At 39.1% G+C, this 72,089-nt stretch overlaps 2 protein-coding genes across 3 annotated transcripts; one reads left to right on the top strand and one right to left on the bottom strand.

The window, feature by feature from the left end:
• Nucleotides 1-3,092: 3,092 nt before the first annotated feature.
• Nucleotides 3,093-14,208, top strand: IL7 (interleukin 7). Its single transcript, XM_074898800.1, has 5 exons — nucleotides 3,093-3,220; nucleotides 6,566-6,705; nucleotides 10,197-10,283; nucleotides 11,620-11,772; nucleotides 13,213-14,208. The coding sequence occupies exons 1-5, from the start codon at nucleotides 3,211-3,213 to the stop codon at nucleotides 13,354-13,356; spliced, it is 534 nt and encodes a 177-aa protein (XP_074754901.1). The 5' UTR covers nucleotides 3,093-3,210; the 3' UTR covers nucleotides 13,357-14,208.
• A 2,877-nt stretch (nucleotides 14,209-17,085) lies between these two features.
• On the bottom strand, nucleotides 17,086-54,512 carry ZC2HC1A (zinc finger C2HC-type containing 1A). Of its 2 annotated transcripts, XM_074898802.1 has the most exons (10): nucleotides 54,439-54,512; nucleotides 41,226-41,299; nucleotides 40,382-40,498; nucleotides 40,043-40,178; nucleotides 36,543-36,691; nucleotides 35,432-35,534; nucleotides 34,425-34,533; nucleotides 28,339-28,458; nucleotides 23,453-23,560; nucleotides 17,086-22,768 (listed from the first exon to the last, which is right to left on the bottom strand). In XM_074898802.1, exons 1-10 carry the CDS (start codon nucleotides 54,452-54,454, stop codon nucleotides 22,594-22,596), a joined length of 1,107 nt encoding a protein of 368 aa, XP_074754903.1. In that variant the 5' UTR covers nucleotides 54,455-54,512; the 3' UTR covers nucleotides 17,086-22,593. The 2 variants fall into 2 exon arrangements, with proteins under 2 accessions (XP_074754903.1, XP_074754904.1); XM_074898803.1 differs by lacking the exon at nucleotides 28,339-28,458 and having other exon boundaries at nucleotides 17,086-22,780.
• Nucleotides 54,513-72,089: the final 17,577 nt, after the last annotated feature.

Below are 72,089 nucleotides of genomic sequence, written 5' to 3' on the forward strand. Positions count from 1 at the left end.
GATAGCCCTATAAATTGAAAAGGTATTAATGAGAAGTGGGACATCTAATTCCTGGGAAATTCTACAGAAATATTTCTGTTTTACTCTCTCCCCAAAGGTTTTACCCACAGCCCCACTCAAGCCACAGCTTAATTCAACTCCAGACGGAGAGGTCTCTACTTACAGCTTGGCACCAACCGCGCTTCACAAAATGGACAAACTGCTATCAGTCGTTTAGATTTGGTAATTCTCAGATGGGACAAACTTTTATACCTTCAAGACTTCTTTCACAAGTTTTTGATTAAAACCAGACGCTAAGATGAGATTCATATAATCAGTCTTAAATTATTTCTTTTAATATTTCAGCTGTTTTTTTTTTTTTCTGTTCTTTCTTTAAAAAGCAGGCAATTACATCTGCTGAACACAGTCTTCTGAAGACTTGCATTTGATCTTTCTGCAAACAATCTTTTCAGGAAAAATCATTGCTAAATCACTAAAAGAAGTACTTTGAAAACAAAGTGGATATAATGATTAAAAATATTTTTAAAACCACATAAAAGTTACCATCAAAGCTTGAATATTCAAGCACCCTTCACACACAAATACATCAAATAACATCTGAATCATAAGTTTATGCCACAGTCCAGGGTTAGGTCTGTGGGACTAATAGGGACTAATTGGGATCTAAATACATAATTAAGGCCAAAGTACAGGTCACACCATCTATTTGTCACTTTGACTAAAGTACAAGTTCCACATACATTGAATGCAAAGACACTTCATCTTCTTAAAAAACAGCAGACAAGACCCTGCCACTACCAAAGAGCAGAACTCCTATTAACACTCCAGCATCACCTTTCAGAGCCGTGTTCCCATTAACTAGTAAAGCTACTATGCTGACTTCTTCCATCAATCACATTTTTTAAAAAATTTAAATTGAAGCAATTATTAGTCTTCCTGATATTTCAGCCAGAAAACTAGCATAACCAAAGCAGCTGAAGTTTACCTTTATATTTTACAGCCTGACAATTTACTAGCATCTATAGAAAATACTTCATTGCGTGAGCACACATGTACTATCACAAGAAATTTGAAGAAATATTTGCCTAGAAGGAAAATTGATTTTGTGGATATGGTTTTGCATGACTAGAGCTTTACAGTGCAGCTTTTTTAAAAAATTTGAGTTTTCAAAGTTTAGTCTCAAAAGTGCCAGACCCTAGAAATAGCAACACATAAATTTGCTTGCATTACACCAGGTACTATTGCCCCTAAAAGGAAGAGTCCTGCCGCATTCTCTGACCTGCACACACCAGCAAATTCAAATGGGCACAGAGGGATGTTATCAGACAATATCTGGCAGGAAAGGGAAAAGAAGACAATACATGGGAAAAAAACAAAACAAACAAACAAACAAAAAAAACACACAAAAAAACACCACAAAAAAACCCAAACAAAACCCAAAACCCACAAAAAAACCCCAAACCCCCAAACAACCTAAGACACATCTAAGAACTAGATCATGTAGCTATTAATGAGGCAAAATCCCTGTCCAAATGGAAGATCTGAGCCATCCATCACATCCAGCCTGACATACATCAAGGGAACAAGCAAGGACAGGTGCTTGCTCTCTGTATGGAGCTGTGTTGATATTGATCAATGTCCCTTGCCCAAACAGTATGGTAGTGATGTGAAATTATTACTAAAGCCAACCAGCTCAAAGCTAAAGGCGTGGAAAGCACCTTCACTCTTGAATCAGGTCAGAATACTTCTGAAGAAGGCCTGATTAAATTTTTCCCAAAGAAAAACTCGTGAGAAATGTATACTGAATCCAAAGCAGAGTGTAGTCCATAGACAAGTGAAGAGGGCCAAGTGTCTCCTCGTATATGAATGAAGTGGCAGCATTCCAGTACGAGAGAATATGAAAAAAGCATCCTGAATAGTCTACAGCTTAACCAACTCCATATATTTGCTCCTTGATACTCGCACCCCTGTATTTATCCCCCTGTGGATAAACACCCTTATGAGAAGGGAGAGAGGTTATATAATCAGCTCTCTGTTCTCATGCAGGGCAGGAAAAGTGATGCAGAACTCAAAACGCAGCCTGGGCAGGAGATGTGAAAGGATGCTACGAAGACATTTTATTTTTATTTGATTGCAAGCCTTTTCACCTGCACCAAAGCATGAGTTTTTGCATTCTGCATGTACCTAGAAAAACACATCTGGCTACAGCTCTGTCTTTTAGAACCTGAGCTTCCTCTACACTAAAACGCCTTCCTGAGCCATTCACCGTCTTTTCTTAATCCTCTCAGATTTCTCAAAACGAGCCTTTGGCGGGGGGAGGGATGGTAGCGAATTCTACAGAACTCATCCACCTTGCGCTTTTGACACAGTGCCAGCAGCCTGGGGTAACCCTCGCGCGGAGCCGGAGCCCTCCCGGCAGTCCCGCCTCCCACGACCCACCCAGGGACAGCCGGGCGAGCGATAGGGCGCTGCGGGGCCGCTCAGAAAACAAGTATCACTCCTCCAAAAGAGCGACTCCTGAACGCGGTTGGGGTTTGGTTGTTGGTCGCTTTTTTTTTTTTCCCACCCTTTTTTTTTTTTTTTTTTTTTTCCCACGGATTTCCTCCCCGCGATGAGCGGCTCTTTCCACGCGCACTGCCAAGGTCCATCCTTCCCTCCCTGGCCGCGCACACAGCACTGGGCGTGTAGCCGGGGCTCTATGTAACCCCCGCCGGCACTGCGCGGCCGCGCCACAGCCGCTCCGGGCCGCCCGCCGCCCTCCTCGGGGCCGCCCCGCCGCCGCGCCCGGCCCTTGCCTGCCGCCGCTCCTCTCCGCCCGGCCCGGGACGCTGCCGACCCCCCTCCACACACCCCCCCCACCCCGGGACGATGCCTCCTCCGCTGGCGGCCGGCCAGCCGCCCGCGCCCGCCTCGCCGCGCTGAGGTCGCGGAGCACCGCGGCTGTCGGCGGAGCGGAAAGTGAAAGTACCCGCCGGCGGCGGAAGCCCCATGGGAAAAGCAAAGCCCGGGCGCCCCGCAGCCGCCTCTGACAGCGCCGCGCCCCCCCCCAGCAGGCGGGCGGCGGGGGGCTGCTGAGCCCTGCCCGGCCGCCGCGGCTCCTCTCGCCCCCCTGCGCGGCGCTCCGCGGGCTGCGGCACCATGGGCGAGACGGCGCCGCCACCATGACCGCGGAGCCGCCGGCGCAGCTCCCCGCCACCCTCTCCGCGGACCATGTTCCATGGTAAGGAGCGCGCCCCGCACCGCACCGCACCGCACCGCACCGCGCCGCTCCGCGCCGCAGGCGGCGGCGGGCAGAACCGCGCGAGCGCCCCGCTCCACCTGCGCCGCGCTCCGCCGCCCTGCACCCCCGGCCGCGCTGGTTCCGCGCTGGTTCCTCACCGGCTCCGCCGCCCCGCGCTGCCGGCCCCGCCGCCTCGCCTGCTGTGGCGGCGCGGTGCCGCCCGGTGCCCTTTTAAACCCGCGGTGGCGGCCGGGGAAATTCCCAGTTTTGCTTTTCCTTTTTTTTTTGTGGTTTTTTTTTTTTTTTTTTCCCCTGTTGTCCTTAGAATGAAAGTAAAAGCGCCCGGTTCCCAGCCCGCCCGCTGCCGGGAAGCGGGGCCCGGGAGAGGCTGAGGCGAGCGGGACGGTGCGGGGCGGGGGAGCTGCGGGGAAGCGGTGCTCCGCGCCGCTCCGCGCTGCACCGCGGGCACCTGCCGCCCCGCGGGGCGCGGCCGGGCCGGCAGAGCCCCGGCTCCTCGCCCGGCGGGCCGCGGGGGCGACCCGCGGAGCCGCGACGCGCCCACCCGCACCTTCGCGCCGGCTCGGCGAGGCCGAGGGGGAAAAAACTCGCTGCGCTCCGGGATTGCGGGGTGCGGCAGAGGGTGCCGTCCGCGGAGGTGCGGGTGGGTTTTGGCGTGGCCAGGTGACTCCGCGGGCGGGCTGCTACCGCGGAGGCCGGCCGGGAGCGCGCCCCTTCCAGGCAGCGTGTACAGGAATGGGATTCTAATTAAAAAACAACAACAACAAAAAAAAAAAAACCCAAGAGGGGCTTTTTTACATTTGGAAATACGGGAATGCTAACTCTTCCCGACTTTTCTGGGAGAATTTTTTGGGACTTTCCAGATAGAACTTACGAGTTCTGGGGAGTTTACTGAAAGGATGAGGTATTACCCGTAAGACACGCTCCCTTTCTCTCAAAGTTCTGGTCATATGGAGTGCTATCAATTCCGCTTCTTTTGAAGTTGCCTAATTTTAAGAAAAATCATTCCACTCCTCAGTCTAAAGCTGCTGGAACTTTTTACGGCACTCATCTAATGGGTTCTTGGGGACTCATTTAGGAACATCCAAACAAGTTTCATCACAATCTTGCAGTGGGTCAAGGGACTTCATAAGTGCGCAACATCTCTTCCAGAATTATCTGCATTGATTCTGTAATTTCCTTACTAAAAAAATATTCACAATCTGTACAACTCAGATAAAGTAAAAATAAAAGAAGCGGTTTTCACCTATTGTCTCCACTTGTTACTGGAGAAACAAAGTTGTAAGTGATGGAGTCTGTTAGATTGATTTTATTTAGAAGATTGTATCTTTTGAAGCTCATCATATCCACAAGTTGTTTGTATCACTGTTATTTGGAAGTAAGGATTGCAGGGCGATTTTGCACTGGAATCAAGAGGTGCAATGGTATGTTGGAAAAATGTTGGCCTGTAACTGAGTTCTTGCATTTTTTTGTAAACTTATTTTAAAATATTAGATCTCAGTCCTACAAACGGATAATTCACTTGGCACAGCCATAGTTAGCATAGAGTTTTACACAGGTAAAGCTCTGTGGAAGTCAGGTGCCTACTTGTTGTTTGAAGATGACAATAGGTTAGCCTTACCTAGGTTTTGTTATTTACTACATGTAGGATCCATTTAGGACCCATTTAACTCTTCAGGCTAGATTTTTTGAGATATTGATAGACCTTGGTTGATCAGTATATGTATATGGAAAGGTTAGAAAATTTGGTTTTCAGGACATCAGATTTCCCATCAAAATTTGGCACGTAGCTTGCCACAGGAAGAATTTTGAAATTCAGCTTGTACAGGTAAAAGTATTCTAGTCCTGTTTCTAGGACAGAGGTGTACATCACAGCATGTTCACAAGTAATCTGTCAGAAAGAAAAGGCTTTGGTAGTCAGGAAAAGTGGTATGTATGCATTCTGCTTTGAAGCAGCAGTGTGCAGTGGGACTCAGCTTGGCTGGGCTGTGAGGGACTGCATTTTTTTGAATGGCAGGTGAGCTCATGGTGTGACTGTGGCTCTTGATCACAGAGGTTAGGTGGGTCAGTAAGGATTACGGTCCAGTTTCATTTTTTTCTTTTTACTTATTCAAAGTTTCTGTCTGAGGCTGGGATTTACTGGTGACACCCAAGTCCAGAGACGCCCATCTCTGAGTGCTGGACTGGCTGTACCCAGTGCTCCCGTCCTTGCTGGAGAGGAAGGAACGTAGCAGCCGGGGTCAGGGCATCACTTCTGCCTTTCCTGGCTGCAACCCCAGTTACTTTGGGTGCCGTTGTCCTTACTGAGTAGCAGAGATGGGTAGAGAGAGCTCATACTTGTCCGGGAACCTGCTGTGATCTTTGCTAATCCTCCAATCTACATTTCTACCTGTTTTGTTTTTTGTTGTTTTTTTTTTTTTTTTCTCAAAAAAACTTTTCATTTCAGCATCATCCTAGCCAGTCTAGCTGTAGGCCAGAGTCCAATTATGAGCTTCCTAATCCTAGTATCGTCCTGTATCCAGTCTTGTTCATTCACAGCATCAGGCCAGTCACTTGCAGCCTCCAGTTACCCTGTCAGTCCCTTCAGGCTCTTTTGGTATTTTAGTCTTTTCTCTCTGACGATCCTCAGAGAACTCCTATTTTTCTGGATTTCATGCAAGGACAGAAGACCAGGGGTCTGAACAAAGCAAGATGGTCCACTGAAGGGCAAAAAAAGTAAGGGACAGTGAGACTTGCTCCAAAAGATTACAAAAAACTTGCAGAGAAGGGTGTGTTGCTGCCTTATCTCCTGTTATGGCCACTAGTATGGATTTATACATTGGATTAGCTTGAAAATGTGTTTGAACACAGTTTTGATGTAAGAATATGTTTGTGGGAATTTGTAGAATTTATAATATGAAAAGTGGACAATCAGGATGAGATTCAGCTGCAGATTAAGGCACATGAATGTCTACACCTATTTGACTAAGACACTTATCTACATATGGACTAGGTTGTTATAGTCCAGTTGTGATCAGTGGAGAGATCTTGTCAATCCTTGCAGTGAAACGTGGAGATTAGTTCAGCCCAAGTAGACACCAAGCAGCTGGTCAGCTCAATAGTTGTAGGCTCTTAACTATGCTGGCTAAATCATCCTTGAGTATGAGGGAGTTTAGACACCCAAACAGTGTCTTAATCTGCAGCTGAATCCTTCCCCCAAAGTACATGTTAGTTCATTATTTGAAGATCCCTTTTAAACTATTTTAACAGATTGCAGAATGTATTTGTTCATACAGCATACACTCTATGGCATTTAATATGTATTTAACTGCTCTTGTTGTAATCCAGCCTTTTTTAGATCTATCTTTTGGGTTCTGCCACTGCTCCTTGTTCTGTCTCCAGTGAATTCATCGAGTTGTGCAATGGGAAATAAAACTACGATCCATGCGAAGTATAAGAATATACTAATCCATGACATCAATGAGCTGGTAGGTAATAGCTCTTGGGCTTTCAAAAACTGTTCATTACTTTTAGGTGATAGCAAATAATAGTAACAATAAAGCTCTAATGTTAACATATGATAGAAGACCAATTTAAAATCACATGTTATCCTGGAATGGTGGCTTTGTTTGAGCTGGTGAGACATTCAGACTCTTTAATACGTGGATGCTGCCTATTTGCAAGTACAAATATCGTGATACAGGTATTTGTGCCTATGCACAATGTGGTTAGGCACATGCACCATTTGGTCCTAAATAGGATAATATATTATATTAAAAAGTACTCTTTTCTGAAGTAATTTCTTCTTCTGTTTACAAAAAACTTCTGAAGTAATTTCTTCTTCTGTTTACATCTTCTTATCAAGAGAATAAAGCATTACATAACCTGTAATTTTTTCTGCTATTGGCAGACTTACTGACTGAAGGTTTATGTTGTCCATCGAATACAAATGCAGAGGCACAAAATTGATAAAACAATACATTTTTTACCTATTAATACATCTTGTTTGGCCAACAAGCAATCAACTTTTCTAGATGGCAGCAGACAAAAACTTAACTTTCTCAATTGTGAATCTCCTCCATTATGTCTTTAGCAGCCAGATTTATTATAGCTTTGTAAAACAGTATCGTAACAGTTTGCCAATCCATGCCCAAAACCTACCTTCCAACTCTTCATCTTGAATTATTAACAATTAAATTAGTCTGTCAAGAACACTTCAATGGGAGAAAGCATTTTCCATAGTTGGATTAGCAGAGGCATGTCTACAAAAATGGGATTCTTCTGAGTCCGTCACTAAACAAGAACTCATCATTCTGTTACAGTCTTAAATCAAGATCTACTTGCACAAAATACAAGTGATATGCAATGCTTTTCCAAACGTGAAATCAGGAGCAATTACATTTCTTCACACTTACGATTCACTGCCATGCTTCAGAGCACTATGCCAGTGGTTTCCAACTTTTTTCTACCAAAACACATCAGGCTTCATCTGGAAACAAAATACCTTTAGGGTCAGGGAACGACCATTTAATCTTCAAAAACATTCTGAACACGTTGCATTTGTTGAGATTATGAAGAGAAAAGGGTAATTCTCCACAGATAAATTACCTTATTCTGAACAAGACACCAAAGATGGGGAAAATATTCATGGCCATATTAGAAGAGATAAGTAACCCCTTTGGTTTGTCATCTTATTTCTGACAAAGACCAGTGTTTCCTAGAGAACAACAATAAACCCTCTTGGTGAGCAGTTACAAGATAGCTCACCTCCAAGAGAAAACAGCACAACAGGAATAACAGCCTCTGGGAGGCAGATCCTGCTGTCATCCTGTGGTGGAGAGCCATGAGGTGCATCCCAGCTCTGCTGGAGCTGCAGGGTCAGGGAAGGTGTCCCGGGCTGGACATGGCAATGCCTTGCCACTACCCAACTGCAGGATGAAGCTTGATGCACTCGGTGCCCTAGGGTTGCCATCAAGGATTTGAATGGAGCAATGCCGTTCTTCCAGATACATTTTCAGTCTTTATCTTTTTTATTGTAATAGATATTATAGAGGTTTTTAGGAGATTGTATGAGAACTAAAACTGTTATTCAACTAAATAAATAAAGCCTTAATGAATTAATGTTTGGGAATGTACTGAACTCTGAAGCTTTTATGTCCTAGGCTAGGCATGCACAAGCAACCATTGTGCAAATTTCTTCATTTTCCTGTCTTTATTTTTCCCAGAGAGATTCATTTGTCTCTTGTGTAAAATCAGTGTAGTCTTGTCACTATAACTTAACAGCAAATCTTACAGACAGGGCTGTTTGGGTGAGAGCAACTGCCCACTAGGCACTTTTCTGCAATTGCAGAGCCAAAGTCAGTAACTGTCAGTCCCTCAGCCTGATGTTTGGAGGCAGTTATGGAGACTAGTGGGTTGTGTACTAGACCTTCACAAGTTAATGTGGTTTTCACTAATGCCTTTCTGAGGCCAGGGTTTCCCTTAGGTTGCTTTAGTTACAGCCAATAAACTGCCTTCAGAAATGGTTACTCTATGTTATACTTAAACTAAAGATGATCTGAGGAAATCTGTGAGAATGGGTAAATAGCAGTTAGCAAATGAAGCCACAGATATATAGGTTATAGGGTGATTATTTATTTATTTATTTTAAAATCTTGCTGCTGTGTGACTGTAGCAAAAATTCATTCTGTTATGGTACAAGGAGAGAGAGAGATGTGTATTATCTTCCCAATGTTTTGGTTTTGTTTTGAGGGTTTTTTTGTCTCTTGATTTTGAAAACACTTCCTGGATGATGTTCTATTCATCTGGGGTGAACTTCTGAAATATAGGCAATGTTACACAAACTTTTGCAGAAAAAGTTTAAGAATTCAGGTGTCTAATATGTTCATATGCATGCCTAAGTGAGCAGATCTAACAAAATTGTCATGAGCTGCCTTTTTAAAAGCTCTTCTGGTTGTATTAGGTTATCTGGATACAGGCTGAAGAAGAAAGTGAAGGAATTCTGTTGAGTTGGGTTCAGTTGTCATCTTGATGACAAGTGTGAAAGTAGAAGAACCCCCCCCCCGAGAATAAACCATTGATAAAAGATTATGGTCATGCAAAGGGAGCAAGTGATATTGCTTATGACATCTTCTGTTGGTGCATATGCAGAATGAGTGCCACAATCTGTTTAGATGCCTGGGGCATGTATTTATTGAAACAAACATTGACAGATGTATTTGAGGTCCATGTAACATTTAAATATTTCTGTGTGGTTTAAAATGTCAAAGAACCAAGTAATTTGATAGAATACGAAGGTTTAAAATGCATAGATTTGTGTCCATTTCTTGGGTCCCCAGTATGAGAGAAATATGGAGCTGTTGGAAGAGTCCAGCAAAGGACCATGAAGATGATGAAGGGACTGAAGCATATCTCCCATGAGGAAAGGCTGAGAGAGCTGGGACTGTTCAGCCTGGAGAAGAGAAGGCTCAGGGGGATCTTATCAACACCTGAAGGGAGAGTACACAGAGCCTGGCTCGTCTCAGTGCCCAGTAACAGGACCTGGGGCAATGGGTACACACTGAAAACAGTTTTTCAGTTTGAGGGTAACAGAGCACTGGCACAGGTTGCCCAGAGAGACTGTGGAGTCTCCCTCCTTGGAAATATTCAAAACCCATCTGGACATGGTCCTGGGCAGCCAGTTCTAGGTGGCCCTGCCTGAGCAGGGAGGTTGGACCAGGTGACCTCCAGAGGTCCCTTCCGACCTCAACCATTCTGTGATTCTATGTGATACTATGAATACTTTAGAAATTGTAGGTAGGTTGGGGTTTTCTTTGCCTGCTTGCCAAGGAAAAGCTCAGGAGTCTACACTGACCCTGCTACATCCGAGGAGATGCTACAGAACAATTGAATGTTGACATCGCCAGCTGTTAGTGAGAAACTTGGCTCACTTGATTAAAAGTACTTCCTTCCATGTTTAAACAAATATGATATTTTACAGGTAAATATGTCTGCAGAGTATCGTGACAGGTGCTGCAAGAATAAAAAACATGAAAATAGCAAAGTGTTTTTCTGCAATGATACTCAGGTAAAATTTAACTTCTCAGAATTTACTTTAGAGAATACAAATTCAAATGGGTTCTTTTTACAGTCCAGTCCCTGAATAACATATTGTGATAGAGAGTAATATTACCTTTTAACCGTCAAATCATGATGTTCAGACTTTTAACTTTCTTGAATTTGGAATCACACAATTTCTCAAGTAAATTGATATTTTAAAAATTAAAATATGAAGCAATTCCATATCCAATAAATGCGCTTTTTTTTTTTTTTCCCAACTATAAAGATCCTTCTTTTATCTTTTAAATACGAAATAGTACAGAAAACTTCTTTTATTTTGCCAGTGGAAGGAAACATAAAAACTTCCCAAGATCTGCTTTCATTTTTCTACAGAAAATCACACTAGCTAAGCTTTTCACTTCAGATCTGAAAGCTTTAAAAGTAATAGTTTGGGTAGATCTCAAATGACAGTGTCATTGTTTAACCCTAGACAGCAATTAAGCACCACACAGTTGCTTGCTCACTTCCCTCTCCTCGCAGTGCACTGGGGACAGAATTGGGAAAAAAAGTAAAACTTGTGGGCTGAAGTAAAGACAGTTTAATAGGTCAGAAAAGGAAGAGAAAATAATAATAGCAGTAATAATGAGAACATACCAAACAAGTGATGCACAATACAATAACTCACCACCCACTGACCGATGCCCAGCCAATCCTTGAGACGCGGTGCTACCCCGCGACGAACTCCCCCCAGTTTATATACTAGGAATGATGTCATATGGTATGGATTATCCCTTTGGCCGGTTGGGGTAAGCTGTCCTGGCTGTGTCCCCTCCCAGCTCCTTGTGCACCCCCAGCCCCCTCTGGTGGGGCAGTATGAGAAGCTGAAAAGTCCTTGACTTAGTACACACATTTGCTTAGCAAAGACTAAAACATCAGTGTGTTATCAACATTAGTCTCATCCTAAATCCAAAACACAGCACTGCACCAGCTACTAGGAAGAAAATTAACTTTATTCCAGCTGAAATCAGGACAAACAGAAAGTACAATTGCCAGCTCTTGCTGCAGATTTTATCACGATAAAAGGACTGATTACAAAATTCATTCACTCTTTTCTTAACTGTATCAGCTGATTTCATTATGGCTATGATTTCTCCCTAACATCGTTACACTATTATTACTACTACAAATAGACACTTTAAATATTTTGAAGAGATGGCAGGTAGGTCAGATTAGTCATGTGTTTCATTGGAAAAGACTGAAACTAATGGTAACTGATGGAGCTTTTTTTTAAAGACAAACCAACATTATAAAGTATTAATGGCACACAGCCTTTTGAGGACATATTTTTCTTGCTCTCTTTACAGGAAATAGAATCACTACAGAGTATGGCATGCAATATGCTCAGATTCTTTCATAAGCAAAAAATCAGCAAAGACTATAGACGGAAAGCAGCATTAGTCTCTTGTGGGACATTACAGGTTCTAGAGTGCAAATGTGAAAGACATAAAAAAGAAAAGGTGAGTGGTACCGATGGTCTAATGGTTTATTGAAAGTATGTGATTTATTCCTTAGAGCTCTTCCACACAGACTATCATATCTACCTCTCAAAGGTACAGCTATCATGCACATGTTATACTCATGATAAATTTTGCTCTGTATAGCGTAATTCTTTAGCGTGATAGACTTTAAGCCCAGTGCAAAGACTAAAACAATGATCTGGAAATCTGTAGTGAGGATATATACTCTGGTTCAGTAGTGAAATACCTGAGTTAATTCTCCAGTAAAAGATAACGACCACACTTGTGCAAAGAAGGCCTTTAACTTCTCTAGTGTATAAAAAGCGTAGCTGTTACTTCTCATTGGGGTTCTACCCCAAGATTCATGTTTAATTTGGTTTGTTTCAACTTTTTCTCCCCTTTCCATAATTCATTGGATCTTTATTTTAACCACAGTATCTCAAATGCAACGAGAACAGTTAAATATGAAAATGTTTGGATTTTTAGTCGTCGGCAGTATCTGCTCTTTGATGTGTCACTGAAATCTAGCACAATGATCTACAGACTACCATAGCAAAGGAAGAGCATTCTTTTAAGTGTGGCTCACGGTTACCTGTTGAACACAAAAATGTCAAAAAGCCTCCAAATAGGCACCAAAAGATATAATTCTTTATGACTGGCTTAAACAGTTGGGTTGAAGACTGCATTTAACTCATTTTTTTTCTCCTTGAAATGGAGAAACTCTTATAATCTAGGAGGAGATCTTCAATGTAATGTTGGTGTCTGTATTTTGCTTAGCCACCTTTGGTGAATCTGATGTTGCCTTACCATAAAAGGTAGATAGAAATCAGAGTGTCACCCTTGAAACTCCTGCTTAACCTCATGGGTGCCAGGTTTTATTTAAAGACCAGTTAAAGTAATTTGGTAAAAATTATGAAGAGTCATTGAATATGGACAAGAACCACTGTCCTCTTGTCTCTGGGTGAGATCCTGAACCATAGCACCAACCCCTGGGAACAGGTCTGTCTTGTTTCACCAGTCTCAAGGTAGCACACTTGTAGCCATATCTTTTTAAGGTTGGCTCACAATTTAATTGGCTTCAGTTTCCCAGTCCTTCAAATAATAGAGGATAAATTTTAAACCACCGACAGAGGACATACATGTTCTCAGTTGCACGTGCTGGTTTCAGCTGTCCATATTTGCTGTGTGTCAAAGCCACATTCTCCCAGACCGGTGGGCAGGGGTGGCAGCAGGGCTATGCTCAGAGCGAGAACATCGCAGGCATGAAGGCTGTGCACCGCCACAGCACGTTTTGTGAGTTGCCCAGCTTTCTGGCTTAATTACCAGCTAAGGTACATCCATTATTTATTGAGATGTAATAGAATCAGTTTGTTTTAAAAGATGTCTATATGAAAAGAATAAGCACTTCTCAATTAACAATGCAAACTATTCTTTTTTCAGGTTTGCACGCAGGTGAATACACACAATACAGATACAGGAAGTGAACAGTCCAAAAATAAATGTAACCAAGAATTTTGTGAACTGAAGGAAAATATATCTAGCCTTCGATCCTGCTGGAATAAATTTGAAAAGATTTCCAGGTGATTCCAGGTGAATCCTGCTCTTTTCTTTCGAAGTGGCATTACTTGGTATCTTTGCATTTTACATGCATTCTTCAAGTAACTCTGCTCGCTTATATGAACACTTTATGCCAGAATTCTGATGGAAAGCTACTGTACCTCGTTCCTGGAGATGGAATAAACAGAAATGGTTAAACCAAGCTGCTGAAGTCCAAGAAGTGGAAATAAAAGACCAGTGTTTGAAACAGAGAACTCTGCAGAAGGCTGTGTCCCACCTTCATGCTCTGGAAACTACTTTGAATTTTCTGATCTTGCAAGTAGCTTTATAACACTGTCATATGAAAGCAATCTCCTTACATATTTACTGCAATTTCTAAAACCGTCTTAGAAGCTGCAGGAGAAGAAAACAGTATGGAAAAGTAGCTGGTTTCTTTATATAAAATGCATCAAGGACCAAAAGGAACAATTTACCTAACAAGGAGCGGATCTTGGGTCTGTTCTGCTGATACATTAATGTCTTCAGCATGGGTATCTAATGGATCTGCAAACTGATTTAAATTTGGAAAAGGTTAACTTTTGAAAAACTTAGGAGGGGTACTGGTTTTTGAGAGACGTAGCACACTTCTACTGGCTGAAGTAGAGGTAAGACAGCGAGACCTGTGGAAGGTGACAAAGGAGATGCCTGAACGTCGGTTTGTTCAGCTGATTGGAAACAACACTGGCCTTACATGTTCGGTCATCCTAGAGCTAGCTGCAGGAGGAGCTAGAATTTCTTGCCTTCAGATTGTGATTTCTTACATGCAATTATTTTATATAATGTGTTTAACATGTTAGACAAACGTGACTTAAAATATGTGAATATTTTCAGAGACTAATATATTGGCATTTAACTAATAAAATGTTCATATTTAATTTTGGATAAATAGAAGTATTTTTATAGTTGTTTATAAATCTTTTGCAGTTTCTTACTTTGATATCATAACTCCTTTGGTAATAAAACATTTGTCTTCTATGGAATTGGGCTGTTGACTTTTTGGGCGTCATTACTATTTTTTTAGCTTTTTTTCCACAGCTAGTCATTAAAAGCACAGCGGGTAACATGACCTCCAGCTGCTTGGGACTTCCCATTATAAAATACCAATTTCTTAGTTGCTTGTAACCTGTTTAGTTTAGGTAAACATTTCCATACCAGGTATCTGGCTTGGACTAAATACTTTGGAAAATTTTTAGTTAAGTCAGCCTGTTGTTTCCTGGTTCAGAGTAAGTACCGTATATTGTTTTATCTGTGCTAAAAGAAATCTTCCATAGAACTACTCTGAAAAATATTTGGTATTCAGAACAAAGACCTGAAAAAATGGGATGTGCTTCAAAGAACTGTATAGATCTCCTTTGACTGGAATACAATCACTGTACTGAATCCATGAAACCCAGCGTGCCCTGCTGGTAATGGGGATGGAAGAGCTTAACAGCGAAGTAAACACAGTTATGCTTTCCTGGAATACACCCTGTTCAACCCCCCATCTATTTATGGTGAAGAGACTTCTTGAGGTAGGAGTAGTATCTTTGTAAAACTGTGATTGAGACACTCACATATTCTCTTTAGCTCTTGATGTAAGAGATTGCAACTTTAACTCCAACCACTGGAAAAAAAACAACAAACCCAAACCATAACTCTTCTATGTAACTCTTTTTATGAAAAGGGAAACAGATTTCCCAATATCCTACTGCAGATAAAAAAATGTAACCCATTGTGTAAGGACTTCTCTGGAAATCCCTTCTACTGAAAGAAGTCCCAGGAGTCTGAGGATTAAATTTGTCTCTGAGACAGAATAATAGTTGCATTTTTTCAGAAATCCAAGAACAGTTGAAAGCCAAGATTTGTTTCCCGATAACCACTTGGCAAGGAAAGGTCAGTGGGAATTAAAAGAAAAAGACACAGATGCAATATTAGCTACTACAAATCTGGAAATTCAGTCAGCTTAAATGACTTAAGCAGCAGCCCACAAATTAAATCTCGAGGGAAATCAAGCTGTTTCAGGACTATCCTGGGGAAAAGACCAAGATTAGATCCAGAGCAGAAATTTAAACTGATTATGAAATTGTGGGGGTTTTTTTCTGATTGCTCCTCTTAATAGATATCCTGCCTGCCTGATTCATGTTGCCAAATTTCCTGAGTCACCGCTTACATGCAAAGACTAACTGCTAAACGCTGTCACTTGTGCTCTTTGGTTTGTTCTTTCCATTTGAGAACCTTTTCTGGTCTCTCCTGAAATTACAAATGTGACAACAATAAACTGTTCTGCAGGAATAGGAAAAGGATTAAAAACCTTGCAGGGTATCACCACCATGCCTACCTCCCTGCCACTTTATGTATTTGTTTATTTGGCCACAGCAAAAAAGGAATATGACTAGGTCAAAACCATGATTTAGAAATACATGGAATTTATGGGAGGGTGTCAAAGGAAAACAACTTAGGTATTTAAATTAGTGAAAAGAATTTTAGTACTGTTGTTGCACGGGATTATGAGAAAGCAGAAAGAGGTGACTAACACCTGTGAGCAAGATAACATTGCACACTTCCGACAGCAAGAATTAGGTGCTCTGTGGTTTATAATGAGAAGGAAGAATTTCTGGTGTTTAGGAAGTCAGATCAAGGAAGGCCACTGGACGAGAATGTTCAAATCTCACTTTACACCACCGAACAGGTGTTTACAGCTGTAGTTCTTTAGCTAAAGATCTAGGAGTAAACATCTCCTGGCTATTTCCTTCCAGTTCTACCTCTTCAGCTTTGTGCTGAGCAAAAGAGATGTTTGCTTTATGACAGGTTTCATTCAGCAGCTACTTAGGTTTTTGCTGTTTCCTTTTGGTTTTGGTTTTTTTTTTTTTTTTCCTCCTGAAATCTGATTGGAGTGGTTCATGGTGAACTAGAAGAAAGAGGAAGCCAGCATGAGGAATATCACCGAGTCTCAGCAGTAACAAAGAGATTTTGCAGACTCTTGGCACATAAATTAATTTCATCCAGAATGAAGGGAAAATGTATCTGCCTTCCTCCAGAGAGGGTGTGGTGAAGTAAACAAGAGCCCAGTAGGGGGAACTTTCCTAAAAAGAGGAAATGAAAGAGGAATTGGTCTCTACTTATCTGTATTTAGCCAATAAAATCAGAAATCCAAACCCTTATTACAATTTCTGCTCATATAAAGTGAACTTCACAGTAAAAATCTAACTTCTGCTTTTTTTCCTGCTTAACTATTTCACCAACAAAACAGTGTTCTAACTTCACAAAGGGGAACAAACCCAGATCAATCTTAAGTTATATATTATACCTTACTGCTCTATTTGAAAAAAAAAAAAAGAAAAAAAATTATTTAGTACAGGTGTCAACAGTAACAGGCTCTATATAAAGTAGACTCTCCATATAGTTAGGAAAAATAAGAAATACAGAGTTAACTTTATATAAGCAGACCACACTGATTTAAATAATTGTAGTAGTGTATTTTTCAAGGTGACTGAGGAATCCAAATGTCATCTTGCAAGTCAATTAAAAAACCCCTATCCTTTGAAAAGAATAACCGTCATTTGCTCCCAACCACTAGAAGACAGTGGATGGTCCTTGCATCAGGTCTGGAGTACATGAGACCAAAGACATCACAATATTCATAAGGCTGAAATGATGTTACTTAACCCTATGCTATTTTATATAAGACAATTTCACATTTGGCTACAAAAATACATGCATCACAAAAAGTTGTATTGGCATATTCACTTTATTGTTATGTTAACAGGTGGCAAATTAGCATTAGGCCACGATTTACATTTATTAATTAAAACAGAACTGACACTTTAAAATAAACATAATATCCCAAATAAGATGCAAATAAACGCAGGAACTCTGCAGAAAAACACTGGATGGTCACAAAGACAAATATTCAATGTACTGAGGGGCAAGGCAAACATAAGAAATGCAATGCTGACAAAATTAATCACTTCAAACACATGAATGAACGCTTCATTTAAAAACATGGAACATCAATAAATAAACTTATGCAGATACATACTAAGTATCATATGAAGGGTGAACACCAAGAATTAGAGCAATCATATAAAGTAGGTATTGTAACAGCCATGGAATACTCAGCACTTCACAGATCAAACCCAAATCCATTTATGCTTCTGCCAGAAATCCAAATGAAACTACGATAAATCATGCACTACTATTTAGAACTTAAATTTAATATTCAGCTATCTTAAACTGAATATTTGATTTGCTGAGTCAAAAGCTGGTGCTCACATTGGGGAAACATGATTTCCCAATTGATTATTTTTATAAAGGAGAAACACCAATTAAGAGAAAATATGAATAAGCTGTTTTCTGGCAACATGAAATGGAATGAGGCTAAGTATGATCCTTCAGAAATGTGTATTCTGGAATGACATAAAAAAACCCAAAGCCACCGAACTAGTATGCAAGACTAATCTCTTATATTATGAATATTGGAAAGAAAATATCAACCAAGTAACTGCTGAATACAGCTAGAGAATCTTTTACCTAACATTTCTTCCAACACTACAAGTATGTAACCCAGACTTTCCTCAGTGAGAAAAAAACTGAACAAAACCAGCAAGAGAACCATCACAATTTTTACCTGAAAGGCAATAAAACTATTTTCACCAGTCACCAAAACCAATTTCACCAAAGATGAAAATTCTACCCTGTAATACAAGCCATATAATTATTTATAGTTTACTCAAACTGAAAAGAATTGAAGTTGCAAAAAGTGCTCTTACAAAACACAAATGTGACAGACAAGATTAAAAACCCATCTGTAACGAGTTTGTTCTTTTCAGATATACAAAATCTAAGTGATGGAAACTAGCACTTCTCGCGAACTTTGCAATACACTGACAATACCATTTCATTTTATGAAAGTAAAATTCAGAGTAATTACATAGCCTACATCAGTGTGTACTGCTACATGCTGTGTTTATTAGCATTTAAGCTACTACAGTATTTCCTTCCACTGATTTGAAAAGCACGCATCATGAAACTGTTCTGTTTGCACACTGCGTTTCAGGCACTCTCGGTCGCAGTGGTGAATTAGGAGCTAGCAGTCTCTCTCAGGTGAGAGGGAACTTCCATGACGCTGTCGGAGTTACTAGCCTGTGAACCTCGCTTCTACCCGCGGCGTGCGCGGAAGAGCTGGAGCAGGCGGTGCGGAGCACCATGGAGAGCTCCCATCCCGCTCCCGCCGCCGCCGCCCGTCCCGCTCCCGCCGCCCAGGGAGCCCCGCGGCTTCAGCTCCGCCGACCCACTCACGGGAGTTCAGGGGCACTTGGCGTCTCTTTGGTGAATTGGAAGGGTTCTGCCTGAAAGTTCATTTCATAGGGACAAGCTGAAAAGGTGGCAAAGCACCTCCCCCTGCCCACTTCCCTGGAGTGCTGTGTAAGACTGAGGGTGTAATTATTCATGGAACCATATAGTTAAGTTGCTGTATATTTAGATTCCAGTTCTGAAACCATCTAGGGTGTATCATGCATAAATAAACCTGTGTAAGATACATCATATAAAGATTAGCCTTAGGCTATGTTGTTTTTACTACTGAAGCCGGTATTCTTCAAAACTCCATTGTACTTACATGAATATCATTCCAGTGATCCTGCACTCCTTTCTGGCACAGAGATATCCTTTCTGTAACAGATATTCACAAAAGCAGAATAGGAATGCAAACAGCTTCAGGCCAGACCTCAAAACCAGCCTTCTCCTTGTTTGTTTATATGGAATTTACCTTCGACTTTTTTTTTTTCTTTTTTTTTTTTTTTTAATTGAATGGAAGAACCATAGTAAGCACACTAGGAAGACAGAGCAGCAGATAGTAAAAGAAAGTCTGTCAGTCAGACATTGGTATAGAAATCATTAAAGCAATGACATCAATGGATTTCACTTTGAATGGACAGTAACTATATTAGTCTACTGTCTGAGGCTTCACAATCCTCCAGTAGCATTCACTCCTGTTTTGTATCAGCTCTGCTTTAGTGAAACATCTTTTTACATTTGTGTAACTTAGGAGCTCTCACAAAATACACATGTGCTCACGTGCAGACTCTACATGTATATATATATTCACACACACAAAGAACTGGAAAGACCGATGCTAAATGGAGTAATCATATAATCCTAATTTTACACATGAACTCTAAGGAATTTAGGCTTTTAAGTTAAATATCTGTCATATCTGACACTAGCTAAGTTTAGACACATCAGTGAAGTGCATCAGCAGTGCATAGTTCATCTAGGGGTTTTGTCTTCACAATTATCAGTATTTTGATTCTTGAGACATTTTGGAACACCCCCCTTTCAGTATATGTATCCATGTTTTTTCCTCCCATGAAAACCAAGGCATAAAGGCAGGGGGGAGGGCTAGGGCAAGAAGATTTGGACCTAGGTCATTAATAAATTACAATTTGGGAACTTCTTGACACATGTAATACACCTAAAGATGTAAAATTCAGAGTCCATCTTCCTTAAAAGGTTTTTTTTTTCTTTAAATATAACATATTTGTTTCCCATATTCAGTTCCGCAGGGGTATTATGAAAACAAATCTACTGTTTCCTAACAAACATTCCACTAAGATGGAATTAGTGATCTACGCTAATAACTTGTGTAATACAGTCTACGGTCTGTAACATCAGAGATGTTAGAAACCTGTCATTCAGTAACAAAACCAGTTGATAAATTGGAAACATACTAGGCCTCTGATAGTCTCACTATACAGTAGTAAACTGCGTAGTTAATTATATTTTAATTGCTCATATTTATTGTAGATTCGAACACATACACATTATCCAATGTTACTACCAACAGCCATTTATGTTTTATTAGACCTTCTCATAAGGCCAAATTAAAAGCTCAGGAAATATTTTTAAAATTCTTCTTTCAGTTCAGGTTATTTCCCTGTCTAGTCCTTGCTGTAAGTCATAGAAGTGTAAATAAAGTAAGTGACATGTCACTTGTGTAATTTACTAAATGCTGCAATTGAAGCAAAGAGTTACACAAACAGCTCAAAAAGCAGAAATTATGGTAACTGTATGTGGATTGATTTGAAACTAGGAAACCTGTCACCTACAATTCAAAGGAGAAACAGTTTTTTCTACAGTTACAGCAATCCTGGAGAACCTGGAAGGTACTTCTTTATGTCCTGATCAAACCTAGACTTGTGTCTTTGCTGCTGGGACACACAGCTTGCAATAATTCAGTCTGTTGACCTCCATGGCCCAAGTCCAGGGCAAATTTTCTAAATGAGGGTTATCTATGCAAAGGATGCAGGATTCCAATTCTTCAAAGTACAGATATGAATGTGCCAAAATATGGATGCTAGAACCTAAACTACCTAGAACATAATTTGGCTAAGGTTTGTCAGTTGTAACTATCATACCAGTCATCCATCCTATCATGCTCAGAAGCCAGCTTATGCAAATTATAATAAAACAAACTACACTGAATGAAGTATAAGTTCTAAAAATAATTTTGTATAAAAAGTGTAAGACAATTCCACACCATTGAACTAATTCAAAAACATAGTAATTTGTGGCCTGAAACATGACTACATCACGTCTCTTAAATCTCTCCTCCGAGACTGTTAACTGCTTTGAAGATGCTTTTCTTCAGTCAGGATTTCGTCAAAATTGGCCCCATTGATAGTAATCACCAGTTTTGAGAATGCAAACAATGATCATAACACTATCACGATCACTACATTCTATTTTATATGAGCTACAAAGAAATTCTATGAATTGATACTAATGGTGTTTGTAACTGAAAGTAAACACTTCTGACAAGAGGAGTATATTTACTTTGGGAAAGGCACAATTAAGTTATTTCAGATTGTTCTTTCACGCATAACTAAGATGGTGCCAGTATTTCAAAGCAAAACTTCACAAAACAAATTACCACATACAGATACAACTTCAGTGATTTGGCTTGTGAATGGTTTTAATATCCTCTGTAATTTATGAGAAAAACAGTAAGAACTTCCAGGGCCTGACCCTTCTTCCCAACAAATTAACATGAAGTCTGTTACTAACTTCAAGAGGCTGTTGTTCAGAACCCAAGAATATACAAAATCGCAAAAAAAATATGTAAGGTATTAACACATAAACCTATGGAGCACAGTTACTCCATTTTGCACTCATATGTAAGCTGTGCTATTTGCACAGGAGTAAGAATAAAAAACAGTCACTACTTACAACAAGTTCTACTGCTCTAATAACATACATTTTTATGGAACTTTTTTTTTTTTTTAATTGGAATCATCAAGAGGGCTGTTTTCAAAATAAGAGTTCAACATTTAGATAGGATAAGCATAGACTTTGTCTCCCCTTCAGGAAATGAGGAAAGAGAAAAATGGAGCAGGACCTTTGGAAACCTTTAAAGACAAAAAGCACAAAACTCTTAGTTATGCCAGTTGTGATGGAGCACAGGAGGAGGAAGACAAGCATTTCTGAACAAAAGGAACTTAATAAAGTGACAATACCCTATTTACCCTTATAAATACGTAAAAATATCAACATGCTCTTATTGGAAAACAGAACATGGAAAGACACAAAATTCTTGCTTTTATTCCTACATGTGAACAGAATTCTCAGGTAGTTTTCCCATTTTGATGCTTTCAAAAATCCTAGGATTTAAGTAACTGAGAAGTCCAATTAGGATATTAATATTAAGAGTTTAAAGGGATCCAGACTTTTTGCACTTTTAACTAGGAATTTATAAGGAGTTGCTCATATTGTTTTGACTTAGAACATAGCATCTAAGTAACTTTCCCATATGAAGGAAATGCCTCTACAGAGAAACTTTTGAAGCCCAAGTTCTTCATGGCTAGTTCCCTATGGGAAAGTATTATCCTGCACAAGAGATTTAAATAATCCTTTATCTAGTAGGATTTACAAGAAAAATAACATTGAATCACTTCTGCTACCTAAGTTACTTAACAAATTTTTATCTTAATTTTAAATATTTCCAGCAGAGATTAAAAAGTATTTCCTTGAATGGCACAGTTTTAGGTACCTGCTATTTTTATATACAGTATATATATTTGTTTATAAATAACTGTATAGCCAGAAGATTGCACTCAGAAAATTACAATTTGATGTTTCAACATGTTTGCAGCACGAAGTCTAATAGGAAGGAGTGCTCTAGTTTTCCATGCAGCAGTACATAGCAGATGCTTCTGATTTCTCATTTTCTTTCTGCTTTTAAGAACGTGTTCACACAACCATTCTTCGAATTCCACACTCACAGCAAAACTTCGCCCATTCCACTGGGTACCTTGTTCCACATTCATGGCAGAACTTTGATAACTGTACAGGTGAATTTCCTTCGTTGCTTTTTGAACTTCCTCCATTGACTGAGGATGCGTAGTCTCCACTGTCATACGCAATTCTACCATCAGACCTGAAAATCCCAGATAAAGAACATTCTCTGTAACTGAATTCAGTGTAACTTGGTGCAAAATTATTCTAATCCTTGCAGTGAGTTACTGCTACTGTTACTGTCATTTTCATGCTTACACTTCCTATTTATTTACAGTGGTATACCTTATAACTCTACCCAGACTCCCCTACTTATCTCCAGATACCCACCTTCCCTGCAACAAAACAAAAAATGCCAACAATTTAGGAGCAGGACCAAATATCTGATTCACTACTTATATTAACTGGAGTGTTTGAAAACTTAACTTGTCAAAACAAGAATGTTTAAAACAATACAATTTTTATCCTACCCTTTAAAAGTACAATTTGTGTGCTTAGCACACAAACTTCATTCAATTTCAAGTGAACCACTCACTTTCCATTTGAAAGATTTTTTTTTTTTAACAGATCCTAAGAGGTTCGTGGCATTTCTAATGCCGCCTTCTGTGCACATCTGAGACAGCTGATGACAAAGGTGTTCTGTTAGATTATAAATATACAAAACATATGGAGTATCTTAAACATGCCAAATAATATTGACTGTGAGTTATCTATTAACTGCAGAGAACAGTATTTTCCCCAACTTCTTTTGTAATAAGTACTCCCCATTAATGAAGGTTCTATTGCTGACAAAACCCACAAAGTTAAAAGCTACCTTGAGTAACTGTCTGAATTGCTAGTTTTCCTTTTGTTTGTTAGAGCACCCGTGCTCATGGTTCTTGCCACACTAGGAGGGGTTGATGTCCGTGTTTTTGTTGCACCTCTAAAACAAAATAAATATCTGATGTTTTATATATAGACACAGAAATATATACAAGAATATGAATTTACAAATAATATAAAAAAATTAGCTCAACAATCTACATGTCAATTAATTGTCTGAAAAAATATAACTTATTTCCTACCAAAAGCAGACAGAAGAGCTTTGGCATGAACTTGTCATGGTTTGGAATGAATATGACTTGAATTTACAATTACAAGCTAAATGGAACAGCAAGTCTCTTCCTGTTCATGTGTTTTACTTGCTATCATACCAAAATACAGGTAGATCCTGCATTACTGGTTGTTTAGTATGTTCTACTGTCTACCTTGAGAGACTAGAAGGCACTTTTTAGGACTGGCAAGGCTTTCAGAGAAATTGAGAGCAGCTGACTGCAGGTTTTAATAGTTTAAAACAATGTAGAAAGGATACCACAACCTTAATACTTTGTATCCAGTACGAAGTCAGTCACATGATTTCTTTTTCTTCATAACTGCAGACTTTTTTAGGAAGCATTCTTTTCAGATAATGCTGTAGATCCTCTTTCTTCAAAGCATAAATATTATATTTATAAACATAAACAGGAGGAGAGGAAGAAGTCTATCCTTCTGGGCATCAGGGCCTGATTTTTTTTCTAGCCTGTCACAGTGTTCTTAAACTTGGCTTCAATAGTATGATCACTTAGCTGTGAAAGCTGCTTTGCCCAAGACACACTGGGTTTATGATAAGCCAGTATGTGATGAATAGCACATCCTAAACATACAGAACATTTCACTGCTTGCTTTGATGAGTAGAGAAACATGAGAATCTCCTGAAAAATATGAGCAGCACTAAGAAAAAAAAAAAAAGATAGGAAGGGGCATCCTTTTACCATCAGTGACCAAGGAGAGAATTTTTCACCATTCCTCAAAAGAATTACCATTCACTGGGATTTCTTCCTTGGTAAGGCTTCAGTGACTATGACATCTTGTGCATGACCTACTAAGTTTTTCTGTTTTCATTCTTGAACACTGATGCATAAATGAAATTTAAGTTGGGACTGGCTCAAGGCCATTAAAAAAAAAAATGAAAACAAGACACCATTAAAAAAAATTAGTTCACCAAGAGCTCAGTCAGCAACAAAAACCCATAAGTGATCATTTTTTTCCTTCTCTTCAGAGGAAACTAACTGCTTCTTTCAGAATTATCAACAACTTAGTCTTGGTTTGGTTTTCAAAGTATATATAAGGAAATGCATTTAACTCCATTAGCTTCAACTGCAACAGTGGCACAACTGAGGAAGAATGTAATAACTCCTGAATTTTAGGCATGTTGCATAAAACATTTCTTACATCCTGCTAAAGATGGCTTTTCAGCTCTGTCCATCACTTAAAAAACTTCAGTGGAAAAGTGATTAAATGATTAAGCACAAAAATGGATATCAGAAACTAAATTTATATCAAGTGAAATGGTATCTAACTAATGTATTCAAGTTCAACAAGAATGGCTTCTACATGCAACAGGTAGAGTGGAATCATCAAAGATTCTGTTTTACTGGGCAGAACACCAACCTTCTCCATTAGTTTTTCTGACTGCCCTCTTATTTATTCTAAAGATTCTAAAGACTGTTTTATTAAAAAAAATAAAAACAACTTTGTAGACTGAAAAGCACTACATAAGTTATATCAGAATTAAAAACTTTAAAAAGTTATGTCAGTCTTTCAGAAGTTACAGAATTCCAGGATAAAAGTTACAAATCTAACTTAAATTACACTGTTACAAGTATGTACGACAGTACAGATGCTAAATACTCTATCTGGTATTATTTCCCCTATCTTGTTTTACACTGAAGAGAGACCTTTGCTTATAATGCAGTACAATTCATTAGAGCTCAATAGCAGAAAGAACACACCGGACTGTTACTTTACTTGTTATGGAAGCTAGAAAAGCGTATAAAGACAAATTCAGCTGTACACAGAAATGGTATGGATCATCATGGATCAAGGATGATTAGACAGTGATGCAAAGAACAGAGCTGTCTCTCAGTACCTTTATAGGCAACTCCATGTAATGTAAAACAAATTTTTCAAAACTATTACTGATTCAGTTTTCTCTGGATTTTCAACTTGGGACCAACATACTACTTTTTCAAAACTAATAGCATTAATGTCTTAAACTGAGGTCTCTTCAGGGCGTACTTTTAATCAGTCATTTTTGAACATAATGATAGGAGTCCTACATGTTTGAAAGAAATTAACATGAAAAATTGTCCACTATTCTTTCCTGTATTTCATCTGTTCAGTTCTCTAAAATATGTGTAATACACCCTCATCCCACTAGGTACTCTGAAAATTCACCTGATGCTTTAAATACTGGGTGTATACTAAAGAAGTTTCCCAGAAATCAGCACCCTAAACACATGATTTTTATTGTGTAGTACAGCACACAGGTCACTGCTTCAACCAGGGCAGGGATGGAGGCAAGGGGAAATAAAAAAATTGAAAAACCACAAAGTGCACTGTCCACCTTGTCTATTGAGGGAGGCAGAGTCCCATGAACAGATAAAACATCATTCAAGGTTTAACATAATGTCTTAATTCTAAAACGTTTAAACATAGCTTTCTGCATAATTTCTGCAATTTTTTTCCCAACTAGTTTTCTAAAAATACAGAAGAAAAATTCTATTTTCAGACTAGAAACTTTAGTATGAGTCTTATAATTAACTTCAATGATTTCTGCCATTGTTGATGAGTAAATCATCAGAAGTAGCAAGTTGTCACTGTCTATTACTTTATTCATCCCAGATCTAGACACATAATTAGCATCAGGATTCATGCATATTTGATGAAAAAATCTTGAAATTGCATCCTTAAGTTGCGATCTGATTCTAGAGACAGATGTCTTCCGACAAAGTCAGACATTCATGATTATCTCAGCTTTTGCCACCACAGCTTGGTCTCTTCTCATCTGTCCAACCTCTGCTGCTTCTATCTACTTGTCCAGTTCTGTTGTTTTTTTCTGTTTTGCTGGATTGTTTTGTTTTGTTTGTGCAAAGCTATATAAATCCCTGTTCTAAGTTGTATCACGTGAAGTATTAAAGGAGTCTGACAACAGATGTGGCTGTGTACCAATGCCACCTTGAACTCTTAAAATCTGGACATACCTTTAAAAATGTTTATTAGCCATTTTCAATTTCAGAAGAAATAAGATAGAAGAGGACTTCCCTTACTAAAGCAGCTCATGCTGTACATCTAGTTTAATTACCACTACTTGCAAAATGAAAAACTGAAAGAAATTTGTTAAAGCAGCTTGTCGTTTTCTATTTACACATTCACAATATGGCTGGATTTTGCTATAAAATATGGAAATATTAAGCGTGCTTCCTAGACAGGGTGTTTTCAGATATTCTTGACAGCTATCACTGTCACCCAAAACAGCTTATAGTTCTGTGCAACATCATAAATAAGCTCCTTACGACTAATGGCATGCATGCCAAAGTCCAAACTTTTGCCATAAACAGTAAGTAGCCACGTTGCCATGTTGAATTTAACATAGCAGGCTAGTAGCTATTCACATTTGTCAAATGCTGCTGGCACATAAGTTATTGAATAACCTCCTGTAAAGAGGGCAGATTTAATTTGTGAACTCAGTGGACATCTGAGTAAGAACAGTGATGTTAGGAAGAACAGAGTAAGTGCCTATATTCTTGAAGAAGTTCTCTCTCTCAAAAAAAAAATCATCAAATCACTGCTCTATGGATAGGGGCTACTGTAAGCATGTTTACTAACTCAATAAGCCAAATTTTCAACATCTTAGTAATATATTATAAAAACTGATCTAACTTTTGATGGTTCACAGGATTTATAGCTCTAACCAAACATGAAAAACAACAACAATAAAAGTCTGTTTGTCTAAAAAGAGCTCCTCCCCCTTTCATTCCTCTTGCTTTTTAAAATAGAGACCCAAGCTCAAATATTCTGGCCATGTCTCAAAGATACTTCAGATTTGGTTACAACACTAAAACAGCAATAAGAGATTTAGACACAATTTTACTATTTAAAGCATTACATTCTCTGTATGAGCCACATAATTCACTACTAATTTATCTTTTGCAATATGCTTTAAGGTATTGTTTATGAAGGATCAGCCCATTTGAATTTGGCATCTTCCACATTATAATAAAGGGTTAATGACAATATATTATCTAGTTCCCTTTTAAAAGATTGGAATACCATTTCTTTCAAACTTAAATCTTAAACTTGCTGAATATTTAGAAGCCTTTATATGAGATAAATTAGACTTAATAAAATACTTTACTGCCCATTACAAAGTCTGCCTTGCTTACATTTTTGGACCACCATAGCTATCCTACAGAAGTAGGGGATAGATGACTAATTGACTTTAAAAGAATAAAATTACTTCATCATAAAACACTTGACTGTAAGGCAGATATTTGTATATTTATTGGGCTTAAATGCTTACTTGAGCTTCACATCATGCAAAGTTAGTTTTATCTCAGGTTTACAAAGACAGAAGTTCACTACTCTTGGCCCTTAATCAATCAGTGACAGAAGACATAAAATCTGAGAACAGTTTTTGTATTTCCTGTCCTACTATGAAGCTGTTTTCCTAGCATGAAACAAATACTTATACTAATTATATTACATACTCTTCTCCCACAACATTTATATTGAAGACACATGGGGCAGCAGATGTCTGTCAAGGTCACACTTTTACTATTCCAGTGCTTTGGAGGAACATTTCTGCAAAACAGATAAGCCACGCTGATTTGTAATACTTACTTCTTTATAGGCAACAACTCATTTGGTCTTTTGATGGTACTGTCTGTTTTTGTATCACTGTCATAAAACCATTGCACATTTCTTCCGGTTCGCAGTGGTGGGCCTAACTTGTCCATCTTACTACTAAAAATATATAAAGGGGTACTCATAAGGAGATTGCTAGATTGCTACTCAAGTTACTGCAAAAAAAAAAATTAAAGTATTCACAATTAAATATTTATATACTCACAAAGAATTCCCATTGACTGAAAAAAAATATGTACAAATCAGATTTTAATAATCCAGAAAACAAAAGGGTTGTTCTTACTTTAAAGAGGAGAGGACTGCATATACTTGGATTAGGTTTCCAATGTATTTTTTTTATTCTTTTTTAGAAAAAACAAAAACATAATGCCAGTTATCCTCACAATCTGTACAATGCAATACACAGAGGCAATACTTTAATACTTTATTATTATGGGTAACATTTCCAAATGAAAGAGAATAAATAAGAAATCCAATTTTAAAATATGAAACAATTAAATTTTTACCACCCCCCCAACCAAAATAAAACACACCACCATCCCTCCCACACATCATCACAAGGAGATTTGTGGTTTTTAAGAAATCACAACTTATATTAGAAAAATTAGGTCAAGTGAAGTTCTGAGTTTTTATCATCTTAAACTATACAGCAAAACCTGCAAAAAGCCCATTGTATCTCTTCCCTTACTTCAATAATGTAACTGATGTTTCTTCTCAAAGCCTAGTAACATAAGTCTTAACTGGAAAACTATGACACTTACAGTATTTTTATTAATCTTTCTGAAATTAAAGAACTATAAACAAACCAATCAAGATTAATGGGAATGTCTGGGTAGCTGAAGCTTAACTATTCTGTAAATTTCCCACTCCTAAAGAGAAGTCATAAGGAAAAAACAAACAAGCAAAGCCAACAAAGCACTCCCTCACACCAAGAGAAATAATTTCTTAACATTACTGTGCAGTTTTCCAATTCTTGTCATACAACCTTAATAAACTACAATGCCAGGAAAATTACTAAACAGCTAATTGCTGCCAAGGAAACATATTATTTTCAACACAGCTTTTAATATATAAAAAAAAAAAAAAAAAGGCTCTTTTGTATCTCCAGCACCCATGTCATACTACTTTTAATATGATTTTATTGTAAAATGAATATGAAAAGGCACAGAACTTGAAGTTTGCAATTTAATTTGGTTTTTGGGAAGATTTTGCTGTGAACCTTGCAACCCACATCACATCTCTAAAGCATGAAAGGAAATCTCCCCATAAGGAACAAAAATTCGACAATGTTTAATGATATTCTTTCATTATAAAGTCAGCAGGGAACACTGAGATTTTAGTCTTGACAATTTAGCCCCAAATAATGCAGGCTGTAAGATAAGTTCTTCTAGACTTACACTTCCCACTCCTCCTCCCAAACAGATATTCTAGTTCAAACTAATTAAGTCTGGAAATGCTTAATCAATTCCTGTTTTACCAAATGCACACTTTTTATATATTTCCCAAGGACTGAGAGCAAGACAGGTCTTTTGACACTACAAGATACACACTAACCTATTATGATTTTCTTAGCTCTTTTCTGAACCTTTAAGAATTTATCAACACAGTCTGTGAACTGCAGTCACCTGCAGCATAGAACACCACAACACAATAACCTACAAGCAGTCATGATATCGTGAAAATAAAGAACTACAATATTCTTCCACACTTTAAAAAAAATAGAAATAATAAAAAAGCTGACAGCCCTTCCATGTACTAATGAAAAAAAGCACAATCATAAAAATCTTCTGAAATGCAAAGACCACCACCAAGACAACTTCTTATTTACCTTGATTTCACTGAACAAAGTAAGGTACAGTGTTAATGAAACAAACAAGGTATTTTAAAAATATAATGGTTTTACAGGCTACACATGCTGTATGGCAAATATATAAGTGGAATTAAAAATTTACTGATACTGGTTAAGTGTGCCACGCATTGCATTTCAGCTGTAAGACAATACTGGATGTGTTACTAACAGATGTATTTCCCAGCAGTCATAAATCTGACCAGCTTAACATGAAATAGTATGTTTTATCCCCAAAATAAAAATGAAAAAGCAACTTCTAAGGGTTCATTTGCCATATTGAAAACATCATGTAATTTTCCAAACCCCAGTTTTAAAAAAATTAATATATTGTCCATAAACGAAACATGCATAAACAATTAATCTGTACATGCAAAAGATCCCTGGCTGGCCACAAACAATGGTGTCAAGTTCTGCTAGGCAAAACAGTTTGCATATGGGGTTGGAGTTTGCCTGTTTGCTTAGCCTTAGGATAGGAAGATCCTACCCATTTTTTTCTCCTGAAGATGCAATTACTTCTGACAGCTTACGAGAACCACCCTACCCCTCAAGAAATGTAAGACAGTGTTCAACTCTGTACGCTTACAAAATACGTATCAAACGTAGGATCTTAACATGATTCACTATCCAGATATAAGCCTAACTACAATGTACATAGAATTAATTTTCCTTTTCCCAGTTCTTCAACATCAAAAAGATGACATCCTAGTTTCACACAATAAATCAAGGTTTTCCTACTGACTACAATACATAATCATGTGCTACTCTTGAACTCTTACTTGCTTCTCTAGGACTCAGAAATTATGCCCCTGTGCTACATTTTCATTAATACTTATAACTGGCTATGCTCTTACTCTGTCCACTTTTCAGGCAGAAAAAGACAACTCTCAGAGCAGAGCTCAGATGACACATCCTGATCTACGTGTACAAAGTAAGCTTCACTAACACTAACCTAGCTTATGTTGATGCTGCTGTGGTGTGCTCTCAGAAGTCTTTTACCTGGGGAGCAGGAGAGAATTCAAATAAAAAATCATAGCAAAAAGGACTTAAAATAAGGAAGTTATGAAACTTGGTTGCATTTCTGGTCATACAAAATCAATATCGCAGTATAATTTTTTAAGTTGAACTTTATATGAAATTAAGTTCAAGAATCCTTTACAGAACTTAACACCTTAGGGACCCAGTTCGTTTTAGCACAACCTTTAACATAAAGGCACGAATAGCTTCATGTGCCTTTCACAACAGTTTCAAGTAGCAGTTCAAGAGTGCCACCTAAAGAGCAAGAGGGAAACTACATGCCTGTATATGTTAATCACTTCTGTTCCACTAGTCACCAGATAGTAATTTCTTTCTCCTTTGCATATTCATCACAGACAACAGGTACCATGATTCTCAGTGTCTGATTAAATCTCCCCCCTCCAACATATATATAATTCATCCTTGATATTGCACAGTATAACTTTAATTCTACTATTAAACCTCACTACCTCTCTGCCAAATCTCGAATTACATCTAGGAAGGTTTCACTTAATTAATATATAAAAAAAACCAACAAAATTACCCTTTCCCTCGGGAAAAACTGCAAGAGCTTGTTTCTTACAGCAAAAATTGGAATTTTACCTGGCTCTTAAATACTTGCCATGGGAAAAAGAAAAAAAAAAAAAAAAAAAAAAATCACATGATCACTTAGCATTCTGTTTGAAAGATTGCCCTTAAAACAATGCATGTGCAACACTGCTTGGTAAATCAGTTCACTAACAACGCAGAAGGAAGAGCTTGATATCTTACAGCATGAGCTCTGCATGACTTAGGTACAACAGAATCCCAGATATCATGCTATGGCTTGTCATTTTACTGGTCAAATCATAAATGTAACCAAAGAAATAAATTTTATTTCATCATAATGAAGGTTATTTTTATGAAATTTTAAAAGTGCTTTTATTTTATAAAATAATCCTAGCTGCAATTAACTACAGCCTAAATTGGAAGACGTTTTAACGTTTAAAGTCTGTGTCACTAGTCTTAACTATTCTCACTCTCTGACTTAGGATGTTGACTGTTAGTGTCTCTGTCCCTGCTCCGACATTTTGTAGTTATTTCAACAGAATCCTACATATTTCCTCCTCACACACCAACAATAAGGCTGAAATGATGAAGGCCAAAATTGTCTTTAGTAACCAATCTGAGGCACCTAACTCTTCCATGTTGTAACATTGCTTCAATGTAACTCCCCACAAACTTGTTCTCAGAAGTGAACACAAAGTAGCTAAAAGAAAAAGGAAGAATTGCTAGGTCTCGACTATAACACATTTAACAGCCATCTGTGAGAAGATCAGTTAGTATGACCAGCAAGAAACCATAAGGGCTGGCTGACAAAGACAAGAGAACAAGTTTTTTAGAGCACAAAAGTGAGAACTGCAGGCAAAACCACATTCATCACATCCTTACTCTTAAAAACTGGAAATTGCATAGGCAATTAAGTGAGGTTATAAACCAAGCTAACTTTCACTGTTTCTCAGCAGAGATCATTAACTGAGAGCTATGCCAACCAGAAGTCATCTATTTGCAGTGGACAGCACACGTGAACAGAGAGAACCTGTGCAAACATCCTTCCACATATTAACTAATATTTGGCTTGGTCACCTCACAATTTTTCCTCCAAGCTTCAGAAGAGGTAATGAAAGACTAGGGAATACATACTAGCAAGTCCAGTGAGCAACTGACTGGTAAAATTAAATAGAACTTCCTTGTTAAGAACTGAAGACCAAAACCTGTGCCTTGTCACAAACTGCAGTTGAAACTCTATCAATAGGAAAAATCCTTTCCTAGACAACTGGGATTCACCACTGGGGTCAGAAACACGCCTTCGAATTATCTCAGCTGACTTTTTTATTGTGGTTTGCAGACCTATTGTTTGCCACTCATCAGCTGGTGTTAATTCAACTTCTGAAAATGGAGAAATATGACATAAAAATCAGTCAATGAATAACAGAGGGTGGGATTTTCTGACAGTTGAAGCATAGATGCCTACAAACAGTAGTGAAGCTGACCTGTAGACCAAAGACTACTAGGACGCTGTGGGAAGGGTGGACAGGGGCCAAAATAATAAAAAAAAAGTATTTTTGACAACCTCATGGAATCTGCTTCTTGTCTGTATCTGAAAGACTCAGTACGAGTGGGTAGAGCAAGGAGGCACAAAACTTCATCCTCATGCTACATGGTGTTAAGAGGGAAGTATGACAGAGCTGTTAATTCATACTGGTGCACAACTTGTAAGACTTAAGAATGATAAACTAAAAATCACTAGTTCTGTGCAATTAATAAAGCTGCCCATACATGAGTTCCTTCAGAATGTCCTTTTTCTTCCTCACAAACTTAAGCCATTGTTTTTCTCCACCAATCTGATACTCATTTTTATAGAAATAAGTCTTCTTCAATCACCGATAGTCTAACTGCAATCACTTTGTTGTATTTTTTGCATTTTCTCTCAGTGCTCCTTGGTGCTCCTCAAACTTCTGTAAAATTGCACTACTTTTCTTCAATCCCTTCCATACATTTCTTCTTTGAGATAGTGTGCACTGACTACCTCCCCCACCACCACCCCCCCAGCAAAATATCAGTAACAGCCTTGATCACACCAGCACTTTCACCTAACTCTAGTAATCTAGATCTACTACTTCTTGTTGCTGTTGTAGAGCACTGGTTTCTATTGACTTATTTGTGCTCCTTCATTTGTTGTCTCTTGGGTATTTTAAGACAGGAAAGGGAAGAGAAAAAGTATCCATCCTTTTGTGCTAAGAGGGAAGATCCTGTCACAAGTGGCTTGTGGTCTGTGGCAGAGGTCTTTTTCTTTTATTTCCATGAATTGAAGGAAGTTATGCCTAACGTTTTCTCCTTTTAAGTCTCTTTATTCCAGAGGAAAAAAAAAAAAAATCATAACTCCAACCACTTTGGCATATTCTATAAATTGTCTACTTTATATCACACGACCTCCTTTGCTGTTAATTTTAATATCAGAAAACACATCTTTGTCTACTTCAATGCTCCTTAAACATTAATGTTGTTTATAAATAAAGGATAAATTCAAAACACAGCACTTGTGAGGCTCACAGTGAAAGAAAAAAAAAAAGCAAATGAAACAGATCACAGAGACTTCTAGAACTAGCACAACATAAATATTAAAAAGTATAAATGACAACATTAAATGGAAACTTACCCTGCTTGTGGGTTCACCATTCCCAAGGAGTTTTTATGAGCTGGTGATAATGTCTGAATTTTGCTCACACTGGACCCAGATGAAGATAGTGCTTTATTTGAAGAGGCACCTTGCAGTTGAAAGCGAGCATGGAAATATAAGAAAACATAAGATTTTTGCTGCTGGAATGATACAATTCATTATATATGTTTTGATTGTAAAATTCAAAACAAGAGTTTTAGAAAAAACAAAGATATGAGGACAAAGCAAGTATGTTTCCAGAAATTTACAGAAAATATGCAATTGAGACGTAATGCTCTGTTCTATAGAAAATGCCCTGAATTTCAATTACTTTCTTCAGAAAGAAAAAGGAAAAGAGTCTAGAATGTCAAAGTATGTACAAACAGAACATGTTTGATATCTGATGAGATCTGAAATCAGATTAAGACGAGTGTTTGCATAATTACAATATAGTGGATGTGACTACATATTTTCACCAATTCATAATAATATTTGGCATACAAATTAGTTACAGAATTAAACAACAGAAAAGTGTCAGATGAGAGATCAGTATTTGATACAATTACACATTACTACATAGAATGATTTTGCAGGTTCAACTCGGAAAAAACTTAATTTGATCCAATATAAAAAAACAGAAGAGAATCCTATGTGTTCAAGAGTCTTGTTGGGTAGATGCCAATCAGCGCCCCTTCCAACTCCACTTCATATGAATTTTTACAAACCATTATATCAATTTCAACAATAAACTATATAGCTATCATATATGTAAGTCAAAAAAATCAGGTGACAAAAACATTGATTAAAAAAAATTGTATTATGAAAGACGGCACTATCTTATCCACTCATGTAACACTGAACTACATTTTTTTTTACTTTGTCAGTTTAAATCATTGGGCAATGCTGTAGAAATCCCTCCAGCTATTATAATGATATTACTTATACTCCATCGTTTGAGAACTAATATTCAGAAAGGAAATGGAAAATTTGTAACAGTTATTTCATACCTACAACAGTTTTGCTAACACCACTTGGCTGTGGTAAGCGTGATGATGATGATGATGGCGTTGATCCTACAGAAGGCATCTTCTTAACTGCAGCAGGTTTGTACTGTAACAAAATACAACCTAGAAATTTAAGCAATTAAATCAAACTATCTATATAACAAGATAGGTAGTTATCTCAGGTACTGCGGGAAAACACGATGATTATCTACTAGGTAAACTGTTTCTGCTGTGGGATCATGCAAATGGTTTCCGCTAGTCTGCTTTCTTATACATACAGATGATACTAGTAGATGATTATCTAACTCAGTGGTTTTGTTTTGGTTTTTTTTCATTTAACTGTATGTCTTTGCCTGCTTCCCACTTTTCTACAGCTTTTCTCACCTTTTTCCACAGCTGTCTCACGAGATTAACACTGTCACCTCATTACCAGTTAATTTTAAAAAGAATACTCAAGGGCAGGATCATTTTTGTCTTTCAAATCTTACTTTCACCTGTGTGCGCTGGACCAGTCCCAGCACTGATTCAGAATACAGTGCAAGACAACACAAGCAGTTACTCAGTGATGTTTCACTCTTCACAGCTTCCAGAAAAAAAAAGAGCATTACCACTAAATGAAACACACACACACGTTAATCCTTCATTTGTTTCCACCATAAATCATCTACTGCAGCTCTTACCTTAATATATCTGAATTCCTCTAAGCTTCTAATTAGCCAAACTATTGCTGTCAGTTGTCCTGTAGTCATCTACCTTTGTCCGCTTAAGGAACAGCCTTGAATTGAATCCAGAAGACTTGCACAACAAAAATTCAACTTCCTTTACAATACTACATCTCTACTTCCTGCTACTACCCTTGGCGGTCATTTTCACAAATCTCTGAATTACATTTATGACTGGTTTTGGCTTTGCAATTGCTGCCATCTGATTTATGGATCTCTTCTACTCTTATAAGAAAGCAAAAACCTCTTCCATGTTTGGTGTCTGATTTCAGTCTAGCACAAATAATAAGACTACAGAATAAAACAATTCCATTTAAGAGCAACACCCTATTAAACAAGCTTGATTTGATGTTGAATGCAAGCTACAAGTTAAGAAAAATGTGGTAGTTCACCTGTGCTCGTGTAGGAAGCTTCCCTTTGGTATCAGCTGCCAATTTCCCTTTATTAGTAATACGTGCTGCTTGTTCCTTACAGAAATTGATGTGTCTGTCAGCTGCATTTTCATTAAATCTCCTCTGACAATATGGACACTGAATGTAATCTTAAAAACATAAAAAATGAACATCAATAATGCATTTTAAAAAGTGTTTTAAAGTCTTTTAAAGACCAGCTCCAGCCCCACCCCCAGAGAAAATTAAGGCCTCTTGAATCTGAAAATCAAATATGAATTGCAGGGGAAAAGAATATTGTCCACATAAGATGTTTCTTGTTTGATGGATATAAATGAGAAGAGCGCTTGAGGACCATAAATAACCTAAGCAAAATGAGAAACCCTTTGAAAGATGGTATTCAGCAGAGAAGGTGACCAAAGAGGCATATGGACATTGCAGGGATATTAGTTGGAAGGAAATGGAGAAAAGAAGAAAAAAAAAAAAATTAAAATCAAACAGTTCAATTTGTTCAAGATATGAAAATGCATTAAAATCTTTCCCATACAAACAGCAAAAGACAACAAAATCTCTTTTTTCTGGTAATTTTGAAAGGACTGATAAAAATTAACTGCAATACTGGAGATTATAATTAAAAAAAAATAATTAGAAATTTAAGAAAAACAATCAGAGGAAATCCAGACAATATTAGGATATATCTATGAAGACATGCAAAACAGAGTAATTGGTGGCTGTGTTATTTTTCAAGATTTATTTAGTCACATTACAAACAGTACTACTTGTAGGAAATATTACTAACATTGGGGAAAAAACAGAAAGGTTATGTAAATATTTAAAATATTAAAAGATACCTCATCTGTATGCTGAAAATATACCCCTTAAAATACACTGCCCTTGGAAAGTAAAATCTTTGGACTGCAGTTTCAGATAGACATTTTAGCATCTAGAAATACAGATCCTGAATTCCCCAGATTACAGTATTCAAACCCATGTAAACATCAACTTCAGAAGAGCTGGACACTGGCAAAGCAAGTTAAATTAGTGTGTTTCTAAGTGATTTTAGAAATATATCGAAGAAAACAAAGAGATATACAACAGTCACAACCTCCAAGATTACAGTTAGATATCATACAATCCAAAATAAGATCTGGATTACAATTTACTACTCCAAATGCAGCAGATCTGTCTTAAATAGTTATCTCTTTAAATTAACAAACAATTTTGTGTGAGTCAAATGATGTAGTGGCCACCAAACTATGAACTGTGACCCAAAGTGATCAAAGGACACAGAAAGAACAAGGAATTCTTCAGAGAAGTGACACCATGGGAATCCCCTGTGATAACAATGATTTATTTACTTTACATAAACTCCACTACTGTCAGAATACTCAAACATAAACTATACCTTAAGAGACAGAAACTCAGAAGCAGAACAAATGTAATATCTTTATAGTCAAACCGAGACAGGCCCAAAGTTAAAAAAACCCACACAGGTTAAAAAAAGCAAAATAGATGAATAAAGCAGCTATGGAAACCCCTAGATAATAAGAAGATACATTTCTAGCTAGCATACAGCACCATTCCCACAAAAGATTTTCAAAGCCCGCTAAAGTAAATGGATCAGACCGCAGAGGATTAATGTATACTCTTAAGAATCAGGGGTTGTATCTTCATTCTTTTGTAAAATGCTTAGCATCAGTTAGTCACATGGCTATCTGGAAGTACTGTTGGTACTGTCCAGAACCACTGTTAGGATTCAACGTAAGCTTCATAAAATACAACTTAATCAAAATAAGAGGGCAGTACACATATGCAGTCGAGTTCAGTGCAAATGGGGTGACTTAAGGTCCTTCTTAGTATCATGAGGCTATTCCACACTTCTTCTAAGGAAAAGGTGGAACAGGAGATCAAAGAACCAGCAATACTGCTTAATTGCATGCTTTGAGTTTGCAAAGAAGTGGGAACTATTAAGACAGAACTCTTTACTTCTAAAGGAGAAAGACTAGCAGCTAGTTAGAGACAAGCATGCCAAAGACAGAGCTGAGTAGGAGAAGATGAATATACTCCATGATACCATGCACAGTTCTCCCTCTCTTCTACATGTAAAGTGGAAAAGGCGTGACAGTAGCCGCCCTTGCTCTACTTTCATTGTATTTGTGAGAAGAGAATCCACCAATAAGTTCATGCGTCTTCTCTTCATTCCACGTTCCCTCTTCCTAAGTCTTACCCACAGCAGCAGGATGAAGCTAGGAGACTAAAAACAGTAAGACTCGCCTTGGAAAAAAGTAAAAAATGGAAGGAAAAGAAACAGAGGCACAATATCTTTTCCCTTTACCTCCTATCTATTTTTAAGTGGGCTGAATGGAGTTACTTCCTTCGCTTCAAATTCATCTGCATTCTCTTGAATGAAGAGAGCGCCATTTTAGTAACTTTTCCAATCTAGATTTAGTTCTGGGCAATTCTGCTTGTAATTCAGAACCTATACAACTAGATTACTAAAGATCCTTTCCATGATTAAGCCTTATGTTCCTTATCTACAGCATTAGCTATTGGTTTTACCTTATTTTAAAATGCATATGGCATTTCTAGATAGTGTGTACTGAATGCTGAATAATACAACTTCACTTCTTACTATGAATGCACCATTACAAACCTAATGCTGTACAAACACTTTTCCTGTAGAGAAACAAGGTATGGAACACTCACATTCTTACTTGACCACAGGCAGGCAGAAGTAAATAGATGCTTTTTTCCATTTTTTCCAATCTTTCTGAAAATAACCATTGAGCTGATCAAATGGTTTAGCTCTTAGGACAAGAGGAAGAAATATATTCTCCAATCTATTATCACATCACAAAATTTAACTGAAAAGCATATTTCCTTCTCACATCAGACTGCTTTAATGCTTTACCCAGCCTCAGTTCTGAAGGCACCCAAGCACTGTCACTCCTTTAAAAGAAATCCCACATATTTCACATACCCAAAACACAAGTACCCCCACCACATGAGGAAGGATCACATGCATACTACAGCATACACTGTGTGCATGAAAATAAACGTGAATGCAGCAAGAAAAGGGAGAGAGCACATTTAAAGAACATAGCTGATATGCATTCCTAAAATGTAAATAGGTTGCAGATGTCTAGCATCAGCAGCCAATTAAAAAGGTGGTCTGCTCTTTCTGAGCAGTTCCACTGTTACGCACAGAAACAAGGTGTTGAAACGATTTTTCCAGCCTCTGGTTTATAAGATGGTAGCAAGCTGCAAGCTGGTCACAACTACCTTTCAAACACATTAAAAACAAAGTCATGGGCTTTGAAAGCTACACAGGATGCCAGCCAGCCAGCCCCACAGTCACAAACGAGTATCTGCATAGGGATAATCAGATAGCCATCTTCAAGAACTTGTGAATACTGTATTCCAATAAATTCCTTTCCAATTCAAATTTGTAAAAATTAAGTTTAAAAAAATAAATTTCTAAAGAATTCAGTTGTATTACATACCAGGGTCATATGATGGTGGAGGTGGTGGAGGAAGTTTTCCACCATCTTTAAGATTAAGTCCTTTGGCTGCTCGTATAGTTGCTATAAATTCCTCATGCTTTCGTCTCCAGTTGGAAGGCTTTTTGGGTGGTTCTGGCTAAGAAGCCAAAAAAGAAAGAGCTTTATACATTTCAAGCTCTTGCTTCAAGCTAAGTATGTGCCTTATTCTAGTATACAATATTAGAGTTAGTTTTCTTCCAAATCCTAGTTGATCTAATTATCACAAATTGTCAGAAGAAATAAGCCTTATTATGATGCATATATAGTTTGCCTAAATATGAAAAGTAAATTATAACATACCCGTGGCTTAAGAGGTTTTACTGTGGGAATGTCAGTTCCTTCTGCTCTCTGTCGGCTGGAATCGAATGTCTTCCTTTTCTTGGAAGAAGTTTTTTGGCAAATGGGTACATGCTTTTTCTACAATCAGAAAAAAATCCAAAAGGTGAATACAGAACTTAGTTTTGAAAAGATAAGTTATCAACATATTTCTCTCTTTCTCAATAGATCAATCAGCAAACAAGGCCCAACTCTCGATAAATATCAGACTGCTCTCTCTCAATCATTTATGTCAGCCATTACTTTTAAAATGGAACTACAGGAATTCACGCATGCATGTACAGTCACAAAAACTTAGGAGATGAAGAAGAAAAATAGGAGGCATCTGTATTTCCTCCTTGCAAATAAAAAAGTGATGGCAGGTAGGCAGCATTTGCATTAAGTGACAAGACAAATCAGAGGTGTCTGAAATGCCTATTCATATTTAAAGGGCAGACCAATTTCTATTAAGACTGAAGATCACAGTATTTTGAAAATGGTTAACAAAACACTTAATTTACTATCTGAGACTGCATAATGCTAGGGCTTATATCTGCAGAGGTAAGGAATGATTCTGTGACTCTAGAGAAGATGTTCTTAGAAGCATGTGTTTTCAGAAAGTGATGGGATGCTGAAATAAAATAAACCTCCTTCTAAGCAGCTTCAAAACTGGGATAACTGAAATTGATAATTATTTAGGAAAAAAACCAACACAAAAACCCCACCAAAACCAAGCATCTAGGTCTACTTTATTTAGCTATAGTGACCATTGCTTAACTCTCATATCAGCTTATCAGATCTAAAAGCCAACAGTGCTTATGCCACTTACCAGTGCTGCAGGAAAGAAAGTCCTTCCACAAATCCTACATGGCAAGAGATCTCCAGTTTGCACTGTAACGTCACCTTAAAAAAAAACCCCATCATATTTCTATAAGAAAATTTGTTTAAATTCATGATAAAAAAATATAACTTCATACACTTAGCAACAATAACAGTTGTTACTGTAAAAGTATACATTCTTTGAACTGTGAAGACTGTGCAGATCAGAAAGGAAAAGAAGATACATGAGTCCTTATGTACTTTTGGAAGCGGTTAGACCCTATAACGTGCTGCCATCAATTCTGATAACTTACAATATGAAACTCTGCATCTTTAAAAGGATGCCTGGATGTCAACATGCAAATGACAGATTCACTGTAAGTCAAAATGATAGCCCAAACACATGCCAAGAATAATGATATTTAGTAGGTATTTCTGTGTCTTTGGAAGAAAATCACCTGTTACAGTATCAAATATAAGTCACATCCCATCACTTATTTTTCTCTGCTAAGTTAAAGTATTGCACTTATTCTTGCAAAGAAAAAAAATCTTTAATGCTATTTTAACTATGTATTTTATTCAGATTATTATTTGTGGTTTACAAAAGCATTTCTGATGTTGCTATTCAAGCACTGTTAACAAAAATGTAAGTGGTATATTTGACATACAACAGATTCACAGAATCATACCGATGACCAACAAATCAAGGTATCCAAGCCTATGCAAATAATATTCATTCACAATATATATTCATACAGTATGCATTATGCAATGGAGTCACAGCAGAGATGAAAAATTCCAGAAGGTTTCCCAATAATAGGCATCTATTATATTTAGTGCTGTACCAGATGGATATTTTTATATCATGTATACATCCAGAAAGAGATATTAAGTTTGAGAGATACTAGTTGCTTTCTCTGTACTCAGTCTGACTATTGCAAACAATACAGATCCCTCTATTTATACAAAGTTAAAACCACTTTGAATTGACTTGTATTTCAGACAAAACAGTGGCTTAAACTAATAAAGTTATGAACACAGCAACGTTCAATGATCTGATCAGTGAACGGTGAAATGGTGAAAAAACATTTTCCATCTAAACGTACAACTGTGGGACCAGTCCTAAAGAAAATAAGTAATGGCAAACACATGTAGATTCAGGCTGCATGGCTCCCGCTGAAAACCTTTTTTTCCAGATAAAAGATTAAAATTGAGTGAGATTTCTAGTACCCACATGTAGCTATTAGGTCTATATCTGCCTTTTTCAATTACTTAAATGAAATTCTAATCAGTATTTAACTACGTATAACATATTAGTTGTATGAACATATTACAGAGCACAATCCATTTTTAAAAAATCACAAATCATATTAAAGGTGTTCTGCAGTTTAAAACATCTATGATCATATCTTTAATTTGTATACCTTTGCCATGTAGGCATGAATAGACCCTTCTTACAGGATAGCAAGACTATACTGACAGTGAGTTTTACAACTAAAACCATAATCAGCCTTTCTTTTGTGTCATCTAAATGTATGTGTTTAGATGTACAAAAGTAAGGGGAAGTAGTAAAGATAGAAAACATGCAGATAAATCTTGTCTTCCTTCTATTCTTGCATCTGAATTATACTTGCATATTATCAACTTTTGCTATGAACTTATTTTTTATTGTTAATTGTATTTTATCTCCATTTTAAACAATCACATCTGAAAACTTTTCCATAGGCCTGTTTTCTTAAATGCACAAGCCTGAGCATAATGTTGTGCTGGTTTTGGCTGGGATAGAGCTAATTTTCTTCATAGTAGCCAGCAGGGGACTATGTTTTAAGTTTGTGCTAAAAACAGTGTTGATAACACAGGATGTTTTTGTTACTGCTGAGTAGTGCTTATAAAGTCAAGGCCTTTTCTGCTTCTCACCCCACCCCACCAATGAGTAAGCTGGGGGTGCACAAGGAGTTGTGGGGGGACACAGCTGACCCCAACTGATGAAAGGGATAGCCCATATCATATGACATCATGCTCAGCAGTAAGAGCTGGGGGAAGGAGGAAGGGGGAGGGATGTCTGCAGTTACGACATTTTGTCTTCCGAAGTAACCGTTACACATGATGTAGCCCTGCTTTCCTGGAGATGGCCGAACACCTGCCTGCCCATGGGAAGTGGTGAGTGAATTCCTTGTTTTGCTTTCCTTGTGTGCATGGATTTTCCTTTACTTATTAAGCCATTTTTATCTCAACCCACAAGTTTTCCCACTTCAGTTCCTCTGAATATCTCCCTCATCCCACTGGGAAGGTCTGAGCAAGCAGCTGTGTGGGCCTTAGTTACTGGCTGGAGTTAAACCATGGCAAATGTTAATCACAAGTAATAATGCACACACTGGTCACACATATCTTAGATGGCTGGAACCCGCCCTCACCATTTTCCTCAAGGGTAAGCAGCAATGGTTGTAAGTTTTTCTCAACTTTCCCACTCAAAAACACAAGGTATGCAGAGGTTTATAGTTTGTTTCATTATTTCATTCTTCAGCATTCTCAGCACTCTTTAATAATGCTTACAGACGTCACTGCAAACTTACTTCTGCTAAAGAGTTCAATTTCTTTTTATCACATTACCTAATACAACCCTCAGCTTTGGAGAAACAAGTGAGAGGGGCATTTCATGAAAACACAGAGTGACACTGTGTCTTTAAGAAATAAGCTGAAATAAATCAGAATTAGTGATCTCGAAATCAAGTGTATAGTCAAAGAAACTGACCAAGAGAAGAATTCTTCCAAATATCTGTCATAGTAAAAGAAGAAAAGCTACAGTTTCCCCCATTTTTTTCTGTTCAGTGAACTCTAGATTTCGAGCTTGTGTTTAAATTCACCATTAAAAGAAGGAGATTTGATAGATGCTCACCTGATCGAGCAGTATTTACATACAACATACCAATCCATAGTGAATGCCAATTAGCAGTCACTGCAGCTGCAGTTAGAGTTGGATTTCCTTACAGCATTCCTACCCTCCCTTGCTGCTGGCAGGTACTCAATCACAATTGCCAAGAGCTATTTCTACTGCCAACACCTCCTCCCCCATAATACAAATCACTGATCCAAAACACAACAGGAAATTATTTAAAAAAATTAAAGTTCCTTAAGTTTTGTTGAAAATGGGAAGCAACAGTCCTTTAGATCTGTACGCTTACCCCTTCAATTTCTTAGTCATTCCTCTGTGATTTTCCTCACCTTTAAAGTAAAAAAAAAAACAAAACCAAAAACCAAACACAAAACCCCCCACCAAAACCCACAAACAAAAACCGCAATGAAACAAAACCACAAAACCTTAACATTTCTCTCTAGCAGCCCATGAGTCTTCCCTTACAGAAGGGTTAGCAATGTCATCATGAAATCTGATAATTTGAAAATAAAACATGGAAATACAATTGTGAAACCTGGAAAAAAGATGGGTTTGGAGTTTTTGTTTGTTTTTTTAAAAGGCATTCAGGCATGGTATCTAATGCAGTCAGTCACGGACTGACTGAATTTTTTTCCTGAACAAAAGTTAACAGACATGGTTGTTAAACTGGGATGCATTGAGGGGGAGAAGATTGGAAAAAGGGACACAAATCAAGAAACAGAAGAAGGATTTGCTTGGCAAATGAGTCTGAGAATAGAAATTAGTAGTAAGATAGTGTCATGGAAATTTTCTTCATTCTTCTTTAAATCTAGCAACAATGCAGGGATTACCATCATTTTGGTTATATAACCACAGAATACCCAAGATCCAGTGGCTACACTTCTTTTTCTTTTCACCATCTTTAATACCACTAGTCACCAGCCATTTACATGCTTCTATTAAACATAAATTAATATAGCTAACTTGGAACTGACCTAATCTAAACACACTTAGGGAAAAGAAAAATATGTTAAAAATGGTTACGTGAATACCACAGGAAGAACTAGTATTTCAGATGAAGTGATGCCAAAACTTTACATCCTATCCTCCTACTGTCTGCCTGAGACCAGATCTCAAATGAAAACAGAGTTCAACCTACTAAGATGCTGGGTATCTGAATTAAACAACTAGCAGCACTACAATAAATCTCATCACTTGTGTTTTTAAACTGTCCTTATCAGAGCTCCTCCTCCTCCAACTACTTCCAGAGTACAGCTACCTTCCGAATTACTTTTTTGTACCTACATGTAAGTTATTGCACACATTCCTTTTGAATATGGTCACAGTCTAGTTACCCATACTTTCTGATCTTGAAGTGGAAGTTTAACTGTAAAGTCTGGGTAGACCTTGAAGTCTGACAGCATATCTGCACAGTCAGTCTCTCCGATAGAGCACAGTGCTTTCAATACTCACAGATGAATTTAGACTTCCTCAAAATCTAGGTTTGCAAGGAATAACATTTTCTTTCTTTCTTTCATGTTCAAATACAGCAACTGATTTACAGTAGAAAGTGCAACGTGCCAGTTCTCAGATTCATCTTTCTCAGTACAATGTGTGGACCCATCAACACATACAAGTTCGATCTGACACAGACACAGGCATAATGTTAGCTCTTGCTATCATGTTACAAATTAAGCAGTTGTGTACACAGACTCCACCTGAGAGGGAGCAGAAGTCTTCAGTATTGCTGAACAGCTATTAACTGAAGTTTATTACAGTTTTCTCTTTTGGAGACCTTTGTGTACCCAAATATGTGTCTGCACTTAGATATAGAGTGCAGAATGTTTCAAAAGAACAAGAGTGCACTTAGGCTCAGTAACAGTATTTTGTCATGTTGTAAAATCTGTCTGACTGCCCTTCAAAACATTTTATTTACCTGCAGCAGCGACAGTAATATATGACTTGGGCCAGACAACTATGATAATCAGATCAAGCCCCACTGAATTCAATCTTGCTGAAACACTCTGGTACGAATTCCAGCCTTGAGACGAGGTACCTTGAAACCAGCAAGTACTCTACAACTGCTGAGTGTTATTACTTGAAGAGTGCTTGCCAAATTCTTCTACAAAATTGTATTTATTGCTTTTAACATTACTTCTCCCCTCATCTCCAAAAGCAAGGTATTTTCCGCTTAAGAGTTCCATATACTTCAGGTATGAAAAAAATGCAGTGCTTTCCCCAGATTAATTCATCAAGCCACAGCATCTAGTTCTTTGAGTCTCCAACATATATTCACTAATCAGTACTGACCAGGCTATATTTTTTAATCAACACATTAACTAACAATAGTCTGAAAAGACTAATGACAAATACTATAAACAAGAGTCACCTAAAAATGATACCGATGCAGTGACATAGGGAGGGAACACTTCTTTGAACAGCCAAATACAATTTAGAGCATTAATTTTTGAAGAGCAATTTTAAAGAGAAATAACAAAAAGAATAATGGATGAAAGTAGAAAAACTTTTCTACACACTAACAGTGTAAGTTTTGCAATTTTTCATTATTTTGCCAAAAGGAATTCTGAAATATAAATGAAAGATAAATACACCATACTGCTTCACAACAAGCAGTACTTGCCATACTACAGTAAAGTCCACTTGATAACTGATGACGTGAATGGCTTACCCCACCAAGAAAATCCCTTCTCGCCTATGCTATTCAGTAGTTTGCCAGAAGAGTTAGAGAAACGAAGAGGAAATCACAGTAAGATCTGTCTCTTAGTATTCAACTGTTCAGATACTTTGAAATTTGCAATTCTATAACAAATAGTGAACCAACCTACTATTATCTACCTATCCCTAATTTTAGAAGAAAACCTCGTGAATTCTCTGCTACTTCTGTACTGACAATGCAGTCTAATCTTGTATAAACCTGTCACTTCTGCTTCCTAAAGATAACAAAAAGCAGCATAACTTCCATTCCTTCAAGATGAAAAGCTTGTGAAAAGCTTGAGTAAGACTTTCATAGTACCTCTGTATGTTTTTGTATCAGCTCCTCAGCCTGAAAATCCAAGTGCATTATATTTGTCAAAATTACTGTTACTGCTCTGAACATGAGCCTGATGATGGTGAGTTTGGTATTACTTCCTTGAAAATAACATCAAGGAAAGTCTAATTGACTCAAAGTGACAACCTGGAGGAAGATTCTGTGAAGAAATTTTTTTTTGTGTGACTAAGAAATGAATTGCATGCAGTTAAGGCTCGATTTTGGGGCCACTCCTGTTTAACATCTTTATTGATGATCTAGACGAGGGGATCGAGTGCACCCTCAGTCAGTTTGCAGCTGACACCCAGTTGGGTGGGAGTGTTGATGTGCTCGAGGGTAGGGAGGCTCTGCAGAGAGACCTGGACAGGCTGGAGCCATGGGCTGAGGCCAACTGGAGGAGTTTCAATAAGGCCAAATGCCGGGGGCTGCCCTTGGGCCACAACAACCCCCAGCAGCGCTACAGGCTTGGGGAGGAGTGGCTGGACAGCTGCCAGTCAGAGAGGGACCTGGGGGTGCTGATTGACAGCCAGCTGAACAGGAGCCAGCAGTGTGCCCAGGGGGCCAAGAAGGCCAATGGCATCCTGGCTTGTGTCAGCAATAGCGTGGCCAGCAGGGACAGGGAAGGGATCTAACCCCTGTACTCGGCACTGGTGAGGCCGCACCTCGATTCCTGTGTTCAGTTTTGGGCCCCTCACTACAAAAAGGACATTGAATGACTCGAGCGTGTCCAGAGAAGGGCAACAAAGCTGGTGCAGGGTCTGGAGCACAGGTCGTACGGGGAGCGGCTGAGGGAACTGGGGGTGTTTAGTCTGGAGAAGAGGAGGCTGAGGGGAGACCTTATCACCCTCTACAGCTACCTGAAAGGAAGCTGCAGAGAGCTGGGGATGAGTCTCTTTAGCCTAGTAGAAAGCGACAGGACAAGAGGGAATGGCCTCAAGTTGCGCCAGGGAAGGTTTAGACTGGATATTAGGAAGCATTTCTTTACAGAACAGGTTGTTAGGCATTGGAATGGGCTGCCCAGGGAGGTGGTGGAGTCCCCATCCCTGAAGGTGTTCAAGAGTAGGGTCGATTTAGAGCTTAAGGATATGCTGTAGGTGGGAACTGTGCTAGGCGAACGGTTGGACTAGATGATCTCCAGGGTCCTTTCCAACCTAGATGATTCTGTGAAAGTGCATACCTCTTTCCGTGAAAAAATGGTTGTAATAGCAACACACATACAGGTTACATCATGATACACTCCCCTTTTCTGTAACTGTCCTTCTTTCCTCGTTTCCTCATATGAAGTATAACTTTTTATGTGAAAACATGCCAAATTCACACTACACATCCTTAAAAATAACCAACTCTCCTGGACTCCTCTCTAGGGCCATATCTCATGGGATTCTTCCAGACAGATCCCTAAAGTCAAAGCCTGTTCTCCTTAAGTCCAAGGTTGAGATACTGCTATTTGCCCAGCTCCCTCTTCATAGAATCCTGAATTCAATCATTCCCTGGTCACTGCAGGTAAGACTACCCCGACCTTCACATGTTTATAGGTATGAAGTTTGTAGGTATGAAGTGCCTTCGTTTGTCAGCTCCTCTATCACCTGGGTTAGGAATTTGTTATCAATGCACACCAGAAGCCTCCTAGACTGCTTGTGCCTTGCTGATTAATCTCTCCAGCAGGTACTGAGCGGTTAAAGTCCTGCATGAGAACCAGGGCCTGTGAATATGAGGCTCCCTCCAAGTATCTGAAGGAGGCCTCATCTTCCTCCTGATCAGGTGGCTTGTAGCAGACACCTACAACAACATTTCCCACATTGGTCTGCCTGCTAACCCTGATCCATAAGCTCCCAGCTGACTCCACAGCAAAGCTCCACACATTCTCACTGCTCTCCCACATAAAGGGCAACTTCCCCCCTCGTCAACCAGCCAGTTCTTCCTGAAGAGCCTGTATTCATCCACTGCAACACTGCAGTCCTATGGGCTGTCCTACCACCTACACATGATCCCAACAAGATCCTAGTTCTGCAGCTGCATGCAGATCTCCAATTCCTCCCATTTGTTCCCATACTGTGAGTCTTAATGTGCAGGCACTTGAGAGGCACCAGCCATAATGATTGTCCAGAAAAATCTATGAGATCTTCCCCTGTAACACATACGGAAACACAACAAAACTAAAGGCAAATAAGCAGCACTATTTGATTGATCTGACTTCCAGATACATTATCTGGTCTTTTATTAGCGAGCTTTAAGATCAACTAAAGCCACTAGAAAGCATGTGGCCTGCAAAATCTATGGCCATGTTACACAACTCTGCTTTGACTTCATAAACTCACTGTTCTCCTGTACCAGGCTACAAGCACCATGAGGACTGTAAGCAAGCAGTCAAGGAAAGACTGGTCTTCTCACACTAGCCTTAAGCCAAGACTGCTTTGCACCAGTGACACCCAAAGCAATTCTGGACTTACATACTCTACTACACAAACATTAAGTGGACAGAGCAATTCCAATATAATTCTGTTTGCTTATCAGAATATTACTTAACAATAAAATAATGTGTTAAAACCAATTTTGATAATAAACTTCATTTATAATATATTGATTCCCAGTTTGCTCCCTCCCTGGAATTTCTTTAAGAAGTAAGCCTACTCCTCGCCCGCTCCAGTCAACTGCTTAACATACTGCTAGAACTAGATTTTACTGAAATGCAACTGCTTTTGATAATAACCAAATCACGTGTGTGTGTTCGCGTAAAACACATTCATCCTCCCACTATGTTCAACCAACTGAACAGTCACTAGACCAATTTCTGCAATTTGAGTTAAAAATGCAAATGCAAAATCCATTAGTTCTAAGATGCTGAAGAGACTAATTTGAAACACTCAAATTCCTATCTACACATATTACTTCCTTTCCTTTAAAGGTGAAACATATTCTGATAACGTACTTCACCTAACGTATCAGCCTAAACTTAGCTTTCAAATTTTTTCCTTAAGTAAAATATTTATTTTCAATGTCTTCCCCAAAACATAAACATTAATAAAAAAATAAAAACATGACTGCCTTAGAAAAAGTAAATACATTGACCACAATTATACAGTGTATTAAAGGTCGAAATTAGATCACTTAACGGAGGTGCAAGTACGACTAGTGAAACATAGCAGTTCAATGCAGTCATGCTTATCATTGTGTTTTAACAGCTGCCAGTGACAACTTCTTAAAAAGAATATAGATGAATAGTAGTTTTGCATCTCAATCTTTAATAGCTTCTAACTTGCTGATTTAAGAACAGTATAATAAAATTAATTCTTCCTTTCATTGGACAGGTAAGATACCTAAAAAACCCACAAAACCCCACAAAACCATACAGAAAACCTGAAGTGTTGCAAAAAGGCAGGAGCCTCTCTCAAAAAGGAGCTTAAGAAAATGGCTGCCAAAGTAAGGAAGCTATACTGCTTATGCGTCCAGTGAGGCAAGACAAAGATGAACACTAAAGACTCACATTAATATTATTTTTGTTTTCAAAACAGAAATAATTTTCTACACTATTAGGGGGAAAAAAAAAAAAAAACAGCATCAGCTTATTCCAAAATTCTGTCAAAGCAAGCATAAGCACTTGCTTTCAACAGTCACGTTACTAATATACACCGCTAAACTAGAATGCTTGCACTGTCTGGGGTGGAGTGGGGTGTCCCAGACATTACCAGTGCCAGTGAAGGGTCCAGTGACCACTGTTACTACAGATCTCAGGACGGATCTCAGCTCTCAGCAGAGGATGCTATAAAACAAGCCCTATGAGACCTGGAGGGCACACCCACACTGCTGAGCCTAAATGCTTAATCACAGTAGTCCCCACTTGGCATCTGCAAGGGAAAGCTCTGGGTTTAAACCCGCAGGCTACTTCCTGAGCAAGCAGACACTCATCCCCTTCCAACCACAACCAGCGTTCCCCAGCTGCTAGAGCACAGGCTGAAGGAGAACGCTGGGGCTGGGTAAGCGCTGCCATTACCTGCCACAGAGAGCTGGGCTTTTGCCCTCGGCACAGCTGCCCCTCTGCCCTTTACTCCTTAGGCAGCAGCAGTCCTGACCCGCTGGGCTGGGCTGTGAACAAGTGTGGGAAGCAGCATCCAGTCGGCTCAAGCAGCTGTTGCCGGCATCCTCCCAGAAAAAACAACAGGCTGGAGAGAAGCCGATCAAATGCCACCATTGGACTGCTCCAGCTTAAATGAAGTCAGGAATTCAGTGCTTGGATCCCCTCCTTCATCTCCTTCAAGCAAAACTGAGAGTCAAAAAACAGGCCGATGTGACAGCTTTTTTCTTTTTCTCCACTGAAAATTGTTAATCCATCAAAAATGGTTCTGAGATTCAGCACATGGTGGACTACTCGGGAATGGATTTTTAAACTCACCTTAGAGATCACTATATTTTCAGGCACAGTCAGTCTATTGCTCTAAGTATTTTCACCAGTAAATTAAATGAAAATTGAAAAACAACCAAACAGCACAAGACAGACTGCAAAGTAACAAATGCTGAACTACTGACTAAATTTAATATCAAATTTGTCACTTGTAATGACAAGTGTGCACTGATTCCTTCTAAAAACTTTAATGTTATAAATTTTACTTTCAGTATGTCTAGTAATATAACAATACTGATATACAAATAAAGAATCAAATGTAAATTTTTGAAGAAACTTTTACGTCACACAGAAACCTAATTTCACTGAACATTTAAACTTGCACATAGTGAGAAAATGAAACTGCAACACTGGAAATATTTAGCTTTTTAAATGTCACTAATGCAGCTCTACAAGCCAACTAATACACATTCAACTCTCCACATTATGGAATGAATCACTATAAACCGGGTAGAGTTCTTTCTCATTAATAACATGCTTAAATAAACAGAAATCAACCAGATCTTTCATCTGTAATGACGAGTTTCAGAAAAGCACCAGCTTCTGAGGGTGGAAGGTCCTGAGCCTGAGGGGGTCTTCCAGTCATAAAAAGAGACCAGCAGACAGCTGCCAAAAGGGAACGTCCTGCCCTCCACCATAATCACATCCCTCATACACACAGCTGCCAGGACTTGCTGTACAAATCAGCACCGGGAATTGATTTTGCTAAGCACTAATAGAGAGGGAGCAGGCTGAGCCAGATTTCAGAGGCAGCCCATGGATATGACTCTGCAATTGTGCTTCTAAACACGTTTAATCTGAAATGGCAACCAGCAATGTTCTTACGAGTTGCAAGTGGAGCAATGACTAGAAAAAAGAATAACATCCAATGAAAGAATTTATTAGTTTTTTCCTATATTTTTCCTGTCTTGGGGACAGCCTTCTACTAAAACTTCATCTGAGCCTAACCTAATGTGCACCAAGACAGACAGCTTAAACTGAAAGACTGTAAATAAAAGCAAAAGCACTTGCTTCAGATGTTTTGAAGCAAAAAAAAGTACTTAATGTAGGGGCAATTTGTTTAGAGAAAGAACAACATAGCACAAAGTGACCCACAAAAATGCAAAATCCTGTATTCTCCAGTTTGGACAACTTCAGCATTCAACGATGATGGATAACACCCTTGGGATATAAGTGTTCACAATGCAAGGACATATGAAGTTTTAGAAATAGCTTATAACCTGTGTCATTCTCAAATTAATCTTGTGTGTTCAGAAAGAGTATTTCACATCACGGAAAAATGCTTTGATAAGCTCTAACTTTTGAAAGTACTTTCAAGAAATGGTTCACACAGTAAACATGAAATTTGACTATGATTTAGCAATTTATCCTCCCATAACCCCCAATGACTACTGAAATGCAAACAAAACACAAACCATTTCCAGTAAAGTCAGAAGTTGGACAAATTCTACTGCAAGAATGACATGGTTTTTCATGCTTCTGCTGTCATCTGTAGATCTGCTTTCTTCCCACCCTCTGTTATGAGGGTCCTAGAGCTTACACAACACAGCTGGCATAGCTGGCCTTGCCAAGCTAGGTCACAGCCAAATCAATTGATGGATGGGCTGCAGATGACATGCAGTTCCAATTGCAGTCGAATACATTGTTGACTCAAAATTAAAGCAAGCTTTCCCCTTCTGGATAGGCAAAATAGCCACAGGCCTATCATGAGAGTCGGAGTGCCTAATAAAGGATTGTTTGATAAATGCTGGATACCACCTTTAAAAGGCATTAATAGTCAGCAAAGCATAAAGAGTAAGTCAAATAAAAGAGAACCTCTTGGGATTTTAATGCCAAATTACACTGTCCACATTTATAGTCTTGATGAAGTCACTAGGCCTAAGATCAGAGTCTGATGACTAAAATCTACTAAAGACAAAAGACAGGTATTCAGTGAGAGCTAACTCATTTCTGCAACTGTAATAGAAAGGATAAAGAACAAAGGCTATTTGTGCTCACCCCTATTTAAGCACTCAGTTACCTCTAGTGAAGCATGGAAGACTGTTTTGTGATAGTTACTCAGAACATGTCTGTATTTTTTCTCAAGTAGTATGGCTAAAGCAGCTTGCAAAACACAGTAATGACAGGTACAAAAAGCTCAGACAGCGATCTGTAACTTCATAAATTCCAAGCCAATATCGATGTTATGACGGGCACTCTGGAGGGCGACGGTATCTTCATTAACGCAACTGGCACGGGATAAAGTTGCAAATAGTCAGCAAAAATATCTTTGCCACACTGAAGACTTCACAGCATTATAAGCGTATCCTAACACCCACCTTAGCCATCTGTTTGCTGAAAAAGGATGCCTGGCAAAGACGCCCGCACGCCTCGGTGCCGTACCCACCCCAGCGCACCCGCCGCCTGCGGCGCATCGCCGAGCCGGCTCTCCGCGACCCGAGTTGGGCCGCGGCAGGGAGGGAGGGAGGCAGGGAGGGGCCGGCGGGGAACGGCCACAGCCCCGCAGCTCGGCTGCCAGCGCCGAGCAGCGCCCCAGACAAAGCGCAGCGCGGCCGGCCCTGCCCGCCCCGCGCCCCCCAGCCCGCCCGGCTCCGCGCTGGGGCCCGCCGCCTCCCGCCTTTGTTCGGCGCCCCAAAAGCGCGCCGCCGGGCTCCTGCGGCACCCCCGGCCGCCTCAGCCCCAGCCCCCGCCCCAGCACTCCCGGCCGCGGGGCGAGGCGAGCCCGCCGCGCCGCCTCCGGGGGCTCCGGCAACGGGGAAGGCGGCGCCCGGGCCGCAGCTCCCGCCGCCGCCCAAGCACGCCCCGCTACGGCACGAAGACTCGGCACAGCGCGGCCCAGCCCGCCCCAGGCGCCCGCCGCCTGCCTCCGGCGAACAGAGGAGCCCCCCGCCGCTGCCCCTCACCTTCCAGCCCCTCCATGGCGCACCCCGGCCGCCACCGGCCCCGCCGCTGCTGTGGCAACGCCGCCACCTCCCGGCCCGCTAACAACCGCCGCTCCCATTGGCCGGGCGGCGCGGGCGGGCGGGACCGGGCGGCCCCTCACGGCCACGGCCCCGCGGCGGGCGGGCCGGCCCCCCCCGGGCACTGCCCCCCCCCCCGCGAGTACTAACACACCCCCGGCGGGCACTGCCCCCCCCCCCCCCCGCGAGTACTGCCCCTCGCGAGTACTGCCCCCCCCCCCGCGGGCACTGCCCCCCCCCGCGAGTACTAACACACACCCCCCGGGCACTGCCCCCCCTCGGCATCCGCCCGTGGCGGGGAGCCCCGCCCCCCCTCCGCCCGTGGGCTGCGCCCCGCCCGGGCGGTGTCCCCGAGGTCTGAGCATCCTCCGGCAAGGGCCCGTGGTGGCCCCGCTCTCTGGTACAGCCGGGCGTATCAGCTGGGCTGTAACGTGGAGGTTGCGCTGCGAGCGGGATCTTTTTCTTCCAGGAGCAGCACTTGTCTCTAGAGAAGGGCGACGTGCAGCGTGGGGAAGAAATAACCGCGCGGTTGAGAAAGCAACAGAGCCGTCAGTGCCGGGGCGGACACGGGGAGACACTGAGATGGCGGCAGGGCCCCCCGCCCCTGGCAGCAGTGAGCCGAGCAGAGGGGTGCTGGGGGGCAGCGCAGCGTGAGGCGGTAATGGGGGGGTGACCCCTTGTGCTTGCGGGAGAACTACGGACAGTCACGGGAAAAAACACAAAAAATGGTTTTCAGGTTCTCGTCCTGAAAATAATTACGCGCAATGGATTCCTACCCCTTTTTAACTCCTGTTATTTTCTTAACTCAAAGATGCTAATATAAAATCAGTATCTGGGGGTATCTCCTGCTACAGGATTTGAGTAATGGATGGTTTTGGAAAATAGTACTCTTAAATTGCTGTTGACTAATGAATAATGCTTGAAACATAGTGAAATTCTTCTGTTCCTTTTACAAGAGCTTTTCCACACTTTTAGCAACAAAAGCACTTCAAGATTTTTTTTCTTCAAGACATTATTTTAAAATTAATTCTTAAGATCTTTTATTTGTCTTTGTTGTAGCAATATGCCATGAGTAACTATTAATGTTTTTCTGTATAAACTACAATAAATCTTACAGAAACTACTACTGTGTTTTACAGGCACATGCAAATAATTTCTCTTCTTACTTGAGACAAGTTGGTTGATACAGATTTGCTTGTCCTTAGAATCACAGTTACTGTCCCAATCATGCTACATCTGGGAAGGCAACTCAAAGAAAACAAGACAAATACATAAAATCTAAATTACATTGGAGATTTTGATCATGTCTTCTCTGCATCTCCTTAGCACAGGACAAATAGATCCAGACGCTGCATGCCAAACAGCCAACATGTAAACCATGATTAATATATGATTAAAATCATTCTTTGAGACCAAAAGCTTGAATATATATGGTAATCCTAGCTGCAATTTTTCTAAGTGAGAACCATGCTAAAAATACTTTTCAGATTTGCCTTTGATCTATAGAGCTCATGCTTTTAAAATTACAGGCCATGCCAGAAGGAACTATTTTGCCACCATGTTGCAGAGTCCTAAACTTTGCAAATTATTCATTAAATCTTACATAAAACTTGAACGACCCTCTAGATAGCAAGCATCTGCTGTTTAACTAACCATTAGGACAGCGTATCACAAGTGCACTGCCTTGCATGCTATTTATGTACTTGGACTGCAAACTCAGAGGCCCAGGATAACTTTATCTCTCAGCAGGCAAATCCTTTATAACAAAAACATAAGCATAATTTTTATCTTGTGTTCTCAATTTAGTAAAGGGTTTCATATTAGAGGAGCATTTTGTTTGGTTTTGTTCATTGTTTCTCCTTGAAATTTGTACTTATTTTTGTTAAAAACTGAGGCAGGAATAACTTCAGCTCACCCATCTCTAAATATCTACAACATGATGCTCGCGTCTGAGCTACCTGTCAAGTTTCCCAATATAACCTATAGAGATTTGTCTCTGTGGTTAATATAGTCTATGGGATTGAGGGTTCAATCTGCCTGGCTAAATGTAGTGCCTGTTCCAGGATGAGAGACAAGTAAATAGTCAAGCACCCACATTGGAGTAGTCAAATCCTACTCTAGATTTCTTCAAACTGAACCCTCTACTAAAAAACAGACTTAATGCTTAGTTTTTCTCTGCAAAGGCACCATTTTTCATCATTCCGTTACTCATCTAAGAAGTGAAAGAAATAAGAACTAGTTTATAAAATGATGGGGCAAGTGGCCATTCTGCTGCAAAGCAAAAAGTTTCTCCTGGCTTTTGTGGCTGATGTGTGAATTCGTTGCATAACTATGCAAATGGACAGCATACCCTAAAAAGACTGCTGATGCTGAAAAGCAACTGTCTTCTGTCTTTTAACTGTGGAACAGGAGACTAGTCCTCTATTATCATAGACACTGTGCTACATGAATGCCTTCATTAATTTACCTTAGCTCCACACTGAAAAAAATTCCCAAACCTGTGTTATTCTGCTGTAGACCTACTACTCCAAATGCAAGTCTGTTCTGCAATGACATTCGTATAACATCTAGGATTTTTTTTCCAAATTCTATGCAAAATTTATTAATTACTAGTTTGCACCATGTATGCTTGTGCCAACATTGATTTCTGGCTTAAATATTTTCCTTATTGTTTACTTCTTTGATGTATTTATAGGCAATTAGCATGCATTCTGTTTCAGTATTTGGCTTGTTAGCCTAAACAAAATAGAGGTCTTCTGAACTGTCCTCAGAAACTACGCTTTCCATTTTCATAGTTATCATGGTACCATTTATTTGCACCTATTTCATGTTAGTTCATATTTCATACATGATCAGAATCTTAAACTGTACCTCTTAAACCATTTAGAGTTCTTCACCTCTGCTGGAAATATTTCTACTAATGCATCTTGGGTTGCATTTGCTATGTTACAGTAAGCTTGTAGGCACCAGTATATATTTGAGTCCTTTTGCAATTCAGTTTTTTTGCAGAGGCAGCAATGATGATAGGAATTTTTGCCTCTGAAGAGTAATACAGTCTGATTACCTTCTGTTCAGAATCATTAGTATCTCTGAGAAGGACCAAGAAAATATGGCCCTAAATGTAAAAGTCATATCTTCTTTGCTCACACTTGTTTTAAATAATTGAAATGCAGACACTAACATAGACATGACTATCCATGACAAAATTCCATAAGCGACTCCAAAGAAGAGAGGTAAAAGGTAACCTGCGGTAAACTCAAACATTAAGCAGGAGCATAGAAATGCCACGTAAGATGCAGAGAGAATTTCCAAAAAGACACAGGTCTCTTTCTGCTGGCCAGTAAAGAGATGTTTTTTTCAGTTTTAGTTGGTAAAAAAGTGAGTCTGGTCACAGGGATAAGTTGTGCATGATAAGTTATGAGTTTGTGATAAATTATGAAGACCCATTTGCCGTACGATTTGTGGACATAGATAAAAGTTACGGCTGAGTCTGGATCTTTGGTTGCATAAGTCAGTATTTTCAAAAGTGCCTAGGAGTTGTTGTGTTGCAGTCTAAGATTTGAAAGCATCCTGAGTTTCAAAATGCAGGGAAGCAGTAATACCAAATCTTTCTGCCAGAATTTGTCAAGGCCTCTTGCAGAAGAACTAGACTGTACTCACAAGTCCCAGGTGTATTACTGATACGTAAGGTTGTCTTTTTTCCTGGGCATGATGCTCATGACTGGCAGAGCCATCTCCTATGTGTAAGCCCTGTTTGTCATGCAGCTCCTCATGTGATAGAGATACCTGGATTTGCGTCATCAGAAAGGCACATACTGATCAAGGATATATTTAGTAAAATGCAATGGGGAGAAGATTCTGGCATTTAGAAATCTTAATATGGCCACCAGTCACCCCAAATAAGCAGAGCTGCTGAGGCAAGTGGACTATGGGTCTTATAAACTGTTGAGACAGGCCAATAGGAGCTGTGGAATAAATATGTCTTACTGTGTATTTCAGTATAGAAAAAACCCTAAACTAAAGCAATCCAAATCACTAGTCACTTTAGAAAGTGACTCTGGGATCCAAAGTTTGTCAATACATTGCCCTGGATCTTTGCAAAGCTGTGAAAATCCTTCATTTGGAGCAGAAGTGTCATGGACTAAGTCCTGTAAAACTGTCAGAACTTCATAAACATTTCAAATGCCATTTCATTTTCTTTTCTGAAGAAATTTAATTTCTTCACCATTTGATCCCTGTCACGATGGCTAAAATCTCTACAGAAAATCAAAACCTGTTCACTATCTTTCATGTTAATAATGAACATTGGATAAAGAAGAATTTCCCAAAGTGGCATTTCAATTAACACTTTGCACTATAACTACCTGTGGGAATTCAGATATGCTTGCACAGGGGGACTTTAAAATTTAAATATTCCTAATAAGCTTTTTCTTACAGTTAGCACTAATTGAGAACTACAGACAAGAATGATTACTCTTCTACTAAAATGATTCCTCAGTTGAATTACTACAAGAATGCCTTTTGCTCTTTTCTGTGTTATAGTCCCCACTTATATTCAGGATTGGAGTACTGTGATTTTGCTATTTATCTTTTTAGCAACCCAGGTGGGTTTTTTTCAATACATTTTTATAGTTTTGTTTGCTATGGGACTCCCAAATTAGATAGAACAAGACCAGAGGCCAAGATGAAAATTGGTGAGCAGTGCTGGAGTTAACAGTTTCTGTTCTCTCCAAACATGAATTGCTCAACTTATAAAGCTGAGTCCAAACTGAAAGTAGTACAACAAATGTGATGTAATAATGCCCAAAACACAGATAAAATAATAGTTTAAATTCTAGGATGCCGTGCTGTTATTTTCTCAAGCCAAGTAGCCAGTGATAGGAGGAGGCCAGGGACTGTGACTTTATCCAAGGCTGTAATTTTTCAGTTGGATAACAAACAACAAAATAAAGGCTATTTTTTCCATTGGACACTCTACTGCTGGAGTAATGCCCTGCCTTCTTGATCAGTAAACCGTCACTGTCACCAAAACCAGTTGTTCTCTGATGACCATGTTTTCTCAGCTTTTCATTCTGACATCCTTCTCCTCCTCGTTGTGCTGGCCCAGATGATCCTGTGCTCAGATGGTTTGGGGAGTTACCCAACTCCCAACATCCCCCTGTCTGATCTGTGCATCTTTCTGGCTGTGTGAACAGCTGTACCAGCACACCGAAGGATGTCTGCATCAAAATCAGAATGGGTAGGCGGAGTCTTTGCAGAAGACAGAACAGACACTTCCACTGGTGGATTGTGTTGGTTTAAAGGGCAGATAAAATTGAGAGTCACTTCAGCTCAGCCTGTTGGACAGAATGACAAAATATGGAGGTTTTTCTCAGCAATAAGCCTGAAGAACTACAAAAAAGACTGCAGGTTTCTAATCTCCCATCTCTGATGTTAAGTACCCTTCCTGATCTCTGATTTTGTTGTTTGTTTTTGATTTTTTTTCAAATACCCCATGCGCATGAAAATGCCTCGCCTTTTTCTGATCAAGAAGCGCAAACCCCCAGTGCTTAAAATACAGCCCTGTGTGTATATGATTGGGTTGTGCTGTCTCAAACGTGTTTTATGGAACCTTAATGAATCCCTTATACAAGTCTCACAGGAGCGATTTATCATTATTATTATTATTATTATTATTATTATTATTAAATGAGCTCAAATACTTTCATGGTTTTGCAGCAGCCATTTCAAAAATAGAAGGGACAAAATGAGAAAAGCAGGCTATTTGTTGCTTTTCAGTCTGGCTGAAATATGAACTCTTTCATGTTACCCTTTCTTCTTTCATGTGTTTTCAAGAAATCCTGACATTTTGCTCCCTCAGATAGATATTTAGAGACTGAACCAAAATAGCAGCTGTGGAAAATGCTAAACTGTTAGAACAGTAGGAACTTCTGGAGAAGTTGTTTTCCCAAATTGTTTGTGCTTCTGCCAGATGTGTTCTCCCATCAGCCTTTTTGCACTCTGCAAAGTGCCCCACACTGACCAGAGCAGAGAAAAGAAACTAGACCTCCAGAAGAGAGCGAGACCAAATCCTTCATGTTCAGGGTATGGTGTCATTCTCCTGTAGTTAGGATAACAGCTTGCTTCTGCAAACTAAGCTATGCTTGTGGTATCTGTAAAGCTGGTACCGAGAAGCTGAAGTTTCAGCATTGAAGAAACAGGAGAATTATCAAGTTCTTTGCTGACATATTCCTTACATTTTACATATTTGCTTACATTTTCTCTCTGAAATCAGGATTGCCTATGTATCATCCCCTCACTACTCCAGCTGCACCTATCTGAAGAAGCTTTATTTACTTTGCAAGACCAATTCTGTAATTCCAAGTTTATTCATTGAGCATGAAATTCTGGTCTTTTATGACTCTGCATTTTTATGCTAAACTTTCAAATTACACAATACGCAATTTTTTCTATATAATCTGCTTCCAAGTCCTGATTAGAAACATAAAGTTTCACATCATGCAGTACCTCTGTTGCTTTCTTATTTCCATATACTGGCATCTGCAACCTATATAGCAGTCTTCAAATGTTGGGGTGTTAGTTTTCACAGTTCTACTAGCAGGGTGGGTTTTAAAAATGAGTGGGAAAATCAGAGTACAGAATATGTAAGCCAAACAGAATGACTTTTAGTAAATCCTCTGCACTGTTTGTGTTTCATTTCCAACACACATCCACTCTTCAGCTTGTTGGTTTAGGACATGATCTTGTTTTCTAAGGCACAGCACAAACCAGAGCTGAGAGATTACTGAGAAACAAAGCAATGCTACAAAGCTGATTTTGCAAAGCTGTTTTATATGAGGGAGTTCCCCAAAGCACTTTATGTATTTCTCTTCCCTAAGTACTTGCTTAGAAGATGGACTTTGCTGGATAGGCATGTAAAAATTGGTTGCATCTATGTATTGTACAAACAAATGGACCAGACAGCTGGTGAAATATTCTACTCTTCTGGAATTGTCCAAATGCCTTGAAAATTATACATATGTTCCATGGTCCTCTGGATGGGATGAGATGGTTTCACTCTTTTAGTAGTTTTTTTCTTTAATTGAGACATTACAGTGGCATTACAATTTAATCTATATTTAAAATAACTTGTAATTTTATAGTGTTCTTCACTATGCAGAGGAAAAGGTTATATTAACTTGTAGTAAGAGTAGCATGTATTGACTGAACTTAGATTTTGTTTCAGAATAAAATGTTTTGACATATTTGTTTTCTTTTTTATTTACCACTTAAGATACTCACTTCTTGCCATTTTCTGTCCCAGAATGTGATCTTGTGATTTTTCTATTCTTAGACAAAAACCTAGACAGATTATGCAGTGCGCATCATCCCTTATCACCTTGTGAGATGTGTCTACATTTGCACATTTGCAGTTCTTTGGGAATATGTAGTCATGGATATGGTAGTAAAAATCCTTGTTAAAACAAAGCATTTTAATATAGTATAGTGCATATTTTACATAGCAAAGGAAAACATTAAAGTTTTGTTTAGTTTTAGAAGAACATTCAATTTTATTTAATCCAAGTTGCATTACATGGGATGTGCTTTCCTTAAGTTAAACAGAAAGAGCTGAATCAATGAATTCTCCAGGCCTCTTCTAGTTGTAGCTGAACTCACAGTGATTGTCTTAGTATTTTTCTTTCCAAAACCACAACCTCACTCCATATGTGTCTTTGCCCTTTCTCCCTCTATCTCCTCTTACCAGTAGCAATGCATGGCCATGGTGAGAATTCCCTCTGTCTCATAATGATTTGTGATTTTTTTTTTTTTTCCAGATGCCAGATATCCACATGCCCCATGTTGTTTTCCAGTATTAAGAAATATCAGTAATTACATCTGCTTACAGTGTGGTGTGAAAACTTGCTCTTTAGCCTCTCTAACACCCAACTAAACAGGGTATTGCAATAATTTACTCCTTAGGTATAGATCAGTATACTGAATGTTATCAACAAACTGAAAGTTATGGTACTTGTGGTGTCTCTCAGTCTGAGCAACTCTGAGATAGCTTTCTCTGTACAAGTTGGCTTTGCTAATAGTTAGATGTATGGATAAAAAATTAATTTCATGGAATGATACAACTCCACTGATACTTCCAGATTCATGTGAATACTTATGAAAGAGTCTCAACACGTCTGGCACAGACTAGATTGTAACACAGTATTTATGGTGATGAATAGTTGCTCATGAGTGACTAATAATTACTGTAAGTTTTAATATAAAGAACTAATAAAATGTTGCATTTTATTTTTTAATTTGGGTTTACATCTGGTGTGCAATTTTCTTTTCCATATCTTTATAAAAAGTCACCAAATATAAACACAGAAGTATTAGTCAATGCTTTTGCTTTGAGGAATGGGCCCATCATCCTAATCGCATCATACTGTGCTGTGGAATACTTCCATTCTTAATCATAGACATCAGAAATAGTAGCTCAGAATAATTTTCACAATATATTCTTAAATACTTTGTGTTATTTGATCAACCTGTAAAATGCAGAAGTGCAAAAATCTCTGATTATTTGATTCAGTGGAGAGTATTTAATTAGACATAGCTTAATGTTTCAATCTTTTTTGGTTAACTGTGAAATTTCATATTGATTTAAAAGATTTACATACATCGATCTTAAAACTGAAATTGAATGAAGGTTTCTGGTTTTATGTGACAGTATGAGACACACTTTGAACTCAGATCCTGATTTAAGCTGATCTTTGCACTAAGATACGCAGTCTAAAGACACCTATTCAGGTATAGAAGCTATTACTTATGAGAACAATGGCTAGCAACTAAGGAAATCTTTTGATCTCAAAGTGTTACTCTGGAGGTATAAGACATGGAAAGGGGAATTGAAATCACACAAAAAATCAGAAGCAGAAAGAGTAGTTGATATTGTACCCCCTGACTCTTACTCACAATCATCTTCCTCTTGCATGAAGAAAGCTAAATACTTGCAAAATAAAAATTTAAATATGTGAGTTTGGCTTTCATTTAGTACTGGGTACCAAAGGAGGTTTTAAGAAGACAGTATTCCACATTGATTACAGCACTATGATTCAAGTATGGTGCGTTTTTTTTTAGTTTTTCTTATACCACTTTCATGTTATTCTTGAGGAGTTTGTTGATTTTAAATGGGAGTCAATTTTATTTTCTCAACAGATAATATATAAAGTAAGGTTAAGATAGAATGGTCAGGGTAAAATTCCTCAAATAAATATTTTTTATTTTGTATGTGTGTACTTCCACACCTCTTATGTGCCTCTTAGTCTTTATCCCATTAACATGTTCTAAGTGCTCTGTTCAGTAGATTTTTATGTCCATTTGAGAAGGCCATTTAGGTCTTCAGTGTATCAGATGGTGCCAAGTATTGTCAATTAAAATGCGAAGAAGTTATTCAAAGTGTTAACCTTAGGCAGTAATGAGAGGGAAAAAAGGGTGTTTTTCTGGCAGGCACTGCTGGTTTTCCCCCTCCTTATTGATTCCTTCCTTCGATTTTTCTTTAAATACTTTTGGAGAAATGATTCTTTGAAAGGTCTAGTTAAAACTGAAGAGGAGAAACAAGGAACCAAAACAGAGCTTCAAGCCCAAGTCTGCATTTTTGAATATGATTTTTGTGTGCATCTAACTGCCACTAAACCAGCACAAATCTTTTACAGCTGTAGGATGCGGGAGAGCTGAGCACACACACGACCAATGTGATCAAGCAATGCCCGTTTATTACAACTAAGAAAGTCCTTTTATAATGTTCTCCCGCACACGTGAGTAACATGCAGTACAAGTCCTCAAGATTGGACAGTTAACTTAGCCCGCACTTTAAACCTTCTTATGATTGGATAAAAAGTGCAACATCAGCCTTGCCAGGCTTCCCGCCTTGTGTAACTTCCTCTTCCATCCCAACCCCTTCCGGGGGTTGTTTGTCTCGTCAAGTTTCTCCCCCCTCATTCAGGGTCACATCCTTATCACATTCTTGCTCGGCTGAGGCTCTTATCAGTCTTGTTCTCACGCAGGATTGCTCACATGTCCATTCTCTCGCAGAAAGCCCTCTAGAATCCCAACAGTAGGATACTGACTTGTTACAGCTCCCGAAAAATATACAATAGAGTATCCTCTTCCCTGCAGCTCTGGCTGCCTCCCTTTGGTTCTAAGGACCACTTCATTCATTTTCCACTAGGGTGAAATTCCTGCTTTTTGTGGACCTCAATTCATTAGTAATGTAACACCTTAAAATCAGTCTGTTGTGTTTTCTTCTTATCTTGACTTTCCCTGAATCTTTCAGATTGTGCTATTTCTTATGTCCTCTGTCCAAATTTTCAAGCTTTTATTTCCAAAGCTTTGCTCACAAGAATTCCTCCTGCCACCTCAGTTTCTGTTCCTGGTTATAGTTTCCCTCTGGTTATTCTTCCCCTCACTGATTTCCGTATTGTCAGCAGAACCAAATGAGGCCAGCTCCACATTTGCCTCTTTGATCCTTGGCTGACTATGTCTATAGTATCCCTTGTATACAATTTATACACCATAAACAAAATTTAGGAGAACAGAGTGAGTAGAGACTTGAGTATTTGTACCTACTTTATCCTGCAAACTAAGTTACGCTAAAGTTGCATACAAATGTGATTTGACCTTGTAGAAGGTGCCTCAGAGTACCCCAAGTTCTCATGTCCGTCCAATGTCAGGCAGAATTACCACATGAAATGAATATAGATGGATGCTGTTCATCAGGCTTTGGGAGGTAGGGCTATTTGCACTTCAGATAAATATGCGACTAAATGGGCTTTAAAGTGCATGCAGTACAGGCAGACAAATGCTAGTTTTGCTTAGGGCATTGTGGCTGAGTCACTGTAAAGCAAGCCTCATTTGCTTCTTACAAGTCAGCACTGTGTACCTGCTGAATTTAGCCTTTAGCCCATATTTAAACATAGACATACCCTACTGACCAGTCCTACAACATCAAGTTACATCAAGGCTTGGTGCATTTGCCCTTATGGCAAAGGAGACGAATAGTATCCTGAGCCGCATTAAACAAGGCATTGCCAGCAGGTCAAGGAGAGTGATTCTGCCGCTTTACTCAGCACTGGTGAGGCCACACCTGGAGTGCTGGCTCCTGTTCTGGGATCCCCAGTACAAGAGAGACTTGGACATACTGACCCTTTCAGTGAAGGGCCATAAAGATGGACTGAAGCACCTCTGCTGTGAGGAAAGGCTGAGAGAGCTGGGACTGTTCAGCCTGGAGAAGAGAAGGCTCAGGGGACCTTATAAATGTATATAAATACCTGAAGGGAAAATGCGAAGTGGACGGAGCCAGGCTCTTTTCAGTGGTGCCCAGTGTCAGGACCAGAGGCAATCCATGGGTGCAAACTGAAACACAGGAGGTTCCCTCTGAACATCAGGAAATACTTTTTCAGCATGAGGGTGACTGAGTACTGGCACAGGTTGCCCAGAGAGACTGTGGAGTCTCCCTCCTTGGAAATAATCAGAAGCCATCTGGACATGGTCCTGGGCAGCCAGCTCTAGGTGGCCCTGCCTGAGCAGGGAGGTTGGACCAGATGACCTCCAGAGGTCCCTTCCGACCTCAACCATTCTGTGATTCTGTAATTCATTCCAAGCGTACAAGTTCAGCACAGCTTCTGGCAGAGTCTGAAAATCCTCTTGCATTAGTATTTCCATGTTAGAACTACAGTGTATTATGGGTGAGTAGATTTTTCATAGGTCTTTCAGTTTCCCCACATTCAGACCCCAAACTTTTTGGACCTTGTGCCTTGGATTTGAACTACCATTTTAGCTCTTCCCAGTTCTGTGCTTCCCAATAAATCCTCCATAGAAATCTCAACTGTCATTTTAATCAGCTGATGTGTTTAATCATCCATTATCTTAATCAGTCATCTTTTGTGTATTTTATCCTATAGTTGTGTATATGCCAGTTCAGTTAATGTGCTTGATGCATAAACATCTGGTAATCTCTAACAAAATTATTATTTTTTTTTCCATAAACAGAAACAAAAATTAGAAGCAAATGCTGCCACTGACATTCTTTGAGGTAATTGGTTTTTTCTTGCCAATGATGTGCAATTACTGTGTAGCTATTTTTGTATATAACAGATTTCTCAGTTCTAGTAGAAGGGATGAGGTCTCTGTTTCATATCTATGGAGATATGGATCAGCATGCAGTATTCTATTTGATACGGTAATTTACAGGAGGTCTGCATTGTTCCTATTTGCACTGTGAATTCAACACCTGTACTTGCTATCAAAAATAGCATATGCACACCCTGCAAGGCAAATTCTCCCCTCTTTTGTTTGCTTAAGATAATATATTTCTTTCCAGGTCCCATCACAATGTTTGTGTTTGCAGCTCTAAAACTCCAGCTGTTCCTAGTTTGAGGAAACACCATTTTAATAGAAAACATTATTTAGTTATAAAACATCACACTAGTCCTGTGGATCATTAAAACACTATGAAAACAGCAGAGAGGCTGAATTTGTATGCTGCTCTGGTACAGATGACTGATGTCCATATCCTGCTCTCAGTAATTATTTGGGGAGTGATATTGACAGAAGCAAGGCTTTCTACAGGTGTAGGAAACCATGCAAGATGATTGTAGGACTTGGCAAGAAAACTATTCTGGCTTCATTTTCAAAAAGAAATATTATTCCTTTTCCAGTCCTCATTTTTAACTACAGTTCATTTAAAAGATAAATAGAAAGCACTTTTGTGAATGGAAGCACTTCCAAGTCCAGCTAGATGCTAAATAATAAAGACTGAAAAGTCCTGTTTAACCATGAAGCAACACTAGGTGACTCAATATGGACATGCACTGTCATTGAGTATCAGAACAATAAAACAAGTTTATTCTGCCTTTTTCTCACAGCAACTTCATAATTCCAGGAGTATTAATAATAACAGGGTGTAAAATTTTCTCCATGTTTGAGAGTAGGAGAGAAATATCAGTTTTCTATGCTTTGATTATTCTGTTTATGGCTATTCATCTATCTGCTATGCAGCAGAAAAAAAGACTGAGAAATTTTTTTTCATTAAGTTAGCTCTTTTTTTTTTTTTTTTTTTAAATGGCATTACGTTAGCTCTGTGCAAAAGAATCAGATATGTTTACATACATATCGTGACTAATACAGAAATGCTGTGGAGTTTGTTAAATATATTTGTTGCAGGCTTTTTTAATTTCACTTTCTAAAGAGGTGACTGAAAATATTGATCTATTACTTGGCTCTGCCTTTCATTTTGCAAGATGTGATTTTTTTTTTTTTCCTCAATAACACCAACTGAAAGAGTGGTATTGGTTTTTAAAAGATGTTGACCTCAGTGGTTGACTTTCTGACTTAAGGAGGTCACACCCATGTAATTGATGTGGAAAAAATGTGACTCTTTGTTATTAGTAAATGCTAAAGCTCTCTTATCCTTTCATGTGTTCAGTATGTGCTTCCAAAACCATGACTGAGATCTGACCTCACATTCTTAGAGTTTCTTATATTATTCCTTCTTATAGTTACCATGCAAACTTCTTCATTTCAAAGAGGATTTTGCCTGAAGGAGTTGTGCAAAAATGCCCTTGTGCTTTATTCAAAGATGAATTCCTAAAATTGTGAAGGTTCAGCTCAGTTAGGAAACTTGTAAGTAGGAGTAGTGAGTGAAACAGTGATATGGTCAAATGCCATTTTGAAAATAGGAGTGCTGTTTACCTAACAACCCTCCTAAAATTCTGGGCAAGCACTGATACAGTACTGCTTTTCCTCCTCATGCAATCTATTATAATATTATATTAAACAACGAAGGCATTCACTTCCAGAGCTTTTTAGTAATGCATGAAGGGCTTGCTACATAGTTTTCTCCTGTTTCTACATTGTTTAATTAACCAGTAAGACTTAAATACTTAGTGATGTTTATCCTTCTCTATCCAAATCTCACTAAAGGGTGCTGAAAAAACATGTATCACCACTTACAGTTATCATAACTGTAATAATTTATTATAACTTTTTCATTAGTCCTTCTGAATTTGTTAGCCTGTGACTTGGTCAGGAAATGTGAGAACAGATCTCTCGGTGCAGCAGCCTCTTCTGATTGAGGCTTTACAAAAGTGATAACAGTTAAGCCTGTGCCGCCACAGTGAGTGTGGAGTCCTCTGGAGGACATTCTCCCTGACCAGCAGTGCTACCTCTCCTTTTTACTGAGGTCCCCAGAAGTGTAAGTCGTGATTCTTTCAGATACAGACCACTCACTGGCTTACAGGAGAAGCTTTGTAAGTGTTCTTTCCTTATACAATACAGCCAAGCAAAATGCTTGAAAACCTTGAAAATAAATGTTTTTCTTAAAAAAGAGGAAGAAAAAGGGACTGTCATGATCTGGGATTGCCTTAACAGGCCCATCTGCTATGTGGCTCCATAGCTTGCTATGTTATGTTGCACCCATCTGCTATGTGAATACAGAAGTGATGACTACAAATGGCTTTCTGAAACTCTTAAGTGCCTCACTCCATAACTCAGCCTTGCAGGACTTAAAACATGAAAAGGGACAAGGTGAACATAAAAGAGGGAAAATTAATCTGTGATTATTCAGGAAAATAAAATTCTGACTTGACTCTATGGTTCTTGGAAGATGCTTCAGTCTGGGATGTCTGGCTGCTTTACACCTACCAAGGGGCTGCAGCAGAAAGCCAAAAGCTCTCCAACAGAGATGTCCAGTCCCAGCTGGAGCAGAAAGGTTACACATTGTGTGGCCAGCAGGACTGGAGATAAAGCTTGGCATTTCTAGAATTGGAGTTGCTAATGACACACTTCAAAAAGAAGAACCAGGCTGGGAAAGTCTGAGGAAAGGTATTCACAGAAGAGGTGAATAAGACATGTCCTTGTAGAATAAATCTACCTGTCCTACCCTGTTCTTAAAAATACTGCTGTAAACCAGACATTGAAACAGAAGCAAGGTGTGCATCAGATTTTTGCAATCTCTGTTCACACTGTCTGGCTGTCTACTGCGTCCTCTGGCCTTGTAAATATTTTAATTTCCAAACATCTTCTGTCATCTCTCTGAAAGCATTCAAACCATGAAGAATTCCTCCACACATATTACTGTAATTATGTTTAACAGGGCAGTGTAGGGTGTTGACAAAGTTACCTTCCTCTTTACATACTTCGAGTGAAGAAAAAATTTTCCACAATGTACCAGACATCATATCTTAGAAAGGATCTGGTCTCTAGGGTCTAGCAAGCATGGGATGAACCCTCTTAGAATACAGCACTGAACATCTAAATTGGAGGACCCAAGCTTGTACCCTTGTGCCCCACAGGGAAGTAAAAATTTTGTGTGTGTCAGCTCACTGTTCCCACTCAATTTAATGATTTCCATTAGAGGGAAATTGCATCTGCTGGCCTAAAAAGCCTTGTTTGGCTTGTTTTGGACAATGACAAAGTTAAGTGTACTGCGGGCAGCACCTGAACTCAGCAAATATACTTAGTAAGTTCCCCACCCAGTAAAAAAAGGTGAGAGTGAAGTAGAGAGGTGGCATCACCCAGGTTCATGGGTATGTCAGTCACCAGGGTGGATATGTCCTAAGGATAAAACTTGGAGGCATGTAGAAGATGTCTGTTGCTGATACATAACATTACACTAAATTAATTACTTGACATGTATTATATGTATGCAGACAGTGATTTTGTTTTTTACCCTTATATGGATGACACCAGGTTTCTATTTAGGTGACTGTTTTGTGAGAAAGTCTTGCAGAGTCAAGCTATGATGAAAAAATTAACTCAGTGTTTTATTTTTATGCCTCATTATCATCATCATCATCATCATCCCTCCTCATGCCTCCTCAAAGTCTCAAAGCTGAATGGCAAATAAATATGAGGGGAATAAAAATAATTGAGGTTTTGTTTGAAGGGTTGGGGTTTTGTTTGTGTTTCAAATTTATTGTTTCGTCTTCTGAACTTTCAGAACAATATGCTGTTCTCAGATGCTGCCATAGGGCTCTAACACTGTAAGTAGTAACAATATTGTATTCATATATTCAAGGAAAGAGCTGAGCTCTGAAATATTTTTGCTGGATTTTTAGAATAAAGACATTTTGCATAAAAGGAACTCCAGTCCAATATTGGAACTTTCCCGGTGGACCTGAAGTAGCAATTATGCAGCAAACACACCCTAGGAATAAATACATCTATACATAGTTTTAAATCCTGATAAAATATGAAGCTGATTTACAGCATGGGCTTGATGCAGAAATTACAGAGGAGAGCTGATTCCTGCTCTCAAAGCCAATAAATAAATGTAATTTTACAATTCACTTCAGCACTATTACTCTAGATCTACATCATAGGAACTGAATTTGCTTCAGCATCCTCACATCTACTCAGGGACCGTTCCCACTCATAATTTTCTTTTTTCAGATGACCACTCAATTTCAGTGTCTGACTTAATCAGTTTCTCTAGTCATGGTTCTTAGAATCATATAACCATAGAATGGTTTAGGTTAAAGATCATCTATCTCCAACTTCCTGCCATGGGCAGGGGCATCTTCCACTAGACCAAGTCTTTCAAAGCCCCGTCCAACCTGGCCTTGAACACTTCCAGGGAGGAGGCAGCCACAGCTTCTCTGGGCATACTGTTACAGTGCCTCACCACCCTCACAGTGAAGAAATTCCTTATACAATCTAAATCTACCCTCTTTATACCCTCTATCACTACACACCCTTGTGCAAAGTCCCTCCCCAGCTTTCTTGTAGACCCCCTTTAGATACTGGAAGGCTGCTGTAAGGTCTCCCTGAAGCCTTCTCTTCTCCAGACTGAACAACCCCAACTCTCTCATCCTGTCCTCATACGGGAGGTGCTCCAGCCCCCTGATCATCTTTGTGGCCTCATCTGAACTCACTCCAACATGTCCTCCTTATGTTGGGGGCCCCAGAGCTGGACACAGATGGGGTCTCACGAGAGCAGAGAGAGGGGGAGGATCACCTCCCTCAACCTGCTGGCCACACTTCTCTTGATGCAGACCAGGATACAGCTGGCTGCCAGTGCACACTGCTGTGTCATGCTGAGCTTCTTGTCAACCAACACTCCCAAGTCCTTCTCCACAGGACTGCTCTGAATCCATTCTCTGCACAGCCTGTATTTGTGCTTGGGATTGCCCCAACCCATGTGCAGCACCTTGCACTTGGCTCTGTTGAACTTCAGGAGGTTTGCATGGTCCCACCTCTCAAGGCTGTCCACATCCCTCTGGATGGCCCATCCCTTCCCTCCAGCATGTCAACTGCACCGCACAGCTTGGTGTCATCGGTGAACTTCCTGATGGTGTGCTCAATCCCACTGTCCACTGGTCTCCAACAAAGATGTTAAACAGTGCTGGTCCCAGTACTGTCCCTTGAGGAACACCACTCATCACTGGTCTCCACTTATAGATGTATGGTATACTTTTCTGTCACATATATTCCCATTTCTATGTATACCAGATATACCTTTCTGTTAAACACAGCTTTTTAAGCTCTATGGTTTTTTAAATTTGTTTAAAGTACATTTTCTTTGTTAAGAATAGGTCTTTGTTTATAAGAGGCTTGTCAAA

Source organism: Athene noctua, chromosome 2, assembly GCF_965140245.1.
Source record: "Athene noctua chromosome 2, bAthNoc1.hap1.1, whole genome shotgun sequence".
Taxonomy (NCBI): Eukaryota; Metazoa; Chordata; class Aves; order Strigiformes; family Strigidae; genus Athene; species Athene noctua.

Bases quoted from the DNA above. Each gene is read 5' to 3' on its own strand.
- ZC2HC1A (XM_074898802.1), bottom strand. The intron at 35,535-36,542 runs GTGAACTACCAC...ATTTTGTTACAG, and splicing joins AGCTTCCTACACGAGCACAG to TACAAACCTGCTGCAGTTAA. The intron at 22,769-23,452 runs GTAGCTTTTAAC...GTCTGATGGTAG, and splicing joins AATTCAGACAGTTACTCAAG to AATTGCGTATGACAGTGGAG.
- IL7 (XM_074898800.1), top strand. The intron at 6,706-10,196 runs GTAGGTAATAGC...GATATTTTACAG, and splicing joins TCCATGACATCAATGAGCTG to GTAAATATGTCTGCAGAGTA. The intron at 10,284-11,619 runs GTAAAATTTAAC...CTCTCTTTACAG, and splicing joins TTTTCTGCAATGATACTCAG to GAAATAGAATCACTACAGAG.